This window comes from Oncorhynchus clarkii, chromosome 2 (assembly GCF_045791955.1).
Source record: "Oncorhynchus clarkii lewisi isolate Uvic-CL-2024 chromosome 2, UVic_Ocla_1.0, whole genome shotgun sequence".
NCBI classification, from domain to species: Eukaryota; Metazoa; Chordata; class Actinopteri; order Salmoniformes; family Salmonidae; genus Oncorhynchus; species Oncorhynchus clarkii.
The window spans coordinates 26,627,983-26,700,071 of NC_092148.1; the positions used below are offsets into that span (position 1 = coordinate 26,627,983).

At 42.3% G+C, this 72,089-nt stretch overlaps 1 protein-coding gene across 1 annotated transcript; it reads right to left on the bottom strand.

Annotated features, from left to right (window-relative positions):
• Positions 1-780: 780 nt before the first annotated feature.
• LOC139365389 (ras/Rap GTPase-activating protein SynGAP-like) lies at positions 781-46,633 on the bottom strand. Its single transcript, XM_071102805.1, has 18 exons — positions 46,553-46,633; positions 44,950-45,071; positions 40,204-40,357; positions 39,517-39,615; positions 37,438-37,677; positions 36,855-37,184; positions 34,986-35,130; positions 34,720-34,864; positions 34,294-34,530; positions 33,828-34,029; positions 33,303-33,511; positions 32,781-32,994; positions 31,846-32,382; positions 29,266-29,706; positions 20,212-20,394; positions 19,213-19,424; positions 12,243-12,324; positions 781-1,587 (listed from the first exon to the last, which is right to left on the bottom strand). The coding sequence occupies exons 1-18, from the start codon at positions 46,595-46,597 to the stop codon at positions 1,165-1,167; spliced, it is 4,020 nt and encodes a 1,339-aa protein (XP_070958906.1). The 5' UTR covers positions 46,598-46,633; the 3' UTR covers positions 781-1,164.
• Between the last annotated feature and the right edge of the window lie 25,456 nt (positions 46,634-72,089).

The following is a 72,089-nucleotide window of genomic DNA, read 5'->3' on the forward strand; positions in this document are numbered from 1 at the left end:
TCCCTTTGATATTTTCAACCACTTAAAATTGCTGGTAAACTTTTGACCTGACAACTTTGTTCTTGTCTCATTTGGTTTATGCACCCTACTTGACCCAGCTCCCACTCCATTAAACAATTGCACACGTAAGGACACGACACACACATAACAAACAAACATAGACAAATACATAAAATAAATAGGCTACCTTGACAATAACAGAGTGAGAGAGACAGACATACAGACAGTGGGAAACATGACAGGCAGTGCTATTGACACACACACTTGATTTGGAGATGGCCCTGTTTGTGTCTGTAGCACCAGTTGATCACACACAGGTTCTGAGATTGAGAAGAGAAAACATTGCAGGAGTCCAGTCCACGAATGGGAAGTCCCTTAATTTACACACGATGTTTTGAAAACATCACACACTTTCCTTAGGCCAAAAATAAAACCGTATTCTGCTTGTTCTGGACTCTGTAGTTAGTCTGCATTTCAAACAGCATAGTTATTTTTGGATCTTGATAAGACTGCTTATGTACTATCATCAGTTAAAATAATCCTTCTGTCAATATCATCTCCGCCTGTTATTTGAAAACCCTGTTAAGATACACTCAAAGGCACTAAGGAAACCAGACTACAAAAGCCAGATGACCACATCTCTACCAATTAAATTTGAGAGCTGGAGTTTTCAGGACAGGAAATGACTAGACCTTTATCGATGTAATTATGGGATACTACACGCATGTATATAGTAGTAGGATGCTATTGGCTACTGAGAAGTTTTTGGGGAGTGAGACGTTATATAGTGTTTGCTTACTGTCTTTATTTGATTAAACAAACACACAAAGCAAAATCTCACATAGTCGCTTGGTTTGGGGATTAGGCCTATACCAGTGTTTTATAGGCTCTATAGTTTGATCGATTGAAACAGTACATGAGGATCCCACAATGTCAACGATAACTAAAAGGTATCATTATCTTGTCCTGCAAGACAGATACTGACCAAAGCCCAGTTTGAGCATGACGGAAATGAGGTCCATTGGAAAGCCCTTTTGTTGTCTTGTATGATAATGCTGAACGTACTGTACAGTTAAATGTACAATGACCCCCCACACATTTCTTCTCTCTCTGGTTTGAGTACACATAAAAGAAACGGGAAAGATTGCAGTCATCTCATCCTCCTCAAAAAAGGAAGGAAATGTGGCAAGACTTTTTTATTTGTGTCTTCTCTCTCTGATTTGGTTTTGTGTTGTTTTTGACCTGCTCCCTCTCCTCTATGCCCAGTCCTGCTGTTGCATTGCTCTCAGTTGCCTCCGTGCTTGTCACTGGGGAGGATGTTGGGTTGACACGGAGCTCTCCATTCTGGTGTGGACTGGAGTGGAGATGAGGAGTGGGGGGAGGAGGAGGGTCTACGGGTGGGGAGGGGATTCCATTCTCGTTCCGGGGCAAGCCAGTGGAGGAGATGCATGAGGAAGAGATAGTATGGTCAGGATCAGTAGTCATCCCTCCTTCTTTATCTCCTTCTTCTTCTCCTCCTCCTCCTCCTCTTCCACCTTCAGTATTCACACAGGGGTCTGCTGAACCCAGGGAGGAATGCTGGGCCCCCTAGCAAGACAGAGAGAGGGAGGGAGAAGAGGAGTAGGAGAGGGGAGAGATGGGAGTGGGAGAAGGGGCATTCAGTGGGGGATTTGTGGCATGGACAAGGGTGTAAACGAGTCAGCCAATCCAGGAAGGAGAGAGGGATGCAATATAAAGAGTCATATATGAAGCAGGAAATGTGGGGAGAGAAGGCAACAGGGAGGATGGAAGGAGAGAGAGTATGGGTGATATAAACAAGCAAGGAATAGTCAAATAAAAAGAGGAGGCCAGTGAAGAACAAACAGGTGGGTAGAGGAGAGAGTAAATAGGTGAATCAGTTACGAATGTAAAAAGAATAGAATGGAGGAAATAGGGTGGGGTGATGAGGGTCCCGATAGGAGAGGATCAAAGCAGGAGGTAAAGAAAGAAAGGATCATGTGAGAAAGCAAAGGGAGGGAGAGAAATAAGTGACAAGGGATGGGAGGAACAACGGAGAAAGAGAAATAGAGGAAAATGAGTTACAGAGCAGAAGTATGAGGTACGCCAATAGAGATGGACAGCATAGGAGAGGGGATACAGTCAGAAAAAGAAAAGGTGGAAGGAATTACAATCTCGGGTTGACCAACATGTCAGAGTGTCTTGATCTTCATATGATGCTGAGTTAGAAGGGGTTACTAGTCAGGGACAGGTGTCAAAAGGAGTCCGAGCAGTCAAGTAGAATGAGAGTTGTGTCAGTCTTAGCCAATGAGATTAATTTCAAGGAATTTCTATACATTCTAATTTGTATTATAAACTGGGTGGTTCGAGCCCTGAATGCTTATTGGCTGACAACTGTGGCATATCAGACTGTATACCACGGTTGTGACAAAACATTTATTTTTACTGCTCTAATTACATTACATTGGTAACCAGTTTATAATAGCAACAAGGCACCTCAGGGGTTTGTGGTATATGACCAATATACCACGGCTAAGGGCTGTATCCAGGCACTCTGCTTTGCGACGTGCTAAGAAAAGCCCTTAGCCGTGGTATATTGGTCATATACCACACCCCCTCGTGCCTTATTGCTTAAATATACTGTAGTAAAGGCTTGAAAACCATGGGGATACAAATAGTTATGACTCTATAACGTGATACAATTGTGTCACCTTAATTAATCTTACGCACATTAGAATCCATGCGCATTTCAGGTTTAGCATGGTTTTTGCTAAGCTTTCAGTCAATTGACCTTTGTCAGAGCAAAACTTTCACAGAAAGAAGAAAATAAATGAAGAACAAAAAGCGTTCACCGAAAGCTTAGCTAAGACCACAATTAATGTGCAGAAATTCGATATTGTTTTTTCATGCACCTTTGTTCCCTTGTCAAGTGTGGGGTTGAGTCCCACACGTCATTGAACCTTATAAGTACTTTAACATTTAAATAGTAATAAGTACTTTAAGATAAAACATTCTAGATGACAATATTATAGTATTGCATTACTATAATAGTCTAACATGCAGATGGGTTACAGTAATTCAGATGCGAATTGGAGGACATAATGACTAAATACTGATCTACAAAGCTCGAATAAGAAGCTAGTATTCAAGAGCTCTTGAATAAAATCTCAACTGTGTCTAATCCACCAATCAGAATTTCTAACCCATACCCATTGACCAATTATCAATGGATGCTCATTAATTGACCAAATCTGTAAAGCACTGGGTTAGAATTTGTAATAAGTGAATAAGTCAACGTTTGGTTTTGCTATCTATCCTTACCTACGTTGGCGCAGAATAACGTCATTGCAAATACCAGATTGATTTCAGTTCTTAATTAAATCAAGCTCTGAATGCAAGTCATCATGTTCAGTCCTGTTCAGGACAGTCTGTGTTGGAGCAGTAGGAAAGAAAATAGCTGGGTTATTGGCACTGATGGAGGCTGTGTTAGATTGAGGAAATGGTGTCTAACGTATCCAAGTAAAAACAGGAATGTGGAATCATTTAAAAGTTTTCTACACGAATAGAAGAATCTGAATTCACATTTACTCTACCGAGATGCCAATACCTTTCCTCAAAGTGTAATTACTTCATTGAACAATAAGGACTAAAGACCATTCATATGATTGTACCAAGGAGTATGACGTCTTAAGATGTGAACGATGCACTGGAGAAGTGAAAGTCAGAAAAAAAGGTATTTCAAGAGGGTTTTATGATCTGCATCTAGTACAGAAATTAGTCGGAAACAGGCCATTTGATTTCAAAACGAATTAGCATTAAATATCAGGGTGGGTGTGTCCATTGTGTGTAGCACATGTTTCCATCTCTAGAAAGAGAACTTCAGAAAGTGGAATTGAACTGGCAGACCTTTTCTCTTCTCACTCAGAACCTTGTAAAGCACACGGCGATAACCAATTTCAACAGATATTACCGTTAGCATACATGCTAATCCCATTCCCTACTTGGTGCTAGCAACAGTAACAGGAAATGTGTTATGGAAACAAGAAGAACAAGTGGTATTTCTCTACCAGTGCTGGATTACTTTCAAACCAGTTCTACAAAAATTACTACAAACCCTTTCACATTATTTATCCAAGTTTAGCCAGACCTGCCAATGTAACTGAGAAAATTGTGCAAATCTTTTATGATAAGAAAGTTAGATAGCTGCTAGATAGCCAACCTATGCTAATAAAAGAAGCAGCGATCCAGTCAACTTAACAAAACGTGCATCACTCACTGTTAAAGATCCATATGTGCAGAGTTTGCTTACTTGAACAACTTGGTGTTTATGTTTGTACAAAAGCTGCAACTAATAAAAGTTAGGAAATTGTAGACAAAAACAACACATAGCGGATGAATTGTGCAATGTTAAGTGCATTGTTAGTATGCTTTGGTACGCAATTCTCAAATGTTCTTACTCAGCAACATGAATAGGAAATTAATTCTCATTTTCTGTTTCAAACTAGGCATATCATTGTGGAAATTAGATGTACAAACCAACCAAATATTCCAGAACAGTAGTATATGACCGACATACATATAAAGGACACTAGACAACTCTCCAAGTATGACCCAGAGCAAAAAGAACAACAATACAGTACTGGCGACACACTTGATCAAACTCACAATGACAATACATGAACATTGGATCAACTTATGTGCTCAGGTGCCATATACATACAGGACACATACACACAGGAATATATAAACACACTCTCCAAGAAACACACACATTGACATATATGCACACCAGTTGTTTATTTTCAGGGAAGGATTGTGTCAGATACGGAGATTTCCCATAATTCCCGTCATTTATTTGGAGGAGTGGTGGGAGGGGAGATGAGTCGAATCGAATGGATATGTTGATGACCCACCGTAACGTGTTCCTCCGTGAGACACGTGCGCACGTGTGTGTAAGTGACTTTGTGTTGATTTGAGCAGGGGTATTGTTGTACATGGATGTAGTCAGTTACCTTGTTGATATTGGTTCTTGGAATAGAGCCTACTTATATGTATTACTGCAGCAGAGCCATCAGTGTTTGTACATGTACCTAATAGAGTATCTGTGAATTGTCAAGCTGTTTGTCATAACTAGAACTAACTATGGCCTGGATTCAATCAGATCGAGCATTAACCATCATTAACCAGTGTTGGCCGACATCTGCATAGCAAATGTTTTATTATCCCTACCCCGTTAGACGTTCATGAGCTGACTTATCGGCGAGGGTGCTCTTGTCCGTCACAAACCATTCCCTTCCTTGTTATCCCTACCGCGTTAGAAGTTCAAAACGGAGCTAGAAATTGAAGGCTCTATCGATGTTAGAAATAATGACTCTCAAATGTAATGTCAATCCATTGATGTTAGGCTAATGGGAGAGGTTTAAAGCCTATCAATCTAATCTGATTGAGTGTTTGATTGGTAACGCGGCTGCAGAAATATCTAATGCGGCCGCATGGAATTTGTAGGATTACGTTGGGTGTGGTTTCGTTGCTTCTTGTGGATTTGACAACTCTATCGCAGTTCCGACACTGCCAAAACAACGGCTATTCGGCTGTCAATCTGATTGAATCTAGTCCTAAATATATATTACTACCATCTATATTCTGATCAAACAGTTCGCTTATCATCCCAAAACAACACAGGGAATTGAAAGAAAAAAGTAGTGGAGGGATTAACAAGGATGAAGGATGTGAAGAAGGATGAAGGATGTGAAGAAGGATGAAGGATGTGAAGAAGGAGTAGGAGTAGTTGCAAGGTTTTGCAAATGCCAACATTTGATAATAGTGGAGCATTGAAATGGAGCATTGAATTAAACAGCTGAACATTTCGATGCATTTCAGTCAGGAATTCTACCATTGATGCTGGAGTTTTATGGTTTGAATTCAGTGGGTAAGCAATTTACCTAATGCAAAGAGTTACACGTTTAGGAAGTCTCCGTATATGACTGAATTTGTGCAAATAATGTTGGCATATTTGTCTGAGTGGTGTAAGAGTCACATACATTAATGTATACACTATGTGTATTTTAAATCTGTACAATATACAAATCTAAATGTCAAATATATAGTGCTACACAGTGCCTATGGAAAGTATTCAGACCCCTTGACTGTTTCCACATTTTGTTATGTTGCAGACTTATTCTAAAATGTATTAAATTGTTTTTTCCCCTCATCAATCTACACTCAATACCCTATAATGACGAAGAAAAAACATTTTTTTATTAAACAAAAAAATTAAACGAAAATATCACATTTTAATAAGTATTCAGATTACAGCAACGAGTCTTCTTGGGTGCGACGCTACAAGCTTGGCACACCTGTATTTGGGGAGTTTCTCCCATTCTTCTCTGCAGATCCTCTCAAGCTCTGTCAGGTTGGATGGGGAGCATTGCTGCACAGCCATTTTCAGGTCTCTCCATAGATGTTCGATCGGGTTCACGTCCGGGTTCTGGCTGGGCCACTCAAGGACATTCAGAGACTTGTCCCAAAGCCACTCCTGCGTTGTCTTGGCTGTGTGCTTAGGGTCATTGTCCTGTTGGAAGGTGAACCTTCGCCCCAGCCTGAGATCCTGAGTACTCTGGAGCAGGTTTTTGTCAAGGATCTCTCTGTATTTTGCTCAGTTCATCTTTGCCTTGATCTTGACTAGTCTCCCAGTCCCTGCCGCTGAAACACATCGCCACAGCATGATGCTACCACCATGCTTCACCTTAGGGATGGTGCCAGGTTTCCTCCAGACTTTACCTTATCTTTGGCATTCAGGCCAAAGAGTTTGATCTTCGTTTAATCAGACCAGACAATGTTGTTTCTCATGGTCTGAGAGTCCTTTAGGTGCCTTTTGGTAAACTCCAAGCAGGCTGTCATGTGCCTTTTACTGAGGGGCTTCCGTCTGGCCACTTTATCATAAAGGTCTGATTGGTGGAATGCTGCAGAGATAGTTGTCCTTCTGGAAGATTCTCCCATCTCCACAGAGGAACTCTAGAGCTCTGTCAGAGTGGCCATGGGGTTCTTGGTCACCTCCCTGACCAAGGCCCTTCTCCCCTGATTGCTCAGTTTGGCCGGGCGACCAGCTCTAGCAAGAGTCTTGGTGGGTCCAAACTTCTTCCATTTAAGAATGATGGAGGCAACTGTGTTCTTGGGGACCTTCAATGCTGCAGACATATTTTGGTACTTTCCCCAGATCTGTGCCTCGACACAATCCTGTCTCGGAGCTCTACAGACAATTCCTTCGACCTCAAGGCTTGGTTTTTTCTCTAACATGTACTGTCATTTGAGGGATTCCAATTCAGTCCGGTGCGGTCTTCCAGACAGTGCAGTTGTGCTTCAAGTGTGCTCTCTGTGTGATGACTTGTACGTCGGTTGTGCCTACATGGAGTACTGTCATTTCGAGTCTCATATGCAAAGTTTTTAATGATTTATAAATTTGCACAAATTTATAAAAACCTGTTTTCCTTTTGTCATTATGGGGTATTTTGTGCAGATTGCTGAGGATTAAAAAAATAACACATTTTAAATCAAGGCTGTAATGTAACAAAATGTAGAAAAGGTCAAGGGGTCTGAATACTTTCCAAAGACACCGTCCAGCCTGGCCTCATAGACTAGATGTAAAAGTTAACAAAAATCTGGTACACTCAAATTAGTATGATATGTTATGTTTGGTATGGTTACATTAGGCCGAAGGTTATTTAAGGCAAAAATTAAAGGAGGGTAGTTGGTCGGTGTGGATGGTTGATCGAATAGCTACTTTGCAACTACATTGCATGTTAGCTAACTCTTCCCCTAGCCCTTTCACCTAACTCCTGACCTTAACCTTAACCCCTAGCCTAGTTAACATTAGCCACTTAGCTAACGTTAGCGTTAGCCACCTAGCCACCTACTTAACATTAGCCACAACAAACTGGAATTCTTAACATATCATACGTATTGCAAATTTGTAGCATATATTATGAATTGTAATATATCATACGAAATGGATGATGGACATCCACATATTAATACATGCCATACCAAACATAACGATCATACTAATTTGAGTGTCCCAGATTTTTGTTTACTATGTTATGTCTACCCCTGACTCTGGGTTGATATTTCAGCTCCAGCATTTATTGATTTTCAATTACAGTAAAGCTCGACATTATTCAAATTGCTGTTGACAAAATCAAAATAACCAAAATAATGTGAACAATAGGTAAAGAAAGAAAGAATATTGCTGTTGATAATACGTGTGATTTTCTGTATAATGTCTGTGTAAGTCAATAAGTGCTTCTGTTGGTGCTGCATACGGTCAGTGACGCACATACAGTACAGTGGAGGAATCAAAGTGAAGAGGCAGAATGTATGGATGGAGAGAGGCAGTACCACTGAAGTGTATGCTGGTTGGTTTATTACCTTTGTACTCGGGGTGGAACGGGCGCGAGACGGGGCTGCACTAGGATGGATTGGCGCCTCCCCTAAGAGAAATCACCGTATCTCATCAACACAGGAGAAGAGGAGAGGAACGATAGAGAAAAGGAGGAGAGGAGAGGCTAGGCTTGTGTGCACTGAAGAAAGTAAAAGGTAGAAGTTGGGTGTCGAGGGTTGAGGAGCATTAGGGATACTCAACGCCCACAGGACACACACAAACACAAAGGAACACACACCACCATTCGCGCCAACACAAACCCAGCAGCCTGAAAGCACAAGAGGGCCCAACATGTCAACCAAGTCTGCATGCTGAGGAAGCAAACCAAGGCTGTTGATACACACATGCAGCAGTACAGATGGTAAGTAGCCATCTTGTGCAAGCCAGAACATGAGGCAGCTTGATGTACAAGTACACCCTCTGGACATGATGCTACTCTATCGCAGGGCCATAGCCCCCAACCTATCTCCTTAATGCTGAGCCAAGCAGAGACACATTGGGTCCCGTTTTTAGTCTTTGTAATGACTCGGCCTGGGATCGAACTCCCAACTTTCCAATCTCAGGGCGGACACTGACAACAAGGCCACTGAGTTGGTTTGGCAGTAAAGATAGCTGCATTTTAATTCAAGCTAAATGTCATTCATTGATCCAAAGATTGAAAAGTCTTGTCCAGAAAAATGGTATCTCTGATCTCCTCTGAAGCTGAGGGGTTAGAAGTTGAGGCAAAAGGTCATGCTACTGCTAAACATGCAGTAATCATTGGCAAAAGTAATAAACACCACTGTTACTGCAACAAGGAATAAATAGTATTAATAAACAGAGTTAAACAATATAAATATGCATACACATGTAAAAAAGGTTGAATGACACATAACACACTTAAATACATACAGGGTTATAGAGACAGTAGATAACTGATGTGATAGAGATAACCATGTAAAGTGAGACATGCATTATATTCACAATGATGCATGGAACATATAACATTAAGTTGGAGAGGATATGTACAGTACAACATCCAAATGATGATTTATTTGTTATGAGTCATTCCAAGGACAGGCTGATCTACTGTACTTTCAAGAGTGCTACCACTAGTTGCTGCCTACAGGTGTAATATATGAATTGGACCCGTTTCTCACAGCAGGAAATTAATCCTGCACCAACAGGAATGTGGATAATAATTAATGGATATGTTTGTAGGGGTTGATACATTTTTCAATAGGGCAAATCAAGTCAAACATTTAAAGTGGAAAATACAAAACGTTCGAAGCTTTATAAACCCTCAAATACAAACAAGTTTGCATTTCCTGCTGAACAGATTGATCAAATTAAGATAGAACATTTGTATAAACGGTAGTAATAAAAACTCAAGCAATATTATTACATTAACTAATTTAATCAAGTTTGACAATGAAATCCCATTAAAACCAGATATTTAGTAGAGGTATTCTCAACATAATGCTGTAGGAATATGAATCCACAAATTCCACGCAAAAAGCTGAAAGCCGAGTGAACTGCCCACTGTTGGGATAATAAAGATAACGTGAACCCTATGAGTCACCGACACCCCCACCTAGACACCCGGCATTAAACACCTGTTGCTGCCATGGCGATGGACAAGTGATTGTACGGCTCACTGCAAATAATGACAGATATTGGAAACGCAATCATTAAAACATGCCGACATGCTCTGCTTGGGCATAGCCATGATGGGAATGTAATGGTACACAAACAATTGGCCCACAACAATTTATGGCTTCATTTTATAATCTTATTGACTATAACCTTCAGAACAATGGAGATACACAGAAATGTTCGCGTGGTTGCATGATAATGGACAATTAACATGAGATAAAAGAAAACCTGGGTGGAAGCATGACATGAACATAATGAATGTCATCAGAAGTTACATGTTGGACTGCTGTGATTTAATACTGTGTCTAGGAAGAGACCCAAACAGCTTCATGTTGGATAGCAAATCTGCCTCTTTTAGCTTGGAAACAAAACCAATGTCAAGATGGATGCCCAGCCTTGGATGCTCCTACGACCACTTGGGAAGAGCTACTCAAACTATATCTCTCAGCCCTCAGAAAGAACCAATATATTTCGATTCCAATGCTGTCAGAGGCTGTAGGCCAAGTCTATCATGACACTCCCTCAACTACATGTCAACCACAGACTGGCCACGTTCGACCGAGTGAAACCAGTGCGAGCGCAAAACTCTGGTCTGCTGCTTGTCTGGCAACTGAACACAACGCCACGCATCGCTGGACGGCTTTACCCCCTTTCAACCACAGTTTCTAAGCCTTTCTGGCTAATCTCTCCCTCTCCCTCCCTCCCTCCCTTCCTCTCCCTCACCCTCTCTCTCTCTCTCTCTGGGGGAGCTGTGTACTGAATGGAGAAATAACAGGAGAGACACATTGGATCACTGCTCACTTGAGGAAGCGTGGCTGAAGCCCTGACTGTTCGACACCTTGCAGGGGTGCTGCATTCAGCTGCATTCTTATCTGGGACATAGCGGGAGCCCTGTCTGTTCACACCGCTCAAACTTTCTGCTTTTGTTTTTATCTCTGCATGTCAGAAAATGTCTGTTGCCTCTATTGAGTCTGATTTGACTCGGATTGGGATAAAGACATTTGGATTGGGGAAGTGGCAGGGTGGGACTCAGTGAAGCTTGAGCGTACATGTGTCATGTTGTTTGCAAGAGACATTGTGGTTTGACACATACTCACTCTCTCTCGCACATTCTTTTACACACACAAACACACACACACACACACACACACACACACACACACACACACACACACACAGAAATTTGGCATGTCTTTGCAGCATGACTCATGATTGAGGGTGGGCTTGACCGGTTTGACAGGAGATGATGGGTGGCTGGCTAAAAGCATGGACCGAGAGACATTGAGTGTGGATGCTGGAGACGTTGTCGGCCTGACAAATGAACTCATCCTCAGGACCAAAACTGTTCAATAGTTGTGTATTATGTCTGTCCTGCATTTGTGTTAGACTGGTAATACAACTTGACGTTGACATGCTCAGTCTGAATAATTGGGATGAAGGAGTTTGGATTGAGGAAGCGGTTGGGTGGGACTCATCTTCTGGTGGAACAGGGATTTGATTTAAACGAATGAAAGAAGCTTGAGCATACATCTGTGATGTCGTTTGTAAGAGACATTGGGGTTTGACACACTCTGTCTCTCTTTCACACACACACACACATACACATACACACACACACACTGAAAGCTGGTATGTCTTTGCAGCATGACTCATGCTTGAGGGCGGGCCTGACGAGTTCGATAGGAGATGAGTGGCTGGCTAAAAGCATGGACCGTGAGACATTGAGTGTGGATGCTGAAGACGTTGTCGGCCTGACAAATGAACTCATCCTCAGGACCAAAACTGTTCAATAGTTGTGTATTATGTCTTGCATTTGTGTTGGACTGGTAATACAACTTGATTTAATACATATAGTTCACACAAAGTTGATAGACGTGTCTGAGATGTACAGTTACTACAGACGCTGATTTGATTACAACCTGGATGTGGTCAGACATAATATAAACAGATTGATTGAGAGACAGACACAAGATGTAAACAGACGTTCTTTGACCTTCAAAGCACCTAAGCGGATTGACAGACAAATGACAGTCTCACCCAAACCCAAGGACTTGTCTGGACGAAATAAAAGGGACAAATCAACAAAGAGATGAAAACAACATAGAGAAGGATAGAGAGATAAAGACACAGGCCATCCTACAGACATGGCGACCGGAAGAAGAAAATCACAGACCTGATCGGCGAAGACCCTAACGTTAGCTTTTGGCGGCTCAACCACGGCTCCTCCCCTTATCTCATCCTCCACAGCCATAAGTCTGAGAGAGAGAGAGAGAGTGAGAGAGAGAGAGAGAGAGAGTTCAAACAGTTGTGAGAGAATTGTGAGTAAACTAGACAAGAAGTAGCTAAGTGTAATACGTAAGGCTTATAATGACTGTCCAGGTGGAAGCTGGATCGCTCATTGCCCTGAAAAACGTTGATTTGTCAATTATACCCATTACCTGGTCTATAGTAGTGTTGTTAAAACCTCTGGTTGCCAAATTATAATCTATTCAACCAATGCTGTAACTGTTTAACATGCACTGCTCTAGTAATGCGAGGAAGCATTTTTGAGGCAGTTGAAGTGCATGTTTCCATGTTCCCCAAGGGATTCAGCATGATGTGTCTGTCCAATTCAGGGTGTTTTCCAATGTAATCATGCCTAATGATGTCTAGATTGTGGTGATTTGCCGGTTATCGTGTTCTGAATGGGGTTTAATTAGCAATACATCCTCATGGAATAGTTGAACTGACGCAACATGATAGAGATTCCAAATCCTTGTTATAACCATTTCAAAGAGTCGTCTTGCAGGGATATTTGGAAGCTTATTACTACAGTCTCCATAGGATATTTTTCTTGCCTTGCAAATTCCCATTTAGACACGATTACTCAGCATCAGAATTATCTTCCAGAGAAGGGAACATGGATCATTAAATACTTGCCTCTGGAATTTCAAGATCTGGGTCATTCAAGGCAATGGTTCTGATATTTTCTTCAACAGACACAAAAGGTGAAGGATGAATTAAAAGTCACTGCAATCATGAGGTCAAATCCAAGATTTCGATCAGCTGTTTGGTGATGGAGATTCAATGAACAAGGGTACATATGACATCCTAACTCCTACCTTGTCAATATTTCTGAGGTAATGAAATTCTTCTGCTTTGCTCATTATAGATTTAATTGTCTTCAATCTTATCACATCTACTTTCCAACTGAATGACATGGTGGTTTTCATTTAAAGTCATACAGAAAAGCTGTGAAAAATTGCTGACAACGTGGATGAACTTCAGTTTTAAACTCCTGAGATGAACAGAATGCTGAGAGAGGACTAATTACACAAAAGGAATGACTCATTTTAATACAGTGCCTTCAAAAAGTATTCACCCCCCTTCGACTTTTTCACATTTAAAATGGATTACATTGAGATTGTGTGTCACTGGCTGGGGTTACCCCATAATGTCAAAGTGGAATTATGTTTTTAAACATGTTAACAAATTAATTTAAAATTAAAAGCTGAAATGTCTTGAGTCAATAAGTATTCAACCCCTTCGTTATGGCAAGCCTAAATAAGTTCAGGAGTAAAAATGTGCTTAAGAAGTCGCATAATAAGTTACATGGACTCACCGTGTGCAATAATAGTGCTTAACAAGATTTTTGAATGACTACCTCATCTCTGTACCCCACACATACAGATAATTGTAAGGTCCCTCAGTCGAGCAGTGAATTTCAAACACAGATTCAACCACAAAGACCAGGGAGGTTTGTCAATGCCTCACAAAGAGGGGCACCTATTGGTAGATGGTAAAAAAAAAGCAGACATTGAATATCCCTTTGAGCATGGTTAAGTTATTATTACACTTTGGACAGTGTATCAATACACCCAGTCACTACAAAGATACTTCCTAACTCAGTTGCCGGAGAAGAAGGAAACCGCTCAGGGATTTCACGATGAGGCCAGTGACTTTAAAACAGTTATAGTTTAAAGACCGTGATAAGCGAAAACTGAGACTAGATCAACAACATACAATAAAACTGCAAAAAAATGTGCCAAAGAAATTAACAAGGCAAATATACACGGGAGTTGCTTACCAAGACAACATTGAATGTTCCTGAATGGCCTAGTTACATTTGCCTTAAATCGGCTTGGAAATGCAAGACTTCAAAATAGCTGTCTAGCAACAATCAACAACCAGCTTGACAGAGCTTGAATTTTTTTTATAATAATGTGCAAATGTTGTGCAATCCAGGTGTTTCACAGCTGTAATCGATGCCAAAGGTGACTAACATACAGTATTTTGACTCAGGGTTGTGAACACTTATGTAAATTGCATTTCTGTATTTCAATACAATTACTAAAATAAAAAAAAACATGTTTTCACTTTGTCATTGTGTGTAGATGGGTGTGATTATTATTTTTTTTATACATTTTTTATTCAGGATGTAACACAACAAAATGTGGAATAAGTCAAGGGGTATGAATACTTTCTGAAGGAACTGTATAGGACATTGTGCAGTGGCAACAGAGAAAGTGAGGACCAGACAGCCGATGTGATTGGTGCAAAAAACTGAGCCAATAAGATAAGCTAAAAACAGAAATAGCACAGATTTTAGTCAAACTATTCCAAAATTAGTGGTTGGTTTGGACAGAGGATAATATATAGTAATTTGCCACCATAATCAAGCTGTCACAATTCCGCAGAGAAAGCATTCTCTGAATATCTTTATGCTTAACATGAATAAATAATGAAAATCCACAGGTGAAGTTTCAAACATTGGTGTTAGATGTTTTATTACATAAATAATGTACAGGGATTTATTTGACAAAAATAAGAAAGGGAAAAGGAATCAAACGTATGCACTGACTGAAACATTGGCACTGATCTAAGAAACAATGAAATGTAACATGAGTATACAGTAGAATTCTACAGAAGGCAGACAGTGATTCACATGGGTGATATGTACCAAAACTAAAGCTGTATATCTATTTACTTCAAGTTCAAGTAGTGTGCTTGTCAGGTCAAGTCTTACATGCAGTCAAAACAATGTGGGTATTTGTCAATATGAGGTCAGGGACAGGTCAAGATATCTGACTTGTCTGTTACATAGAAATAAGGCAGGCGATTGGGTGAGTCAAAGGTCACATGATATGTAGTCAATTGTATGTACATCAACAGTAAACTCTCACTATGTGCTGCTATTTGCCATGTCAATCCAAATGACTTTATTGCACAGTGACAAGTTATATCTCTATGAAAACTTTAAAAGTAATACTGATGTAATATTATACATCTATACAGACTACCAATATTATGCTTGCTACAATGCCAAACGAGAGGCAATCTTATGATAGTGAACAATTCTTGTTCCACACCGTATCTCAAAAAATGACTCCCTCAAAGCTCTAACTTTAGCAAACAACGACGCCATTTACCCTTCGGTTTCTTATGACTTACTGCAGATCAAAACTTAAACCAACGACATACAGCAAAATTATAACAGATATATAAATCTTAACACTTTAGATAAATGGCACCAATATCCATCTGGCTACATGATTAACATTTTCGTTCAAAGACGCTATACAGCCATGTGTAAGTCAAAGATATAAATTATACATTATTTTTACAGTACTGTATATGCTGCATCTATGGTATTTAGGGATTTACAGGATCCATGGTCATACATGCAGAAGTCTCAATATCATTTATGTTGATATGGGTTCATTTGATACTGAAAGGGACCTGAAAAAAACCTTTAAGTGTATGTGTTCTGTATGTATGGTCATATGATAGATGTATCTATGCATGTAAGGTTTACATACTCAGTATCTTTGTGTGCCTGAATGTAGGCCTACATACATATACGGATTGCTTCGGTTCATAAATGCTAAATGTAGTCTATTATTGCACATCTCGTAATGCTAAAATATTGCTATTTCAATAGATTAAAATAGTTCATTTCATTGGTAATATCATAACAAAATGTACATATAGAGTATCCTTATTGGTATGGCAGTACTGGTGCTTCAGTGGGGTATTGATAACATTTAGATCAAGTGTGTTACTCTAGCGTGTCTGATATTCTTTGATATCATATAATCTGTCATATACCTCTTAAGAAACATAACTGCTACTCTAGAGGCACCAAGATAAATCACACAAAAAAAAAGGCTTTCAAAGAATATCTGAAGTCATTTCTAAGAAGAATGGCGAATGAGGTTTGAAAAAACAATGATAGAAGTTTGGGTTTTGTGAAATGTGGAATGTATGGTTGATTATCATTTTGGAGGACAGTGGATATAACCACTTGAGCCACTGAAATTGCTTGAAACATACTTTCAATAATAAATTTTAAAAAAACGCTAATAGCATCTCATTCATTGACAGCCTATGGATCTGTCTAAAAACCTTGCAGCCATCCACTACTTACAGAATCCTCTAGATTACCTTGTCAACTGTGACAATGCCATTATCCAAACTAACTTCAAAGGGGAAGGAGAACTTGTCATTTAGATGCTAAATTAGGTTTACTCTGTTCTCTTTACACATCATATGTTAGGGAAATACTATCAAACTGTGGTTGCAGTTTGTAAAGATGGTATTGTTCATCCTCATGCCAAGCTGTTATGGTGATGACAACAAGATGTCATGTACTACCTTAGTCTTTGTTTCATGCATTTTTTATCAAAAACACCATTATGGCCTCATACTGTATAGGACAGATAGAAGTCATATGATGTCACCTTTCAGTCCATTATTGTGCTTTTCGATTCAATCTAGGTGAATCCCTCTCAGTTTACGGTTATCGAAATAATCACCACAGATGACGCAGGTAAACTACTGATGGAAAAAAACAGCATGTTTGATATACTGGCAATAAAATGGCTGCCAAATAGTGCACAAAGGGCCTAAACATGTCTTTTGGGTTCTTTATGCACCAGGTTATGGGGTTATGGATGGGATTGGTTCCATTAAGTACAGCCAGGAACTGTCTCGGTCTTCATTCCATTTCTTCTTCCCTGGAATGGATTAAAAGTAGCAAAGTTCCCTGTGACACATATCTAAACTATCAATTGCAGATTATTAGAAGTGGTGAACAAAAGCAGAACATTTACACAAATAGTTTCCTCTCTCAAGTTCCTCATCTCAAGTCAATTTGTCAACGTTAGTCAGAATGTTCAATGAACATTTTCCTACTGACTGGGTGAAAACCAATTGCCTAAGGTATCTGCATACAGACATGAATCATTCATATGAATGGATTTCACTGGTGACCTCTCACCTTTGAAATGAATGTGCAGTTAGTTTGAAGCTGTCCCATTATATATACACTGCTCAAAAAAATAAAGGGAACACTAAAATAACACATCCTAGATCTGAATGAATGAAATATTCTTATTAAATACTTTTTTCTTTACATAGTTGAATGTGCTGACAACAAAATCACACACAAATTATCAATGGAAATCAAGTCCATAGCATCAATGCCTTCCTCTTGCAGAAACTGCTGACACACTCCAGCCACATGAGGTCTAGCATTGTCTTGCATTAGGAGGAACCCAGGGCCAACCACACCAGCATATGGTCTCACAAGGGGTCTGAGGATCTCATCTCGGTACCTAATGGCAGTCAGCCTACCTCTGGCAAGCACATGGAGGGCTGTGCGGCCCCCCAAAGAAATGACACCACACACCATGACTGACCCACCGCCAAACCGGTCATGCTGGAGGATGTTGCAGGCAGCAGAACGTTCTCCACGGCGTCTCCAGACTGTCACGTCTGTCACATGTGCTCAGTGTGAACCTGCTTTCATCTGTGAAGAGCACAGGGCGCCAGTGGCGAATTTGCCAATCTTGGTGTTCTCTGGCAAATGCCAAACGTCCTGCACGGTGTTGGGCTGTAAGCACAACCCCCACCTGTGGACGTCGGGCCCTCATACCACCCTCATGGAGTCTGTTTCTGACCGTTTGAGCAGACACATGCACATTTGTGGCCTGCTGGAGGTCATTTTGCAGGGCTCTGGCAGTGCTCCTCCTGCTCCTACTTGCACAAAGGCGGAGGTAGCGGTCCTGCTGCTGGGTTGTTGCCCTCCTACGGCCTCCTCCACGTCTCCTGATGTACTGGCCTGTCTCCTGGTAGCGCCTCCATGCTCTGGACACTACGCTGACAGACACAGCAAACCTTCTTGCCACATCTCGATTGATGTGCCATCCTGGATGGGCTGCACTACCTGAGCCACTTGTATGGGTTGTAGACTCCATCTCATGCTACCACTAGAGTGAAAGCACCGCCAGCATTCAAAAGTGACCAAAACATCAGCCAGGAAGCATAGGAACTGAGAAGTGGTCTGTGGTGGTGACCTGCAGAACCACTCCTTTATTGGGGGTGTCTTGCTAAATGCCTATAATTTCCACCTGTTGTCTATTCCATTTGCACAACAGCATGTGAAATTTATTGTCAATCGGCGTTGCTTCTTAAGTGGACAGTTTGATTTCACAGAAGTGTGATTGACTTGGAGTTACATTGTATTGTTTAAGTGTTCCCTTTTTTTTGAGCAGTGTATATATATATATATATATCGGACACATATATATATATATATATATATATGGCTCCCGAGTGGTGCGGTGGTCTAAGGCACTGCATCTCAGTGCAAGAGGCGTCACTACAGTCCCTGGTTTGAATTCAGGCTGTATCACATCTGGTCGGGATTGGGAGTCCCATAGGAAAGCACATAATTGTCCGAGTTTGACCGGGATAGGCCATCATTGCAAATAAGAATTTGTTCTTAACTGACTTGCCTAGTTAAATAAAAGTTACATTTGACTTTTTTTTAATTAAAATATCCCTGCATACATTTGAGTGTACAGGTTGAGGCCTCCCCATTATTTCTCCATACATTAATGTATCTATTTCATAACTATACATTATCTAGCCTCTCATATACTGTATATTCATCAATATTCCCCAGATGATTTCCCAAAATTAGCACCTGCCTAAGTAAGATTGTTGGATATTTCTTGGATAAACGTAATCAGACAAGAGTTCTCAACAATACATTAATTTATTTCCGTCTCTCCATTTTAGTTCTCTCTCCACACCTGTCTTCTCTTTCTCTTAATCTCTACATCTCCATTCTCCTTCTCCTCCACCACCCCTCTTTTTACCTGTTGATTATTCCTTTAATTTGGGAGTCTTTCTCCACCTGCTGTTGCCGTAGCCTCCTCTCGCTGTCCTCCAGGCGACTCTGGTATTGTGAGAGGATCTTACTGGTCTGCTGCTCCTGGGAAAGGAGCCTCTTCTCATACTCCTCCAGCTTCCTGTGGGACATGATCAGTCGCTCCTTCAGGGAGTGGATCTCCTCCTCGTATTCCTTTACCTGAGACAGACAGAGAGAAGAGAACGCATTGGGAAATAGAAAATGGTTGAGCAATTGTCATACACGTCGACAAGTCACCATGGAATATGAAGGCAACCACATTGTTGTCCAGTGTTCCCTAAGGTCTAAGGCACATAGTTGATCCCTTTTCACTTGCTCACTATGCACAAAGATCTAGCTATATCTGTTATGAAAATAACTCCAGAAGGGAGTATATTGAAAAAAATAAAAATAGTTAAGCAATTGTCATACTGTTTATTAGCAACACATGACTAAACAACCAACACATGTTCTTGGGGGTTGACTAAACACACCTTCACTCGGTCAAAGAAATGTGGTAATGCGGTGTCTGCGGTCAAATATTAATATACGAGCTAAAAGTTTGTTTATTTTCAATGACTCACTGTTGTTCAAGTTCATCCTCAGCAGTTTCTAAATTATTCATAAATAAGTGTCTCGGTACCATCTGCTCTCCACTGATAGACTTGACTTGCACTTCCCTGACATCTGCACTGTGCATTACCAAGGAGATGTGACTCAGATCAGTGTTACGGTTCTCTAGTCTCACAGTTTGCTGTGGAATATGCTGCTAAGTCGAATTCTGCATTCCTTTGAGGCATCGTTTTGTTACTGTCGATTTCCTAGAAGATTGGGATTTCAATGCCAAAGCTACAGTATATTGTTAAGACAATTATCTACTGTTTTTTTATATATACACATTGCAAATGTCAAATTTAGGCTACCATTCTTTGTGTTGCAAAAGCTGTGGTGGGAGAGATGTATCTACCCTGTCTAAGCGAGACTCATCCATGCTTTTGGAGTACTCCTTCAGCTTGAACTCCTCACGGTCGATGCGGTTAGCCTCCAGAGTAATGTCAGCGGAGAGGTGAGGCATGTTGGAGACCCAGGCGACTGTTCTCTCATTGGCCGGAGTCGGGGGGTTAAGAGTCGAGGGCGACTGGCCAGAACCCTTGGGGAAAAAGACAAAAAGCAGATATGAAGAATATGTACTAGTACTAGCAGTGGTGTGTATTCATGGGTGCCAAGGGAAGCCAGACTTTCACCAAAAATTTAACAAGAAAAGATAAAATCATTTATCTTTTGTTTCTCTGTGTTTCATTGTTATCCTTCAATTCGCAAGAGGCTGAATATATCTCACTGGAGAAAGCATCCGAGCGAGCAAAACACTGCCCCTCTGTCTCTGTATGTGTAGGCCATCTATCTGATGCTGTCTGGCCCAAAAGCGTATGACATTGTTGCCGGACGTAGCATTGAATACAAGGGAAGCAAACGAGCATTTGGCTTTCCTTGATAAAAAAAAAGTAAGAAAATAGCCAATCGGCGTTGCGCTAAACTGAGTGAGCTCAACTGAATGGTCCTGGCGCATAAAATATAAATGTCAAGGGAAGCCAGTTTGGATTTGGCATCACTCCTATCAAATCGCATTGAGAAACAACTTGAATTGTTGAATCTCGTTGTGTAGTTGTCCTCCGGTGGCTATCTAGCTAAAGTTGTCCCTTTCCTAAATTGGCCATGGATGGAGATAGGGATTTGGACTTGTGGTTTTACTTAATTCTCCGAACTGGCCAATGCTTATAACGGTAATTCTGATCCAACTATTAATTCATACATTGTGCCCCTGGCCTGAGAGGATGGAAGTTCAATATGTATCTAATTGTAGAAGGCTAATGTTAACTAGCTAATGTTGATCATGAAAGAAAGTTAGGCTAGCGTGCAAGCATTTTAGCCAGGTAGCCTAGGACAACAAAAAATAAAAGCGTGTACTGTATGACAGAGTGATAGACTATTTTATCAACATGAAAGAGAGAAGGATGACATTGGCGTTTCTCTACAAGTAGGGTGAGTCAACATGTGTTTTAGACTTGCACATGCTGTGTTGTCATGTGTTGCTGCCTTGCTATGTTGTTGTCTTAGGGCTATCTTTATGTAGTGTTGTCTCTCGTGTCGTAATGTGTGTCCTATATATATATATATATATATATATATATATATATATATATACATACACACACACACAGTTGAAGTCAGAAGTTTACATACACCTTACATACACCGTTTTTCGCAATTACTGACATTTAATCCTAGTAAAAATGCCAGTCAGGATCACCATTTTATTTTAAGAATGTGAAATGTTAGAATAATAGTAAAGAGATTTATTTTATTTAAACTTTTATTTCCGTTCAAATATTTTTATATATATTATCGAACAGACACAAGAATGGTGTATAGGTATAACATTCTTATCTAAACATAAAAGAGCAGACAGAAACAACAAGACCCAGAGTTCTAGGTACAAAACAAATACAAAACACGACATACAGAACAAGGACAGGTAGAAAGAGGGTAGATGTCACCCCCCCCCCACTTATTCCCCCCCTTTATCCTCCCCCCTCATTCCCCCCTATTCCCCTCCTGACTGCTCAGGTGACGGGGCCAGCACATGCTGCCCAAATTAAAATATTACAATTGAGAGTTCGTTAAGATGTACAAATTCACAGTGCCGACTGGTCCAAGTAAGAGAGGAAAGGCTGCCAGATTTGATCAAATGTTGATAATTTATTGTTCAGAATATATCTAATTCTTTCTAAGTGTACAGTGTTTGCCAATTCGCTGAGCCATGATTTGGTACAGGGCGCTTCCCTCCTTTTCCAAAACAACAAGATTCATTTTTTTGGTGAAATGAGACTGTAAGAGATGAGTTGTTTTGGGGGGTTGGTTAATCCGTTTAGGGAATCAGAGACACTCCCAGGATTATCAGAAGCGGGTCTGGGTCTATTGAAGTCTACAGAACTTCAGGGAGGATACTAAAAATTCCACACCAATAACCATACAAGCTAGAGCATAGGGCAAAGCAGTGGAGTAGTGTACCCTGCGCAGCCTGACATTTATAACACATAGGGGATGTATCAGGAAATATCCTCGTTTGGTTTTGGAGTAGTGTAATCTGTGTAATACCTTGAATTGTATGAGACGATGTCTGGAGTTAATGGAGCAGGTGTGGATATACTCCAAGCCATCTTCCCAGTCTGCCACAGAAATGTCAGTCCCTAGTTCTTCCTCCTATTTTGACTTAATGGCATCTGTAGAAGGTGTGCTAACAGATTGAAAAGCGTCATATAGACGAGATAACAGTTTGTCTGAGGTGGGGCATATTTTTATGCATCCGTCAAACATGGAAGGTTTAGCATTCCCAAATGTTGGGAGGTGTTTTCTAACAGTCTCTAATTTGTAGGTATCTGAAAAAGTTACTTCTGTGAAGATGATAAATTTCACTCAGCAGCTCAAAGGAAGCAAAGGTCCCTTCTATGTATAAATCCCCTATGGTACTTATCCCTAACTCTCCCCATCGCTCAAAGGTGTTATCAAGGTTAGAGGGGGCAAAGGAGGGATTCCTGGTGACAGGGAGCATGAATGACATTGGTCTAAGCTCAAAGTGGACTTTAATTTGCTTCCAGATCGAACTGTGCTATGTATAATAGGATTGTTACGATAAAGTGACATCTCCAGATTGACAGGCGACAAAATCACAGTGCCTATAGAGAAGGGGTGACACTCCTCACGCTCCATAGTAAGCCAGCTGGATGACGGAAGTGCGTCATCCAGCAGAAACGTAACAACGCGGAGGTTACCGGCCCAATAGTAAAATATAGAATTTGGGAGAGACAATCCTCCTTCCATCTTGGATTTACAGAGGTGTTTTTTTACCTATCCTGTGTGTTTTATAATCCCAGATGAAAGGATTGATAATTGAGTCCAGTTGTTTATGAAAGGATTTAGGTATGAATACTGGGATGTTCTGGTATAGGTAGAGCAGTTGTGGGAGGAAGGCCATTTTAATGGCATTAATTCTCCCGAGCAGAGAAATTGGGAAATAGTGAGGAGTATTGTTAGGTAACTACAATTCCTAGGTAGGTAAATTTTTCTGAAGATAACTTAACTGGAAGATGTTCTAGCCAAGAGGTGTTTTGCAACCATATGGGCATTAATTCGCTCTTGTTCCAATTTATTCTGTATCCTGAGAAGGTACCAAACAAATTAATCAGATCAAGAATAGCTGGAATACTAGCTTGGGGTTGTTACATAGAGGAGAATGTCATCTGCGTATAGGGAAATCTTATTTAGAGTATCTTTAGTATTATAGCCATGTATTGCTGCATGAGATCTCATCGCCTGAGCGATTAGGGCAAAGAGCATAGGCGACAGCGCACAACCCTGCCTTGTCCCTCTGTAAAGGTTAAATCAGGGCGACAATGATTGGTTAGTGAGTATTCTCGCACAGGGGTTCCTATAAAAAAATCTCCAATATTACATTTCTGTAGGACCTTGAATAGATAGGACCACTCAACTTAGTCAAAGGCCTTTTCGGCATCAAGAGATATAACGGCAAGGTCCACGTTAGGTAACCTCTGAGAATACATGTTGAAGAGGCGCCTGAGATTTAAGAATGAGTTTCTGTTAGGTATAAAGCCGGTCTGGTCCGAATTGACCAATTAAAGTGCCAAGCCTGTTAGCCAGAGTTTTTGCAAAAATCTTTTGGTCTATATTATGGAGGGATATTGGTCTGTATGATCCTACCTCTTCCAGGTCTTTCCCTTCTTATGTATAGCTGTAATGAACGCCTCATCCAAAGTAGATGGGAGAGCGCCATCCTCATTGGCCTGATGATTCACAAAGTTAAATCTGCATCTGGGGAATTACTCTCTTCCCCCAAAGACATCAATGACAGATTCCGTTAGTTTTATGAGACTCTATATACATCTAAAGCGGATCCTAACCCCTTAATTATGCAAAACATTAGAAAAGAATTGAATAAAAATAATAAACACATTGTCTGGCTGATGCCAAAAAAGCACCCTTGCTGAGATCGTTTAATACGGTTTCACCCGTTAGGGTATAGTATGGATTCGAGACCATGAACAGACCCGAACACACAATGACAAGGCACTCTAACCCGTACAGGGATTGGTGTATATTCCTGGATAAACTTCTCTGCGTCCAAAACCGAGGAGACCAAATCTTCTCACCGGAAGGCGGGGTAATTCTGAGTCTTGCAGGGAAGAGCAAGGCTGGGCGAAGATGGAGTTTGGTCATGACATCTCTGTAGCCGCGCGATGATTTGCCACATCGGGCACATAATCCTCATAGACATGGAAGGGGTGCCCTTTATGTAACAGATTACCCCTCATTCGAGCCTCGCGCAGGATAAGATCCTTGGTCTTGACACTGTGACAACAGATGATTACTGGACGAGGACATTGGCCCGGTCCAGTCACTGTGACATGTGCACGGTGCGGGGATCGGAATCCAAAACATCCGGTCCCATTGCATCCCCCAATAGCATGGCGAAGAAGTTGGTGGGGCGAGAGCCAGCCTCCACTCTCTCTGCCAGACCAACAATGCGAAGGTTATGACGTCTGGATCGGCCATCCAGGTCGAACACTTTCACAGAAAGCCTCTGCACACTATCCTGCAATGACGTGAATAGCTTCTCTAACTCGTCTATCCTACCAGCGTTGAATTCAGAAGCTTTCTCAAGGTCCACAATACTCTGGCCCTGCGAAGCGACCGTTTGAACGGTGCTCTCGATTTTGGTTTCCAGTTCAGCAATAGTAGCCTTAAGATCCTCAGCTATAGCAACAAGTTGTTCTCCCAAAGCCAGGGTAAATTCTGTAAGTGTCACGTTGTTACCTGTGCCTTCAGAAATGTCTGTCTCATTGTTTGGTGGGGAGCAGGCCTCCGATGTGGATTTATTGTCCTTTGGTCGCTTATTACTCTGCATTTCCACATAGAAAGTTACAATATTGTATTAGAAAGCAACGTTTGTTGTAAAAAGTGCCATAAAGTAGGTTAAGTTAGATTATTTAGCAAAAAAGTTAAAGGAGCCTCTCACACACAGCCGTTTACTCCAACATGCTAGCTTCACCCCCAACTTTTATTTCTTTCATCACATTCCCAGTGGGTCAGAAGTTTACATACACCAGCTAATTCAGTGTAACTGAGTCAGGTTTGTAGGCCTCCTTGCTCGCCTATGCTTTTACAAATTCTGTCCACACATTTTCTATAGGATTGAGGTCAGGGCTTTGTGATGGCCACTCCAATACCTTGACTTTGTTGTCCTTAAGCCATTTTGCCACAACTTTGGAAGTATGCTTGGGGTCATTGTCCATTTGGAAGACCCATTTGCGACCAAGCTTTAACTTCCTGACTGATGTCTTGAGATGTTGCTTTAATATATCCACATAATTTTCCTCCCTCATGATGCCATCTATTTTGTGAAGTGCACTAGTCCCTCCTCTAGCAAAGCACCTCCACAACATGATGCTGCCACCCCCGTGCTTCATGGTTGGGATGGTGTTCTTCGGCTTGCAAGCTTCCCCCTTTTTCCTCCAAATATAACGATGGTCATTATGGCCAAATAGTTATTTTTTGTTTCATCAGACCAGAGGACATTTCTCCAAAAAGTACGATCTTTGTCCCCATGTGAAGTTGCAAACCTTATTCTGGTTTTTTTATGGCGGTTGTGGATCAGTGGCTTCTTCCTTGCTGAGCGGCCTTTCAGGTTATGCGATATAGGACTCGATTTACTATGGATATAGATACTTTTGTACCTGTTTCCTCCAGCATCTTCACAAGGTCCTTTGCTGTTGTTCTGGGATTGATTTGCACTTTTCTCATCAAAGTACGTTCATCTCTAGGAGACAGAACGCGTCTCCTTCTTGAGCAGTATGACAGCTGCGTGGTCCCATGGTGTTTATACTTGCGTACTATTGTTTGTACAGATGAACGTGGTACCTTCAGGCGTTTGGAAATTGCTCCCAAGGATGAACCAGACTTGTGGAGTTCTACAAAAATATTCTGAGGTCTTGGCTGATTTCTTTTGATTTTCCCATGAGTTTGAAGGTAGGCCTTGAAATACATCCACAGGTACACCTCCAATTGACTCAAATGATGTCAATTAGCCTATCAGAAGCTTCTAAAGCCATGACATCATTTTCTGGAATTGTCCAAGCTGTTTAAAGGCACAGTCAACTTAGTGTATGTAAACTTCTGACCCACTGGAATTGTGATACAGTGAATTATAAGTGAAATAATCTGTCTGTAAACAAGTGTTGGGAAAATGACTTGTGTCATGCAAAGTAGATGTCCTAACCAACTTGCCAAAACTATAGTTTGTGTTAACAAGAAATTTGTGGAGTGGTTGAAAAACGAGTTTTAATGACTCCAACCTAAATGTATGTAAACTTCCATAATCAAACCCACAAATGCTGATGCTCCAGATTGTCTAAAGAAGGCCAGTTTTATTGCTTCTTTAATTAGAACAACAGTTTTCAGCTGTGCTAACATAATTGCAAAAGGGTTTCCTAATGATCAATTAGCCTTTTGAAATTATAAACTTGGATTAGCTAACACAACGTGCCATTGGAACACAGGAGTGATGGTTGCTGATAATGGGCCTCTGTACGCTTATGTTGATATTCCATTAAAAATCAGTCGTTTCCAGCTACAACAGTCATTTACAACATGAACAATATCTACACTCTACTTAGGATCAATTTGATGTTATTTAAATGGACAAAAAAAATGTTTTCTTTCAAAAACAAGGACATTTCTAAGTGACCCCAAAATGTTGAATAAATAAAAAATGGTGCTGGAATAGTTGAGGCAGCTCCTGTTTTCTTTGCGTCTTGTGGTAACTTTCTGTGGTTCTAAATCAATAGTTGTTTAGTGGTCCGAAAATGTTGGAAACATTAACTTGATCATGCAACGGTTTGTTACATGCAACATGCTTTGTGGACTTCGCCAGGTGTGATTGAATTTATTCTACCACTGTGTCTTCTTATTAACTAGGCCTTAGGCTGATATATCAGGGTTGTCAGGCACATTAACTAACAGGTTATAGAGCAAACAAAGCAATTATCACAACACATAAGTTGTAATATGGCTTTTTTTTCTGACTTCCCCAGTGATTTTACCCACGCACCACTACTGTGTACTACACACATGAGGGGGTGACCCTTGGCCCTATTTAATCATACAGGTCACTGGGACTCTGGGGTTGGTCAGAAACAACTGTGCAAGAGATAGCATTGTTGAATTGTAATTGAGAGGTGTGTTGGAATTGTTACAGTGGGGCAAAAAAGTATTTAGTCAGCCACCAATTGTGCAAATTCTCCCACTTAAAAAGACGAGAGAGGCCTGTAATTTTCATCATAGGTACAGTTCAACTATGAGAGACAAAATGAGAAAAAAAATCCAGAAAATCACATTTTAATGAATTTATTTGCAAATAACAAAAGTGGTCAATAACAAAAGTTTATCTCAATACTTTGTTACATACCCTTTGTTGGCAATGACAGAGGTCAAACGTTTTCTGTAAGTCTTCACAAGGTTTTCACACACTGTTGCTGGTATTTTGGCCCATTCCTCCATGCAGATCTCCTCTAGAGCAGTGATGTTTTGGGGCTGTTGCTGGGCAACACGGACTTTCAACTCCCTCCAAAGATTTTCTATGGGGTTGAGATCTGGAGACTGGCTAGGCCACTCCAGGACCTTGAAATGCTTCTTACGAAGCCACACCTTCGTTGCCCGGGTGGTATGTTTGGGATAATTGTCATGCTGAAAGACCCAGCCACGTTTCATCTTCAATGCCCTTGCTGATGGAAGGAGGTTTTCACTCAAAATCTCACGATACATGGCCCCCTTCATTCTTTCCTTGACACGGATCAGTCATCCTGGTTCCTTTGCAGAAAAACAGCCCCAAACCATGATGTTTCCACCCCCATGCTTCACAGTAGGTATGGTGTTCTTTGGATGCAACTCAGCATTCTTTGTCCTCCAAACACGACGAGTTGAGTTTTTACCAAAAAAGTTATATTTTGGTTTCATCTGACCATATGACATTCTCCCAATCTTCTTCTGGATCATCCAAATGCTCTCTAGCAAACTTCAGACGGGCCTGGACATGTACTGGCTTAAGCAGGGGGACACGTCTGGCACTGCAGGATTTGAGTCCCTGGCGGCATAGTGCGTTACTGATGGTAGGCTTTGTTACTTTGGTCCCAGCTCTCTGCAGGTCATTCACTAGGTCCCCCCATGTGGTTCTGGGATTTTTGCTCACCGTTCTTGTGATCATTTTGACCCCACGGGGTGAGATCTTGCGTGGAGCCACAGATCGAGGGAGATTATCAGTGGTCTTGTATGTCTTCCATTTCCTAATAATTGCTCCCACAGTTGATTTCTTCAAACCAAGCTGCTTACCTATTGCAGATTCAGTCTTCCCAGCCAAGTGCAGGTCTACAATTCTGTTTCTGGTGTCCTTTGACAGCTCTTTGGTCTTGGCCATAGTGGAGTTTGGAGTGTGACTGTTTGAGGTTGTGGACAGGTGTCTTTTATACTGATAACAAGTTCAAACAGCTGCCATTAATACAGGTAACGAGTGGAGGACAGAGGAGCCTCTTAAAGAAGAAGTTACAGGTCTGTGAGAGCCAGAAATCTTGCTTGTTTGTAGGTGACCAAATACTTTTTTTCCACCATAATTTGCAAATAAATTCATAAAAAATCCTACATTGTGATTTTCTGGATTTTTGCTCTCTAATTTTGTCTGTCATAGTTGAAGTGTACCTATTATGAAAATTACAGGCCTCTCTCATCTTTTTAAGTGGGAGAAGTTGCACAATTGGTGGCTGACTAAATACTTTTTTTGCCCCACTGTAAATAATGCTCTTTTCAGAGTGAGAGAAAATAACAGTGACAGCTATGAGCTTGTTGTCAGACTTAAGGGTAGATTGAACTACACAATAGAGTACAGTAGCCTGCATACCTGTTTGCTGATGGAAGGTTTCAGCAGGTGCTGTTGCTGTGGTTGTTGCTGTTGCTGCTGCTGCTGCGATTGCTGTATGGTCGTTGTAGTGCCTCCCTGTGGCCCCTGGCTCTCCCTGACAGAGCTCTGCTGGTGGGGCAGTCCAGGGGCTGTGTTGTCTTTGACCGACAGCTGTTGCCGCGGTGCCTGTTGCCGACCTCCGTAGCCCGACTCTGGCGATAGGTTGGCACTGGGCGGTCGTGTCTTAGCGGATGGTGTGGGAGCAGCAGCCGCACTGACAGACAGCTGATGGGAGGTCTGTGATTTGACGCGTTGAGCGGAAGGCGGGGCTATGGAGCTCTGGCGCGTGGGCTGGACTGTGGAGGGGGGTGTGGCCAGGGAGGAGTGGGAGGTACCAGTCTGAGAGGCCATGCCCATCTGCTGTTGCTGTTGAAGATTATCCTAACAAGGACAATTAGAGAACACCAAGTTATCCTGGCCTTCAACCTGTTTCAGATGTTTACATTATGCTAATTCTAGTACCATAATTTCTGGACTATAAGCCGCTACTTTTTTCCCACGCTTTGAACCTCGCGGCTTATACAATGATGCGGCTAATTTATGGATTTTTCCCGCTTTCACAAGATTCATGCCGCCAAAAAACTGAGCACCGTCACATAATGTGACGTAAATCGAGCGCGCTCAAACTTCCCATCATTCTGATTACGGTAGTCATTTTGTCACCCTCATCATGGCAAAGACACGGAGAAATGCATATGATGCAGCTTTCAAGTTGAAGGCGATCGATCTGGCTGTTGGAAAAGGAAATAGAGCTGCTGCACGGGAGCTTGGCCTTAATGAGTCGATGATAAGACGTTGGAAACAGCAGCGTGAGGAACTGACTCAGTGCAAAAAGACAACAAAAGCTTTCAGAGGGAAGAAAAGCAGATGGCCCGAACTAGAAATGAGCTTGAAGACTGGGTCAACACACAGAGAGCAGACGGCCGAGGTGTTTCAACTGTGCAGATCCGACTGAAAGCCAAAACAATCGCCACCGCAATGAAGTTTGAGGATTTTAGAGGTGGACCATCGTGGTGTCTAAGATTTATGAGACGTAAAGGCCTGGCCATCAGGGTACGGACGAGTCTGTGTCAGCAGCTCCCTCCCGACTACAAGGAAAAAGTTTCAAACTTCCGCAAATTCACTGATGCAAAGATAGCAGAGCATTCCATCGGCCCGCACGACATCATAAATATGGATGAGGTTCCTCTGACGTTTGACCTGCCTCTCACTCGGACTGTCAACAGGAAAGGCGAATCATCCAGGTGTGAAAACACCTGGGCATGAAAAAACGCACTTCACCTGTGTTCTGAGCTGCACGGCATCGGGAGAAAAGCTTCCACCGATGTTGATTTTTAAACGCATGATGATGCCAAAAGAAAAATTCCAGAGAGGAATTGTTGTGAAAGTCAACAAGAAAGGATGGATGACGGAAGACCTAATGCATGAATGGCATACGGAGTGTTACGGCAAACGACCGGGAGGATTCTTTCACAAGAACAAGGCATTGCTCGTGTTGGACAGCATGAGGGCCCACATAACAGATTCTGTGAAAGAAGCCATCAAGAGGACAAACTCAATTCCAGCTGTGATTCCTGGGGGCACAACAAAGTATTTGCAGCCACTCGACATCAGTGTAAATCGTGCATTTAAGGTGGCGCTCCGTGTTCAGTGGGAGGCTTGGATGACAAGTGGGGAGAAATCCTTCACTAAAACGGGCCGCATGCGAAGAGCAACTTATGGTCAAGTCTGCCAGTGGGTCCTGACAGCGGGGAGCATTGTCAAAAAATCCACTATCATCAACGGGTTTCGAAAGGCTGGACTGCTGCGTGTTGAAGAAGGCAGCATGAGCTCAGCGGGGAATTTGCCTCCGGATGAAAATGACGAGAGCGACAATGAAAACGATCCAACATCGGATGAAGCAATTCTGAGGCTATTCAACTCCGACACCGAATGAGATGACTTCAGTGGTTTCAGTGCACAGGAGGAGGAAGATAGTGACCAATGACTTTCTTGGTAGGCTACTGTTTACTGCTATTCTTTTACATTTTTGTTACAAGCCGTGTTTCGTTAAAGCCTATTTATTTTTGTTACAAGCCGTGTTTCGTTTAAAAGCCTATTTATTTTTGTTACAAGCCGTGTTTCGTTTAAAAGCCTATTTATTTTTGTTACAAGCCGTGTTTCGTTTAAAAGCCTATTTATTTTTGTTACAAGCCGTGTTTCGTTTAAAAGCTTATTTATTTTTGTTACAAGCCGTGTTTCGTTTAAAGACTGTGTAAAGTTCATTTGTTTCAATGTACCGGTAGGCACCTTGGGCTTATAGACATGTGCATCTTATTTATGTACAAAATACATGTTTTTTTTTTATTCAGTGGGTGCGGTTTATATTCAGGTGCGCTTAATAGTCCAGAAATTACGGTAATGTAGGCTACAAACAAATGTTGACTTAAATTATTATCATGTAGGAGAGACAAAAAGGCTAATTTGCACAAAAGTAGAACATGATTGTAAACACATTCTTGACCTTAAGTTAATCCATACCTGCCCGTGCATGGACAGTTGCCGCCGTGCGTAATCAGCCCTGCTGTAGTCGTCACTATAGCTGTGTGAGTGGATAATGGCTGGCTGCCCCAGGTGCCCTGCCCCGGTCCTTAGGGTGGACAGGTCCTCGCTGCGGGAGAACCCCCCGTGGGCGAACTGGGGGATGTAGGCCTGGTGCGAGCCACCGGGGTCAGGCTCCGGGGCCAGGAGCAGGGGCGGCGGGAGATGGGCCCTGCTGTGCTGGTGGTGAAGTTGGGGTCCATCTGCAGTGCCGGTGGCCAGGTGAAATAGGGGGTTCTGGAAGGAGAGCGGGTATCTCAGGGCGGCGGCCTGCTGCTGCTGCTGCTGGGACAGCGAGTCGGTGGTGGTGCCCATCTGGCTCAACTGGCTCAGCCGGAGGCCCCCTGACATGCTGGATCCCCCCGAGCCAGCCGAGTGGCGGCCCCCGGCCCGGAGCTGGCCGCTCAGGCCTGAGCCCAGGCCTCCTCCACCCTGGCTGCTGAGCCCTCCGAAGCTGCCCATGCCGGTGATGGAGGCCTGGGAGGAGTTGAGCATGGCCACCGACTGCAGGTTAGACACGCTGTTCATTGTGGAGTCCTGGAGGTCCATCATAGATATACACTTTATTGACACTGAGCACCTAGACTAGATTGATATAGCTAACACCCTTGTGTGCCCAATTCTAAGTGCCAATAAGTTGATCAAGTGTTTTATCTATTGAGAGGGGTGGTTGTATGCCTGAATTGCATGTCCCATGACTTACCACTAAGGTACATGCATCATTTTCCTATGAGCGCATAGCTGCCATACTATCCTGCAGTCGTCTGCCAGACTTGGCTACCACATGGAAAGGAGATGTGCAGTTTACATAATTTCCTGTAGAACATGGCTCCTAACATATCTTAATGCTATCAAAACTCTAGAATTCAACTAACCTTGTGGTCTGGCTCGGTGATATCGGAGCTACTGGTGCAGTAGGCAGGGCTGGATCGGGCCAAGGGAGGGCGGGTTACATAGAAAACGTCTTTGGAGGCTCGATGTGGGTGATCGCGCTCTTGGAAACTCAGCTGAGCATGAGCACGAGACGGCATGACCCCCCCACCGGACACACCAGATGTAGGGGAAGGCAAGCGAGTGATATCTATGGAGCTTAAGAAAGGCAACAACACATGGCAACAGATTGGAGAAGACGATGACAAGGTTATAGGTGTATTACAAGTTTGTATAAAAGCCACAACCCAACTACAGCCTTATGGCAGGAAAGGCAAAACCGTTACAAATGTACCAACCAACCATCCTCCTAGGGCTGGTTTCCCCAACACAGATTAAACCTAATCCTAGACAAAAAAGTATGTTCAACTGAAATTCTCCATTCAAAGTGCTTTTTTTGTCCAGGACTATACTTAACCTGTTTCCAGGAAATAGGCCCATAGGATTAAATAAAGCCAGGGCACTACCTGTTGAGATCCTTCATCATGAGATTCTGGAACTCCGAGGAGACTCCCCTGTGGAAGCTGGGTCGTGAGAGCAGCCTCTCCGTCTGTCTCTCATGGACTCTATCTGTCTGGTTCTGGTGGCTGGGCTGCCTCTGCAGGTGGGGGTTGCGCAGGGCCATGCTGATGTCATTCAAAAGGCGGGGCAAGGGACCCAGTTTGATAATGGCATCCTGTGGGTTAGGGTTAGAAGACTGACATGAATACAAGTTAGCAATGACAATAGGAAAAGCATTCAAATGGTTCAATTGTTGAAGTATCTTATTCTTGAAAATTGCAAGTATACTTAATCATTCCATTCATTCTACTGACTCATACTTTCAGATTACTGGTGTGTCAAGACCATACATAGTTATTTTATTGTCCTGATTCCTAATTGGACTCAATCATTATTGAATAACACCACATTGGTTATCTGTAACTTGTACTTTTTTATTGGTCATATGTTGTAGAGGTTATATTGTCAATATTTACCCTGATCCTCCCTACCTTGCTGAGCTGGGCCATGACCTCCCAGAGGAGGCTGTGCAGTATGGACAGCTCCCTGCCCAGGTCGATGTAGCCCTCGAAGCCCCCCGCGTTGCTCACACTGTCCAGGTTGGAGATCTCATAGAGGAATTGTTGCATGGAGCCCCACTCCATCTCTAAGAACTCATTCATGAAGCACATGTACTCCTCTTTCATACCAAATCTGAGGGAGCGAGAGAGAGTGAGAGAAGAAGAATTGTCAAAATGCTGTATACTCACAGAGATTACATCATTGGCTGGTTTCCCGGACACAGAATTAGCCCAACCCTGGATGAATAACTAATAAACACTTTCAATGGAGAATCTACATTGAGCACGCTTTTTAGTCCAGGATTAGGCTTAATCTGTGTCCTGGAAAAATACTAAATATTACAAAAGTTTTAGCATAAGCATAACATTATAAGTTGTAGTGAATGAATGAACTGACTTGGAGAAGTTGGCCAGGTTCTGCACCACTTTGGAGATGAGGCTGAGCGTGCGAGATGTCTGCTCGTCTGGGTACTCCTGGGTCAGGTTGAACAGGGAGGGGGACATGACGGCCGGACACAGGAAGCGCAGGAAAAGGGAGCCGCTGATTAGGCGGTCTGCGATGTCCTCCCTCCCCCTCTCCGCACAGCGCACCCTCCACGAGGCGAACACCTCCTTCAGCTCTCGAGGAAACACACTGCAGAGAGATACAAATATTCAGTGTGTTATTATCATTTGATAGGATATTCTGCTTTAGTCAGGCAGTGTGTCCCAACAACTGAATGCAAATCTGGTGTTCAACAATCACAATTCTGCAAATAAGTCTTTGGGTGCTGTAGCCCAGGAGTAATCCTGGTTGAATGAAAAAAATAGTAAGTCTACTGACCAATGGGAGTTGACGATTTTGCAGAGTGCCAGTTCGCAGCACATGCGGAGATTGGCTTGGTGATCTGGAAGGACAGAGGGTGGTGTCCTCATGGGGTCCACCTCGCAGTTCTCTTCTGATTCATACAGTGCCCTTATGAACTCCCCTGAAACAAACACAATATCACTGACCATTAGGCAAACACAGAAAGATAATGAATATATCACAGCAAGAACAGCTCAACAACATGTATTGAGTGATTAATGTGAAGCATTCGAAGGCCACACCTATTGCATCCTTGAGGTACTTATGTCCAATCAGCTTGAGGTACTCTTCTATGGCTTTGGTGGCCAGAGTGTTCTCTCTGAAGATAAGGTGTTCTCGGTCAATGAATCTATCTACCTCACACATCGCCATGTCCGAAAGAAAATCCTGGGAAAAAACAAAACGTCAACATAGCATAGACTTTCTTTTTAAAACATTCAATTATAATCTATTGGGTACTCTCAAATTCAATTTTGAGGATATAACGCCTTTCCTCAGGTCAGAATGTAATTTGTTATCTCTTTTGGCTTATGGTTTGGTAAGAAAACCAAGAAGTAATCAAACTAGTGTTCATTTTGTAGTTCATAGTGCCTTAAAGATAGAATCCGCAGGTTGTGGGCGCCTCAATGCCGCCCCACTTCTTCTGTTGTGTTTTCACTTTGAACGAAAACAAGGGGATGGAGCCCTGAGCCGCCTTGGGCTGGCCTTCTAGGAAAGGTGTGTCTTCGCACTAAATCCTATCTACTCAAACAACCCTGCTGCCATGCTCCGGAGCTAGAGAGGAAGTGAAAGTCACTTGCAAGCTACAGTCGCCAGAAACAAATACAGAGCAGACGAAGCAAACAAGCTAGCTAACTTGTTTGCAGATAAACTGTCCTGGTAGCAGGGTCAGCATTTTCAGAAAATGTAGACAGAAACAAGCATCATTCTCAGTTCTTGGATCTGAATCAACTCGACCCCAAAAGAGAAAAATAAGCACAAAAGACTGCTCATGACCAATCCAGAAACCGGATAAACATTGAAATAAATGTTGAAAGGTGGAAGAGTGTTGCCGAAATGGCCACCATCCTCATGAACAGGTAGGTAAGTGTTGGGTTGCGTTTTTAGACTGGGTTTTTTAGCTGCTAACCTTAGTGTGTTCAATGTTCAAGCTTGTGAACATGGCTACTTAGCTAGCTGACATCTTTGTATTTGGACTGTTTGTTATCTAATGATAACTAGCTACATCATGTATACACTGCATAAACCACACAAGATGCCCAATGCCTTTATTTCAACTAGCTAAAGCTAGATATGCAGATCGTTGACATGATAGTGTGTTTGGTTTGTAGATGATAATGCTAGCTAGCTAGATGGTTGACAGCATTTTCAACCTAGGACCACCCAAACAATGCATCATCTAGCTATACATTCGGTACATTGCCATCACACAAACATTTATTTCTCAGGGAGATACTGGTGGAGATAGGTTCCCTTCGAAATCAGACTGAGGTTGTAGAAGTTGTGGTTGTGGAAAATTCCAAAAGAGAGGTAAAAAATGCTATGGAATGTTTTGTTACGTTTTGTGATTCAATAATCATTTGATCGATAATCGACCAATGGAAGCGATGTTTGCCTGTTCAGCACATCTCCTACATAGCATGGCATTGAGCCCTACCATGAACTGCCCAAATTCAAGGACTGAATGAATATCCAGTGTGGCCAGTAAAGTAAACTGCATGACATATTGGTAGACCATGGGCCATCAAGTAATAGGATGGTTACATTAGCATGACACATGTTACACTGGTTACATCGCAACACCACATCCTATGTATTTAAAGAATACGGTTATGACACTGATCTATTTGGCAGTAATGCCCCCGCCTCATTTAGCAGCTGTAGACAACAGAGCATGGTGATTTGAGGTGGTTGAACTAATATAAGGTGCATACACATTCTCACTATAATGTACTCCTGTTCCATCAATATTATGTTATCAAATCAAAAACAGCATTTATCTGGTATATTCACAGGATACAGTGAGGTAGGTGTATACAGGAATATGACCTTGCATTGTACCGTGTACTACTGAAGTAACAACTTGTTTAATGTTTCATGCCAATACTTACCTTTGCTTTCCCCGTGCTCTGTAGTATGTGGACCAGCGCACAGGCCACCTCTTCTTTACTCTTCACGCTCAGTAGAGGCTCCAGCACCGCACACAAAGTCCGGTAGTTATTGGTAACATACTCGGCAAACTCCTTGTACAGCTCCATGGGCAGGATGCTCATGGTCTGGTAACGGGACTTGAGGCGTAGGGAGGCATTGATGATCTTGCCCCCTGCTTGCCCCTTGGCCAGGACGCTAGGCTGGATGACCGGGTACCACTGCTCCACAAACTGTCGGCCCGTGATGCTGGAGATAGGGATACTGACCAGTCCCAGGTATGTGCTCTTTTCCTGATAGAAGAGGGGAAATAAGGCATAAATCAGAGAAACTTAATGTGGGACTTTGTGGTCAAGAGTTATGGGGCCTGGGCCTTTAAGAAAGAGGAGAAAAAGAGGATAGTAATGAAACTAAAGTATATTTATTCCCGTGCCTAATCATTGGGCAAGCTGCTGTCATTAAACCACAGCTTTAACCAGCCTGCAAAAATGTAATTTTAACCAGTTTTATCCAGTTTTGCACACTGGTGAGAGAGTTGCCCTTCACCTTGCGTCTCTTCTTGTCAGTCTCCTTGTAGAGATGAAGGCGTAGGTTGCGGACGGCTGGCAAGTTGTTGAACTCAAAGTGCTCGCCCCAGAACACGGTGTCAGTCCGGGGCTTGCTGGTGGTGCGTGCGTAAAGCATGTCGTCCAGACAAAGTTCGCAGTAGTAGCGCTTCTTGGCGGGAAGTTCCCGCGCCTCGATGATCCAGAGTTTCAGCACGTTGTCCACCCTCCGACTGTTGTCCTGAAGAGGGTTCGAAGAGAGGGTGGCAAAAGGACAAGGCAGAACAGGGAGGAAAGAAAACCAAAGGGGAAAAGACCAAAGAGAAAAAGAAAGCCAAAGGGAGAGGGAGGGTTGAGTGGGTTAAGAACAGTGGTGTAAAGTACTTAAGTAAAAATGCTTTAGTAGTTTTTTTGGGTATCTGTACTTCACTATTTATATTTAACTTCACTACAGTACATTCCAAAATAAAAGAATATACTTTTTACTACATTTTCCCTGACACCCAAAAGTACTCGTGACATTTTGACATGAAAATGGTCCAATTCACACACTTATCAAGAGAACATCCCTGGTCCTCCCTACTCCCTCTTATCTGGCGGACTCACAAAACACAAATGCTTCGTTTGTAAATTATGTTCGAGTGTTGGAGCGTGCCCCTGGCTATTCGTCAATAAAAAAATACAAGTGTGCCGTCAAGATTGCTTAATATAAAGAATTTGAAATGGTTTATACTTTTACTTTTGATACTTAAGTATATTTTTGCAATTTCATTTACTTTTGATACTTAAGTATATTTAAAACGAAATACTTTTAGACTTTTACTCAAGTCGTATTTTACTGGGTGACTTTCACTTTTACTTGGGCCATTGTATATTAAGATATCTTTACTTTTACTCAACTATGACTATTCGGTACCTTTTCCACCACTGATTAAGAACAGTCTAAGAACAATATGCACACATATGGATAGAGATAAATTAGATAACACATATGTACTGGAGATAAATTAGATAACACATATGTACTGGAGATAAATTAGATAACACATATGTACTGGAGGCATGAGAGACAGAAAGTGGACGTGTGACTGGTAATGTTGCAGCAGAGAGCTGCATTTTCTGAACATGTTTACAAAGAGCCAACTATGTCTGAAATCCCCCCATGGGAGGAGAGCGTGCTGTGCAGATTGCACAGAGTGATGTTTTAGTCAGGGGTGAGTCATTTTAACTAGTCTGAAATGCCACTGGATCGCTCAGCCTTGGCTTAGCTCAGCTCTTAATACCAAATTTCGATTGCTAAGTATATCACCAATTTTCCAAAGTTGTTATTTCTTAAGTACTCCATTGGTATGCCGCCTGACAATAAATGCAGACGTCCGCCGATACAACCCTTTCAACTGTTCATCATGAATTTCAATAGGAAGAAGAATCAAGAGCGTCTGTCTGCCCAGCGACGGTTGCGAAACCTAATGAACATCCTGGTCTCTATCGACGTCGCACCTCGTCTTATCTCTCCCATCATCTATCTGGTTGGAGATTCATGCGGGTGCAGAGGATATTTTGCAGCCCCCGTGTCGAGTCCTTGGAGCCCCGTGATTCAGGCCAGGAACCCTGCAGTCACAGCATCTGGATGAGTCAATCCACTTGGGCTGATGTTTCCTCTCGGTTTGCCTTAATAACTGCAGCTCCCTTGCTGCCATCGAGAGCAGTTATCTGTCTCACGTAATGGCTCTTTTGATAAGAGGGAGGGGAGGGAAGGGGCCTATTACGCAGACCTAGGAGATCAAGCTGAGCTGAAATTAGAAGATCTGTTTTAATCAACCGCATCTAAAGTGCTGAGTTTGCGTCTTTTTAGTCCTTTATTGAACTCGGATGATGGTGTAGAAGTGCTGTGTTTTAATATGTACTGTATTTGATCACTACAACATTACAGATACAGACAAACAGAGAGCACATGGAGGTTACAGTAAACAAAATGAGGAAATGCTCAGATTGACACAGACATATTGAAGACAGGGGAGAAGGAGGGAAGCACTGACAGACAGAGAAGTAACTTAATTTCTCGTCCTTGTTTCCCCACCTTGTTGGGTTTGACAGCTCTCTGAAGATTCTCGATCCATTTGTCTCTCTCTGCACCCGAGCGACATGCAAAGCACTTGGTTCCTGAAGCCGTAGTCACCTGAGGTTACCAACGGTAACATCAACAGCCACAACCATTAGCAACTTGGGAGAAGATGACAAGTGGCATAACAACGTCCTTTAAATCATAGAGACTTGTGTCATGTACACATCGGCTATGGGAAAGTGAGCCATGCAGTGAAAGCCGTTTTCACAACAAATTTCTGTGACAAATCAACTTGGGACATGAGCTCATTTCGAGCCGCTTGTTGGCTTTCTTTTTGATATCTTTTCCACAGATAACTAGATTTTAAAAAATCACAGCCTTATTCAATAAATCCTTTTGTTGATGCCAATGGAGAGACTTCTACCCAACATTAGTAGCATTAGTAACAATAGTAGACAGACCTGGGTTCAAATGCTATTTGAAATCTTTAATATGTGTTAATGTGTTTGCTTTAGCCTGCCCGGGGTGGCAGATGGGCAGGATTTGAACTTTATTTTCTTCTATTGGTTCCAGTGCACCAGGCAAGCTCAATCAAGCCCAGCAAAGTTATTTGAAATGATTTCAAATAGTATTTGAACCCAGGTTTAATTAGTAGCACTATCTGTGTTCATTGTGTGTGTGTGTGTGTCGTGTCAGCGTCACCTCGAAACAGTACTCCTGTCCCAGGATGCTGGAGTGGACGGGCTTGATGATGGCGTCCTCATCCAGGGTGAGGTCCAGCGCCTCGGCAGCGCTGCTGGGAGACAGCAAGGACTCATGGGAGTGGGACTCTTTGAAGCTCTGCATCAGGCGTGTTCTGGGTGGGGAGCAGAGACACAGTGAGAGGAGCAGAGTGAGTCCCATACATTACATTACACCGCATCAAGGATACAGTACACAGCATTCTGAACTGTGGTTATAAAGGGTAACTCTCCCACAGCCAAACTGCCATATATATACACTACCGGCCAAAAGTTTTAGAACATGTCACTGTCACGCCCTAATCTGTTTCACCTGTTCCTGTGATTGTCTCCATCCCCTCCAGGTGTCGCTTATTTTCCACAGTGTATTTATCCCTGTGTTTCCTGTCTCTCTGCGCCAGTTCGTCTTATACTGTATGTTTAGTCAAGTCAACCAGCGTGTTTTTCCCATACTCCTTTTGCTATTCTCTTTTTCTAGTCCTCCTGGACGCGCAGCTGGGGGCTCGATTCCTTCCATGTAGTGAGTTCTGGACGTAGTCTGCTCGTCACTCCTCCACTGGTTTGAGCCCCTTTCAGTGTGCTCTGGGTTTTCAGCCGGACCTGGCTCCGTGAATCACGGGCCAGACTGAAGCACCTGCGGTTGATGAGTGGTTCAGGTATGCAGAAGTGTGGAGCGATGCCCACGTGAGACTCCAGCCTGCCGTCCACCGTCAAAAGGAGCAGACAACCCCCGTTCCTCTACCAGGAACCTCCCACTCCGCCTGTCCTGCAAGAAGCTGAGTCCCCGGTTTGTTGGGCCATTCAAGGTTCTCCGGAGGATCAACGAGGTGTCGTATAGGTTACAGCTTCCCAGTGACTACCGTATCTGCATCACCGCCTGGTATGGAAACTGCTTGGCATCCAACCGCAAGGAGCTACAAGGGCAGTGCGTACGGCCCAGAACATCACTGGGGCCGAGCTCCATGCCATCCAGGACCTCTATACCAGGCGGTATCAAAGGAAGTCCCTAAAAAGTCATAAACTCTTCTTTCTGCTTTCGCATGGCAAGTGGTACCGATGCGCCAAGTCTGGAACCAACAGGACCCTAAACAGCTTCTACCCCGATGCCATAATACTGCTAAATAGCTAGTCCGTGTAGCTATTGGTTAACTATTTCACTATCTGCATTGACACTTTTTTTGCATCTCTTATGACTCATCACATGTGAGCTACTGTTACTGTTTATTATCTATCCTGTTACCAAGTCACTTTATCCCTACCTTTATCCTGTACATATCTACCTCAATTACCCCCTGCACATCGACTCAGTACTGGTACTCCGTGTATATACTGTAGCCAAGTTATCGTTACTCATGGTGTGTCTATTCCTAGTGTTATTATTTTTCTTTTTTTTTCCTCTGCATTGTTGGGAAAGGGCCTGTAAGTAAGCATTTCACTGTAAGGACTACACCTGTTGTTTACGAAGCATGTGAAATATACAATTTGATTTGATTAGGGGGATGATTAAGTCAACAAGGCAACTGGCACCATGTGGCCCAAAAAAATGCAACCACGGTCAATATTTTTCATTTGAATGTCGGTATACACTTCTTGCACTAAAGGGACTACCCTCTGTTTATAGCTCCCTACAATCTCACTAACAAATCAAACTGTGACAAGGGGACTGGAATACAATCAGTCATTGAGGGCACAGAGAGCAAGAGATCTTTCATAACGGCAGGCCCAGTGGAGTTTTTCTGAGATACACTTGAGCATATCTGATTCTGAAAAAATGAGAAACAGCACGCAACCATTCTGCTTTTCATGCCAAAGGAATCCGTCTGTACTCACAAATTCTGTGTTATGTGAGCTTCAAAAGAGGTCACATCAAAAAACAATGCGCTGCTAGTCTCACAATGGGTCTAATTGTCATCTGACGAAGTAAACACATTAGAATTCAATTAGAGTTTCACTGGATTAGATTAGATTTGAGCATAACCACAATAGTGTTACCATGATAGTTATTGGACAACAAAGCTATATTTCTATTGACAGCCATACTGTACATGCATAAGGCACAGAGCAACACGTGAATAGAATTGTCCATGACGCTTGCCCACCATACCCGCCCACACTGACTTATACATACAGACACACACACACCGATTATGCCACAATGCCACTGAACTGAAGAGGAGACAGATACAGAATGACAGAAAAGGGAATGACAGTGACCACAACACAGAAAAAGCAGAGAAAAGAAAGTAACAGTCTCCCTACTATGATGTCCCTGATGCATCCAGCTCTCTCTCGTTCTCCCTGTGCCACTGTTTTTGTGGACATTCACTCATAACGTGCATCAGAACATTGAATACTTACAGTGGAGTAGGAGAGAGAGAGAGAGAGAGAGAGAGAGAGAGAGAGAGAGAGAGAGATAAAAATAGATCCAAAGAAATGATTCAGAATGAGAGAAATAAAGGACAGTGGGGGAGGTCGAGAAAGGGAGGGCGAGAGGGCGAGAGAGACAGAAGGAGAGAGAAGGAGAGGGGGAAGATGGTGGAAGAGAGTACCTCTCAGAGGAAATCAAGTTGTTATGTAAACTAGGGTAATTTAGAGAAGAAGGGAGTGACAGGGTTGATGAGAAAACAGAGAGAGAGAGACTAAGAGAGATGCAGTTGAAGTCTGAAGTTTACATACACCTTAGCCAAATACATTTAAACTCAGTTTTCACAATTCCTGACATTTAATCCTAGTAAAAATTCCCTGTTTTAGGTCAGTTAGGATCACCTCTTTATTTTAAGAATGTGAAATGTCAGAATAATAGTAGAGAATGATTTATTTCAGCTTGTATTTCTTTCATCACATTCCCAGTGGGTCAGAAGTTTACATACAGTCAATTAGTAGTTGGTAGCATTGCCTTTAAATTGTGTAACATGGGTCAAATGTTTCGGGTAGCCTTCCACAAGCTTCCCACAATAATTTAGGTGAATTTTGTCCCATTCCTCCTGACAGAACTGGTGTAGCTGAGTCAGGTTTGTAGGCCTCCTTGCTCGCACACACTTTTTCAGTTCTGCCCACACATTTTCTATGGGATTGAGATCAGGGCTTTGTGATGGCTACTCCCATACCTTGACTTTGTTGTCCTTTAGCCCTTTTGCCACAACTTTGGAAGTATGCTTGGGGTCATTGTCCATTTGGAAGACCCATTTGCGACCAAGCTTTAACTTCCTGACTGATGTCTTGAGATGTTGCTTCAATATATTCACGTAATTTTCCTCCCTCATGATGCCATCTATTTTGTGAAGTGCACCAGTCCCTCCTGCAGCAAAACACCTCCACAACATGATGCTGCCACCCCCGTGCTTTACGGTTGGGATGGTGTTCTTCGGCTTGCAAGCCCCCCCCCCCCCCCCTCTTTTCCTCCAAACATAACGATGAACATTATGGCCAAACAGTTCTATTTTGTTTCAGACCAGAGGACGTTTCTCCAAAAAGTCCCCATGTGCAGATGCAAATCGTAGTCTGGCTTTTTTATGCCGTTTTTGGAGCAGTGGCTTCTTCCTTGCTGAGCGGCCTTTCAGGTTATGTCAATATAGGACTCGTTTTACTGTGGATATAGATACTTTTGTACCTGTTTCCTCCAGCACCTTCACAAGGTCCTTTGCTGTTGTTCTGAGATTGATTGCACTTTTCTCATCAAAGTACGTTCATCTCTAGGAGACAGAACGCGTCTCCTTCTTGAGCAGTATGACGGCTGCGTGGTCCCATGGTGTTTATACTTGCGTACTATTGTTTGTATTGATGAACGTGGTACCTTCAGGCGTTTGGAAATTTCTCCCAAGGATGAACCAGACTTGTGGAGGTCTACAAAAAAATTCTGAGGTCTTGGCTGATTTCTTTTGATTTTCCCATGATGTCAAGCAAAGAGGCACTGAGTTTGAAGTTAGGCCTTGAAATACATCCACAGGTACACCTCCAAATGACTCAAATTATGTCAATTAGCCTATCAGAAGCTTCTAACGCCATGACATCATTTTCTGGAATTGTCCATGCTGTTTAAAGGCACAGTCAATTTAGTGTATGTAAACTTCTGACCCACTGGAATTGTGATACAGTGAATTATAAGTGAAATAATCTGTCTGTAAAGAATTGTTGGAAAAATGCACAATGTAGATGTCCTAACCGACTTGCCAAAACTATAGTTTGTTAATAACAAGAAATTTGTGGAGTGGTTGAAAAAACGAGTTTAAAGACTCCAACCTAAGTGTATACAAACTTCCGACTTCAACTGTATGTCTGTTCTGTGGCCATACGGCTGTCTGATGGTTGCCATGGAAACGTCAGGACTTTTTCAAATGAAATCTTCCATTGGTATTCTCCATGTATTAAGCAGTCATAAACAATGTACTATGTAAAATGGGAGTGCAGCGGCACTGAAAGGGGCGGTTGTGAAACAAACACTTACTGTCAAGGCTTACTGGTTTCATTACAGCTAGGAGTAATAGTAAAACACAGTACATGCCACATTGTCCTTGAAAGGTATCCAAAATAGACACAAGAAAGCATCTTTAAGAGTCCCACATACATGTGGACACACAGGTAGGAGTGTACACACACACACTTAGAAAGACAAGTTAAGTGCCTGCCTGGCCTGCTCCGGAACAGAGAGAGCAGGGAACACACGCACACCCTCACAGAGTCACACACAGACACACACAGAGACTCGTACCTGTCCTGGTCGGCACTACGGAAGCGGGGGAGGATCATGTGTCGAAAGCTGCTGGTGCGGTCCAGTTTGGGCTGACTCTTAGCCCTCTTGATAGAGCCCTTCAACCTTCTACTGAGGAAACTCTGAACAGGGCAGCCATGGAGAGAGGGAGGAGGTGAAGAATGAGAGGGTGTGAAACAGGGATGGAGAGAGGGAGAGAGGGAGGAAGGGGACACAGGAAAGGAGAAACATCAGAGTTGTCGAGAGGGGGAATAGGGTGAGTAAGGAAAGATCGATATTTCGTGCCCAAAATGGATTGGAAGAAGAACAGAGGACATATGTGATTTAGTGAATGACAGATGTACAAAGGGGGAGAGCAACAGAAAGATTTATTGCATATTATATCAGTCACACATCCACAATACAGCAGTAGTAGAATAGTGTAGTATCATCTGGTAACCAACAGTGGGTGGTGTTGTGCCATAAATATACCCACAATCCAACAGCATACACTGGACCTCAGTAAAAAAAAGGAGCTTCATATTGCAGTGCAGTTTTGTCCTGTGCTTCCATGCAACCATATTCCCCTGATTTTAATCAGCTGATTTAGTCAGTATATAACACAGGTCTAATCTAACAGGCTGTGTGTTGATACTGTGTCTTTGATAAGAAGTGCTGACAGGGAGAACAGGGCTTCAATAGTGGAATGAAAATCAATGAATGATGTCATTATCCGCAACATGCAGTATAAGGTTCCATACAACTACTATGCAGCCTTTTCCTCTCAGAGTGGAAGGAGAGACATGCTGCTATTGTATCTGAATAATAACAATGCTTTTTATGACAGTCTTACAATACTGAATCAGCTGAATTCAACCTCTCTCTATGTCTAAAATCCACTCAGATATCAATCTGCACATTACACATCAACATTGAACACTACATTCTGCGAGGAATTGGTCTGAATCGAGACCAACCATTCACTTTTTGTGAGCTTTGTGTCACTGAAGTCTGTTTTAAAGAAGTGACTAATAATTTGACTCATTTGTTGACCGTCACAGTAACCGACTGGTAGGACTAGATAAGTCATTCTGGCTTGATTAGCCGGCCTGTCTGACACTTTGAAGCCTCATACAGTCAGAAGAACTGAATCACAGTGGTGGATCACATTTGGCATAGGGAACAGAAAATTCCATAGCATTTGGCAAAGGATGTAACGTGAAGTTTACAGGGGGTTTTCTTCACCACATACAGAGACATCTGAGTCATGTACCTCGATCGGAGGAAGAGGTGCGATATGGCGTCCGGTCACTGGGCTGGAAGCGGCAACCCTCCAGTCCCCCGGCCAATTAGAAGAAGGGGGGGAGTGGGGGAGACTAAGGGACAGGCAGGGGGAGAGGGGCAGTGAGAGAGGGGGAGTACCGACCCCTTTCTTGTAGCGTTGCTGAGGGCAGGAGTGGCCATGGGGGAGGGAGGGGGAGAGAGAGGGTGAGAGGGCGAGGGGGAAGGGGAAGGGAGGGGTTCCACTGGCCCTGCGACAGGTGTGTGGTGGGGAGTGGGAAGGAAGGGAGAGAGAGAGGGACGGGGGGAGCGAGTGAGGGCGGGAGGAGGGAGGGGTACTCACGGATTGTCGGAAGGGTTGGGGAGGGGCAGTGGGAGGGATCTCCATGCTTGGCTGCTTCACGTTGGCTATGCTCTTCCGCCGGGCGCGAGCGTTCTCTGAGAGAGAGAGGGGAAGAAGTCAGGTAAGAGAAAGAGAGAGAGAGAATTCAAAAGACAGGGAGCGAGAGAGGGCATGGTCTTGGCATGTGTGTCAGCGGGGAGACGGGGGCGAAAGAGAGAAGATACACACAGTACATGCATACGGTCAGGGGAGATAGGAAAAGTGTGAGACACTGACAAGTAACGTGAAAAAAAACAGAAGGTGAAGTGAAGGTAGAGTGTGTATAAAAATGGCAAGGGAGAGAGCAAGAGAGCAAGGTTAAGGGTGAGAGAAGCAATGCGATGATAATGTCCCATTAACCCTGATCTCCATCATCCCCTACTTCTTCTCCTCCTACCAGGAAAATTAGGGATGTAGATAGAGAGCTGCATGGGAAGGAAGATGAAAGAGGAGGGCATAGGAGGGGTGAGGTGAGTGAGTTGAAAGGGATGGGTTTTCTGCCTGGCCGTTCGACGAGGCAAACGTTAACAATCTGCACTGAGTGTGTCGGGGGAGGGGAGAGAGGAGGCAGGGACCAAGGGAGGGGAGCAGGGGGGAGCATTCACAATGCTTAGGGACTTCCGTCCATGAGTCAGTCCCTAATGTAGTGAATTAGGCAGTAAGGGAATACACTCTGTACTATCCATGATGGAAGGCAGAACCCACTGGACACAGACGTCAATTCAACGTCTATTCCACGTTGGTTCAAAGGAATTCCGCTGAAATGACGTGGAAACAACATTCATTCAACCAGTGTGTGCCCAGCGGGAGGAGACCAGTGGCTGGACACAGGAGAAGATCTGTGAAAGGCAAGGAGAAGTTAACTAATGTACGCAGTATCACGGAGAGAAGGGAACGGGAACGAAAGTGGGAGAGCATCTGAGGCCCCTTCATTTCAGTCTTTCTTTCCCTCCCTATCCCTTTCTCTGCTACCCTCTTTTGAGATAGATCAATGATAACATCGTCATATTTGAGGCTATAAATATTCTTCCTGTCTCTTATTCTCTCGGTCTCTCTCTCTCTCTCCCTCTCTCTCTCTTGTATTCTCTGTCTCTCTCTTTATCCCACCCTCTCTTCTCTCTCTCTTTTTGTCTCTCTCTGGTTTCTCTCCTTCTTCTCGCTCTCCCTGGTTCTGCTATCACACAGACACACAAATACTCAGGCATACACACACACTCCTCCTCTCTCCCACGCAGCTATTTTACATAATTCAAAAGTGCATTTATCCTCTCCTCTCTCCAGCCTCTCATCGCACTCTCTTTCCTCTCCTCACTCTTCACGTTTTCACATGGTCCCATCTTTCCCCTTTACTTAATGTATCTTGTCTCCTCCATCCTTCTATTTCATCCTCCTTTCATTTATCTGAATTCCTTCTCTTTATCTGGTCTCTACATTCCCTCTACTTCTCAAAATGTCAATCTTTTCTCATGACTCTGCTGTCATGCTACTTTCCACTGCCCACGCACTGAGCTGAGCGAGCGCCTTAGGGAAGGATCCTCATTGTGATGATAACCAAGTCAACGAATCACAGAGGGTTATGAAATTCAAAAGGGTGTATGTCCATTATACACATTGGAAAATCCCAAGACCAATGAACCAACTGCTAGTCCATCATTGTCCTTTGTAAATATGGGTAGGGACACAGGATCTTAATTTGATCATTCTTTTGTTTCTGAGAATTTTCCTGCACAGCAGGACATTTTTACTTGTGGTGTATTTCAGCTTTAAAAAGGCTTCTTACATTTGTAATTTCCACTTAAAAATGTCTGACTTGATTTGCCCTAATAATATATCAACCTCTACAAAAATGTCCATTAGTTATAATCCACATAATAATTCATATTTCCTCTAGCTTCAGAATTGTTTTCCTGCTGTAGCAAACTGGCTCAAATTAAGACCCTACATCTGTATTGAGGTAGTTATCATACTAAGGGGCCTGAGTATTTCTGACCGCATAACCTAACCAAGAAAACTACAGGCTCTAGTCACCCTGGTGTCATGATCTCTTATGACATAGACAAAACGTCATTTTTAGGGACCAGAGTTTTTTTCTTCCTGAACTCCAAATACAGCCCCAGTCAAAATGCAACATAAACTAAGAGGTGCATAATTTCCTCCTGGAACTACTGTTCACGAAACAAATTAGTTTTCCTAGAGCAAGTAGACTGATGCCATGCCTGAGTAGCTAAATGAAAATTCAGCTGGTATCCCTCCTACAGTCCAAAGGTGTGACTGCTCTGTGGCTTTAGCTAGCTAGGCATTTAGATAAGCTGGAAACAGTCAGCAACTTGGCGTCAGGCTCTCTCCATGAGGGTGAAAACTTTGTCCTTTGTTGCCAATTTAGATTCATAAGATTGTCTGAAAATATTGGTCTCATGGAGGATTTCATTGGGCCAAACCTTTGATTTGTTTGGAGATCTACCAAGTTGTTTTCTTCACTCTTTTCAACGCTGAGTCTACTATGTGAAGGAGATTATTCAAAAAGACAGCAAATATTATTCTTATGAATGTGGATGTGGATCGTCCAGATAATCCATCTGTAGATGCTCTACAGATGGTCATACTATCAACAAACTATCTGTTGATAAGCAACAGTTAGGATTAGGTTTAGAATAAGGGTTACGTAATGGTTAAGGTTAGGGTTAGTAGATAGTTAGTTGAAATGTTGCTGATAGTCTGTAGAGCATCTACAGATGGACTATCCAAATAAAGTGTCACCGCTGGTTGTCATGGGTTACCCCTCATGAAATCTTTGGGTTTTGTGTTCTGATATGATTGGCTAATGAACCCTTTTGTTCGTTTTGAAAGTGCACAGAGCCTTGCAGCGTGACGGTGAGTTTACGGAAATAGGAAATAGTTCACCAAGGTCGTTCCGTATCTGCTGTTCACCACCATCGGCCTTCACTCAAAGCTCTCAAATCACAGCGTGAAGCCAAACCTGACATTGTGGAAGTGCTTATGCAATAAAGGTTCCGATGCTTCCGTACTAACAGAACAAACCCTTGAGATTCCCTTAGCATAACGCTTGCTAGGCAACAACAATAACTTGGCAAAGTCTGAGTGTCAGTTGGCTCAGTAAATTAAGAAAGTAATGTACATGTTTGGTAATGATTATGAGCAAAACACTTAAATATACCTGATAGGCTGCAGTTATTCATACGAGCTTTGTGCATAATAAAACATGATGATAATATTACTAGGATTAATAATCCGTTTCACTACAATATTTTAGTAATATAAAATCGACATTATATTTATTACACCACTTTTTTCTCATTATGGCAAATTTTGCAATCGCCGAGCAAGGATTTCTGCCCCATTTAAACAAAGTGTTAATTGCTTTATCTACAAATAAAACAGTATTACAGTGTTGTGATAGCAGCAGTATGTCATTTTCGTATGAACTCAAATCAGATGTTATGAAGTAGGAGGGGAGAGGGGAATCATGCTATTGAAATCCTAAGAGCATCATGTATGTATTATGATGGCTGAGTCAGACACGTGTAAAATGTAGTCAAGCGACTTGGGATGTCGATACACCAGTGAAGTTGACATTTTAATTGACCAATCCTGACCCATCCTGTAGTGGGGTGCAGTGCCAGTATTAAAGAAATGGAGCTCACACAATGATAAGCTCAACCACGTACCTTCATTCACAAACATACCTTGACGTTGGAACTGATGAGTGTACGGCTCTATTTCTTTTATACATGTCAAAAGTAACCACATATCCTCACTTGTTCAGTCATGTCCATGTGTTACTATAACACTTCATGCACTTCATGCTCAGAGTGGGGAGACAAGATGAGTGGGTTGAAGTTGCTTCTAAACACTGATATAGGGTCAGATCTTTTTTAATCCCAACATGGTCTATGTTATGATGAAGAGATTCGTAATCTGATCCTAGATCTGTTGTTAGAGCAAGTTCTACCTTAAGTGGAGACAAATGAGAGGCGTGAATTGTGTGACGTTTTGCAGTAGCACCAGTATTATTTGTGTCCTATATGAACTCCTTAATGGTGTTCAGCAATAATCGACCACATTAAATATTGATTTATGATAATGCGTTAAAAAGCCATCCGTAAAAGGGACTCAATAGGTCCATTTCATTCAACTTCTCACCCAATCCCTTTTGATCCAAACCCGGGCTCTTTATTTAGTTTCCATGGCAACATTTTCCAAGTACCTTGCATTTGAGTTACAGACACATAACAAAGCCAGGAAACAGAAAAAAAGACACTTAGGAGCCTATAAACTACATCCTACACATTCACCTTCGCAAACGCTAAGCAACAGAGGGAGGAAACACGCTCCAAATGTGGGGGGGAAATGAAAATCTATAGTCATGCTGATATAATTCGGTTAATGTTCATGATATCTGGGGTACACCATGTCTAGTACTACCATACCTGAAATGACAGACAAATGCAAAGCAGTAAAAAACATATAGCCTTAGACTGACTTAAATAGTATAGTAGTATATTAAATAGTACTAGGCGTTACATAACGAAGGGAGGGTTAGAGGAATGTAGAGATGGTTTGAATGAGCCTTCTAAAAATAGAGGAGAAAGCAATAGGGTTCTCATTCTTCTGTTACTGCATCTGACTTTAACCCATAGAACCTTTTATACTGAGAGCGTGTTCACAGATCCAACAGGATGCACATGACGTGTGTGTTCGTCTGCAATTGTGCATGCGTTTGTATACGCCGCCTACAGCCTACATGATGCCAATGATGCACGTGTGCATGTGCCTGTGTGCATACAGCACAGTTTGCACTGGCATGCACATGGATGTGTGAACATGTCAGTTTGCATTGGCATGTGTTTGTGCATGTGAAATGGTGCACTCTTTTTCCTTCTGAATGTAAATCTGATGTCAAGCCGAAAGCTGAAGATGAAACGTGTGGGTGGCAACAGCTTCGAGCTTAGTCCCTCAGAGAGACAGGATGGGGAGGGAGGGAAAGTGAGGGAGTAAAAGAGCGAGAGAGAGCAGAGAGCGAGAGGAAAGAGAGAGAGGGAGAGAGATGGATATATAGAGTGAGAATGAGTGGGAGGGACAGAGCAAGACAGGAGAGTAAACGCAAGAAAGCAAGAGGTAGAAAGGTAGAAGGAAAAAAGCGAAGGAGAGAGAGTGACAGAGCGAGAGAGAGAGAGTACAATAGCCAGAGTGATGGAGGCTGGGGAGGGAGTGGGTGTCTGAAATGCTGTGAGCCTTTTTGTATGTTTTCCATTGTTTTTCATAGAATGCTGGTCTGCAGACCTGTTAGCTTTTGATCCAAGATCTGTAAATCCAAACGTAGGATCGTCTCTCCTGTGTGCAACATACACTATACTCCATTGTAGTTCTATGTTGATCTTTCTTGACGTATTTCAACACACGTAGTTCATGTCTCTACATGTATGACCACGCCTTAGAGGATATCTGAGCCATAGACATAGAATCTATAGAACTGATATCCTCATTCAAGTCAATGTTCCGTGATGGGTAATACCGGTGACCATATTGAGTGTACTGTCAAACTGACTTGGCCTTACCCGTTCTAATTCATTATTTCTATGGTATGCGCACTTAGGAGTAATTTCTGAGTTTTAATTGATGAATGATTTAACAGATAAACAATGTCGAGCTTTTAGGCTTGCCACTTAGCAGGCAGCGGCAGCTTACTTAGTGTAATTTGATGCATGTCAGAAAGGATACGTTGTCATGACAATACAATATTCCTATTTTTCAACTAGATATCCAGAATGAGCATGTTCTACTCTTGGTCTAGCTCTAGCCAATCAGGGCCAATAATGAAGAGGGACGTAGCCTTGTAAGATTTAAAGTTATAGTTCATCCTAAAATCAAAGTTTACTAGATGTTTTCAGACCTCAAAGTGGTTTGGTTTGAGTTTAGGGTGAACTATCACCTTAAACTTGCCCAACTCAAATGTTTCATCTTATATTGGTGCAATATGTTACAATCTTCTTACTATTTGGGAAAGTATAAAAGCGGACCGTAACACATGAACAGTGGACCATGACAACATGCTTTCATGTTTGCACAACAAAACGAGATGCCTGTTTAATCCAAAAGCCTGTTCCTACTGTATAGAACCTGAATAGAATCTGGTGAATGCAACATACTTGGTCATGACCAAGATGAGACATGAAACATCAGATGACAACTTTGGTTCCTACCTAATAAAGAAGACGGTGTTGATTCCTACCTAAGTTAGATGAGAGGTGTTGTGCTTCGATCCCAGACCTCTAAAGTATCTTCAGATGTCCATCGTCTATTCAGCCCACGATAAGAAAGTGGAGGCAATTCGAAGCAAACAACTTTAGATATCCAACTTTGTCTTGAGTTACCATAGTTTTCCACGGTCTGTGTCTGTTTGATATTGTTGTCGTTGTCACATTCCTTTGGGCCCAAACTTGCTGTAAATCAATGCTCCTCCACTATGCCTTGACATTAGTGTCTATAAATAATGAAATACATTGGTCTCAGTGAGTATCTGCTGACACTGGACGTGATTGTGAATGTGTGTCATGGCATTTGTCTGATAGCCTAAGTGCATTTGTCTGGGTTGCTGTCAAGCAGGTAAGTGCCTCACCTATTGAGTTCAGCATCTGCAGGTCTGAGACTATGAGTTGGCCATACAGATATATTGCTCAGGCAGTGCTTGAGGTCAATTCTCAAGCAAAGAATCCAATTTAAATAACACCAGCAAGCAAAGACGGTAGAATATATTCTAACCAAAAATGAATATACAGCCAAATAACTATCAACAACTTTGTCCACACTTTAAATATTCAACACATAAATACACATATAAATGAACTTGATTACCAGACTTTACTATCCAGGCATCTTGAAATAGGAATCTCTAGATCAACTTAACGTTTCACTCATGAAAAAAATCTATTCTAACTCAGTGAAATAAATATGAGAGGTTTTTATAAGTACAATTTAGGAGAGGGAAAATGAATAGCCTTACTCATGGCATGTGTGTATAGGTCAATGAAGGGAGGCAGTAGTTTTCTCATAAGGTGCAGTGTCTAAACTTCAAGCTGTATACTTTTGAAAAGTGCTCATAAATATATTTATCATGACCTTAAAGTGCCACATGTAAGCTTACAGAGAATAAGGATGATTTTGTAGGCTACTATTTCCCCACACATAAATAACACCAAAATATTAGCTATCCTAGGCTATACTTGATTGAATTTGTAGACGTCTCTTACAGTAGTATATCCATATGGAAAAATATGAAGAATTAGAAATAGGCTATGTCTCCAAAGTCAGCGACTGTTATAATTCCTCACGGATGTATGGTTCATTCTTCCACCACCTCCCCCCAGCCAAGCTCTCCAGCACCGGCAGCGGCTGTTCCGCGGCGGGCAGTCGCGCTGAGAGCTCCTCTTCCCCGGCCTCTCCCTGTCCCCTCGCCCCCAATCCCGCGGCCGTTTCCTCGGTAACCTACAGAAGATCTACAGAGGCGAATTTCTCTCATGTTTTGGTTGTAATTGAGCAATGGTTTTTAAGGGTTTTATGCCTTCTATCCACAAAATGATGTTGTCCAGGTGTGTAGGATAGATTTTCTACAAGACCTCAATTTCGATTTCGGAAAAATAAAATAATGATTAAAATAAATAATACTAACACTTTTTGGTTAATTTAATGTTTTGTAGTTTCAGTTTTTTACAATAAGCAGATCAACCCATGACATCTGCAGCTGTGTATGTGTGTGAGTGGGGGGGGGGTTCGTGAGGTCCGCCTGTCCTGTGTGCCAATTATTGGAAATAGGCTAGTGCGCGTTCGGATGCGCTCCGTCAAGTCCTACTCTTATACAAGGGGAAAGATATTCGAAGTCCTCTTTCCGTTGATAGACCGATGCTTTCTTAATTCCCAAATCGGCAGAGAATATTGAACTAGCAGCAGTTTAGCAGATGCTGTGCCAGCGCCTGGACAGGCTACTCTTGCAAGTACAGGAAGCGCGAATCATTGGTGACCATCAAAACGCAAACGTCATACAAAAATAACGGCGAAACAGCAACACGAAAGTGAACAGTGTCCTACAGCATGGAATAACCGGGTGAATATTTCCAAATTAGCATCCCTTATCCAGTTGCTAGAAATTATAGTCCATCCTCAAGTAATCCGCCTCTCCTTCGATGGAGGTCTTATCCAACCTATGTCGAACGAGACTGTGTCACACAGGTGTATATGGTTGGAGCAGCACTTATGCCTTGCCTTGCTTTGCCTTCACATCTCCCTCTCTCTCGCTCTATCTCAGTTTTGTTAAAGGGATAGGACAGCGATGTTTTTGAAAGGGTGTGGGAGTCGAGTAATGGAGTGATTGTAAGTACAGTACTAGTATGAGGTGCCCAGAATGCGCTCTCTCTATTCCTCTCTCCACCCCCTTCATCATTCTCTTCCTGCCCCCTCTCACTCACACACACACATCTGGGAGAATGAGAGGTTCAGAGCTAGGGGCAAGTGTGTGGGAGGCATGAGCGTAACAATATGACTATGACACTGAAAGTTGCAACCCGCTCATGCATACAGAAACACACACAGAGACACAAGACAAATCTGGGGTAGGTGTAATGGTTTCAATGCAAATAACATGATCTATCATGGAAAGAAAGGCAATGATAACTGAGTACATCAAAAGTACCCAAACACACCTGAAATGGTGACAAAACGCTATGCCTATCTTCACATAGACCTACATCAAAGCACAATTTGCGGTACTCTTTTATCACCAACAGCTAAAAAGCCAGACATTTTTAATTTCAGTCACTTAAGACATCGCCGGTGAAGGCACTTTATAGTATATTTAAAGCCATCAGTATTTCCAAATGGGTAAAGGGTGACTTGGATCTGTTTCCATGACAACTGTAAGCTTGGACCAACTTTTTAACCCATCGCATTACAGATAGTAAGACACTGAGCAATAAGAATTACAGGGATTGGTTAATTTAAGTATTGCAGAAAACAATTTACTACACCCCCTCCCACACACACATTTTCTCTCGTTCACCCCCCCCCCTCGCTCCCTCTCTCTCACTCTCTCTCTCTTGCATTCTCTCTAACGTCTGTGCGTCTGCTCTATAATTATTTCCATGGTTACCATTAGTGATGTGAACCTAAGGCGGATGTACTATTGTAGTAATCTTTCCGTCTCTCTCACCACTGTCATTTACTCTTCCTTTTCACATCCCTTGCTTACTCCATCCATTACAAATGTCCAACCTGTTCACATAGTTCTCTCCCTGTCTCTCTCCATCAGATAGGATAGAGGGATGGTATGAAACGAGGACACACTTGAAGCGTGCACATTGCCAGCTGGCTAGGTGGAGTGCCAAGGCTGAAGAGTAAACTGGGATGTTGGCAGTGGTGGGCACAGGCACAGGCACGTGGGAAACTAGGAACACATTGGAGGCACAGACACCGTTTACAGTACAGACACATGCGCGCGCACACACACACACACACACACACACACACACACACAAGCAGGCATAGAAACACACACACAATTAGTGCAGTATTCACAACACAAGCCCACGCATTCTCTTGCATGTGAAGATATTTGCATGGATGTTCGCACACCTTCTGTAGATACCCTACGGCCTCACACCCATAACACATACATCGCCTTCCCATTTACAACATCCCATTCACCCACCATATGGTGTGAATAATGTATCTCCCCATCTCCCATCCATTCTTACTCTATAACTTACTGATAGACCAAGTAAATGAGCTCCTTTCTAGCTTCACAGAGCGTGGTGGAGCCTTTAGTTGACAGTCAGTCAGAGTGGGAGTGTTGGCCTGACAACACCGGTATTCTGTCTCTGGAAAACCACGTGCCTCCGGAGCTGCAGCACACGGCTGTGTGCAAATATTCAATTAAGAGCCTGACTAGTGCAGCTGGAGAGCCTGGTAAGACACTCTACGTGTGAAAACAGAGCCAGAGAGCCGAGTTAGAAATAATAGATATACAATACATACCTATAGGGGCATTGAGATAAAGGTGTTAGAGACAGACACAAGAAAAGGTTAACCAGTGAAGAACAAACACTATTGTAAATACAACCCATATTTATGCTTATTTATTTTCCCTTTTGTACTTTTACAACACTGTATATATACATAATATGACATTTGTAATGTCTTAATTGTTTTGAAACTTCTGTATGTGTAATGTCTACTGTTGATTTCTATGGTTTATTTTACATTTGTATATTATCTATCTCACTTGCTTTGGCAATGTTAACACGTTTCCCATGCCAATAAAGCCCCTTGAATTGAATTGAATTGAGAGAGGGGCGGAGAGATAGAGATATAGACATAGGGAGAGAGGGGGGAGAGAGAGAGATGGAGAGATAGAGAGAGAGATAAACAGACATAGAGAGACAGAGAGAGAGGGGGGCGAGAGAGATAAACAGAGAGATACAATATGTACTACATGAAGGAAAGTTGGCCATCATATCGACATGTAATATCCGTTATGACTTCAAGAAGACCACACCGCACTGTCCTTATATTTCTCAGCAATACTCTCCAGTCAATAGCTATTTTTGCCTCTTTTGTGTAAACGGATGTACTGGCATAAATGCTCTTGTATATGACGTGAGGACCAAGGTTGTTTTTATCTTTGCTTGGTCACTTTCTTCAACACCCAACTCCCTCCATTTCAACTCCCTCCATTTCAACTGTATGGCAGTAACAACTACTGATTCTTGGCTAACCCATTTGTAGCAACTGGCATTCACCTATTTGAGATGCACAAAGAGGAAATATAGCAAAAGCATACATTTGTATGCAAAAGGAGAGAGTCAGGGTCTATGAAAGCCATAAAGGAGAGAAATGATTGACATCTTGCGTTAGAGATATGGTCCTCTGGATTAGTATAGCATAAACTGTTGGGGTTGTCAGTACATACAGTACTAGTCTGAGTCACGCAGGGGGAGGGGGGGGGGGGGGGGGGGGTGTCGGAACATACTAGTCTGATTTGTGGGGGGTTGCTGTGTAGTAGCAAAATAAAAAAAATAACAGTAGCGAGGCTACATACAGTAGCGAGGCTATAAAAGTAGCGAGGCTATAAAAGTAGCGAGGCTATATACAGTAGCGAGGCTATAAACAGTAGCGATGCTATAAAAGTAGCGAGGCTACATACAGTAGCGAGGCTATAAAAGTAGCGAGGCTATAAAAGTAGCGAGGCTATATACAGTAGCGAGGCTATAAACAGTAGCGATGCTATAAAAGTAGTGAGGCTATAAAAGTAGCGAGGCTATATACAGTAGCGAGGCTATAAAAGTAGCAAGGCTATAAAAGTAGCGAGGCTATAAAAGTAGCGAGGCTATATACAGTAGCGAGGCTATAAACAGTAGCGATGCTATAAAAGTAGCGAGGCTATAAAAGTAGCGAGGCTATATACAGTAGCGAGGCTATATACAGTAGCGAGGCTATATACAGTAGCGAGGCTATAAACAGTAGCGAGGCTATAAAAGTAGCGAGGCTATATACAGTAGCGAGGCTATATACAGTAGCGAGGCTATATACAGTAACGAGGCTATAAACAGTAGCGAGGCTATAAAAGTAGCGAGGCTATAAAAGTAGCGAGGCTATATACAGTAGCGAGGCTATAAAAGTAGCGAGATTACATACAGTAGCGAGGCTATATACAGTAGCGAGGCTATATACAGTAACGAGGCTATAAACAGTAGCGAGGCTATAAAAGTAGCGAGGCTATAAAAGTAGCGAGGCTATATACAGTAGCGAGGCTATATACAGTAGCAAGGCTATAAACAGTAGCGATGCTATAAAAGTAGCGAGGCTATATACAGTAGCGAGGCTATAAAAGTAGCGAGGCTATATACAGTAGCGAGGCTATAAAAGTAGCGAGATTACATACAGTAAGTAGCGAGGCTATATACAGTAGCGAGGCTATATACAGTAGCGAGGCTATATACAGTAGCGATGCTATAAAAGTAGCGAGGCTATATACAGTAGCGAGGCTATAAAAGTAGCGAGGCTATATACAGTAGCGAGACTACATACAGTAGCGAGGCTATATACAGTAGCGAGGCTATATACAGTAGCGAGGCTACATACAGTAGCGAGGCTATAAAAGTAGCGAGGCTATATACAGTAGCGAGGCTATATACAGTAGCGAGGCTATAAAAGTAGCGAGGCTACATACAGACACTGGTTAATCGGGCTGATTGAGGTAGTATGTACATATAGATATGGTTAAAGTGACTATGCATATATGATGAACAGAGAGTAGCAGTAGTGTAAAAGAGGGGTTGGCAGGTGGCGGGTGGCGGGACACAATGCAGATAGCCTGGTTAGCCAATATGCAGGAGCACTCGTTGGTCGGCCCAATTGAGGTAGTATGTACATGAATGTATAGTTAAAGTGACTATGCATATACTGTATGATAAACAGAGAGTAGCAGCAGCGTAAAAGAGGGGTTGGGGGGGCACACAATGCAAATAGTCCAGGTAGCCATTTGATTACCTATTCAGGAGTCTTATGGCTTGGGGGTAAAAACTGTTGAGAAGCCTTTTTGTCCTAGACTTGGCACTCCGGTACCGCTTGCCATGCGGTAGTAGAGAGAACAGTCTATGACTGGGGTGGCTAGGGTCTTTGACACATTTCTAGGGCCTTCCTCTGATACCGCCTGGTGTAGAGGTCCTGGATGGCAGGCACCTTAGCCCCAGTGATGTACTGGGCCGTACGCACTACCCTCTGTAGTGCCTTACAGTTGGAGGCCGAGCAATTGCCGTACCAGGCAGTGATGCAACCAGTCAGGATGCTCGTTGTTGCAGCTGTAGAACCTTTTGAGGATCTCAGGACCCATGCAGTGGGGAATGCAGCCCTCGTTAGGAGCAACTTGGATTTACAGGCATAATGGAATGAGATATTGGACAGACAACTTATGGAACTCAACAGTCGTTTTTAGAACGATTCATGTGGGATAATGAAGAAGGCCGCAACTGCCTGCCTGCCCCGATTGATCTCATTTGGTCAAATGACAGTGATACAGCCTCCCAGTACCCATTATGACATTTATGTGGAGGATGCAGCAATAACTACTATTTTGGTACAGCAGCTTAAACGAAAGGTACAATCATGCTGGTAATTTAAAAAATATATATTTTTGTAGTAGCCTTTTTGCCAATAATGCGATAGGTGCACTTGATTCATCTGCCCTGCATGCCGGGTAGGCGAAGTGTTCCCATTTTTAACCATTTTATTTGTCTGAAGATACAAACTCGGCGGGCCAAGAGAGCTAAATCAGGTGCACCTGTAGGCATTCCGTTGGCCAATTGGATAGCTTAGATCAGGGGTTTTCAAACTTTTGGGGGCCGGGGACACCTTTTGTGATAGCAAATTCATCAGGGAACCCTTAATTATTATTATACCTTTATTTCAACAAGGAACACAGACTGAGACCAAGGTCTCTTTTACAGCTGGGCCCGGCATATACATGTTTACACATACAGTTTAGGCACAATGATTAAGAAACGAGACAAACAAAACAATCACAGATAACACAAAACAATACAGCAACAGATTACATTTACACATAGGTTATTCTACTAACAGCACAATAACTTGCATTACCCGAAATAGTTACAAGCAACACAAAAATACAAATCCTCCAATAAATATTTAAAATGGGCAACAGGGAGACAAGAGTCTCAAGTTTAAGTTTAGTCTGCAGGCTATTCCATAGTCAGAACACAACTCCAGTGAGATAAGAATAGCATACAATAAGCTTTACTATGACTTCGGCAGTGCATGGCTGGACGAACCAATTCTCGAGCCCTGGGAAGGAATGTTTTAAAGGCTTGCATCGGAGAGAACACCTTGCAGCTTTAAAGCTCCTTTCCTGCAATTCTACACATTTTTTAATGAGGCAGAGAGAAAATGGTGCAGTTGTAAAGCTTAAATTACAGTGCATTTATGTTGTTGTTTTTTTATTTATTGTGGGGGAGAATACAATTAGTGGAGAATAGGCTTATTGTGGATACCAATATTCCTGTAAACCTACCAGGCCTATGTTGCCCAGGGTTAAGAACATACATTGTAGATTCATAATATTACATTGTATAATATTTTTGAGAACCCCTGGCTTAGGTCACCATGTGTACAGCAGCTTCGACGAGCATACAGCGAAAAACAATTTATTCAACCTCATTTACTGCCTTTTAAAAAAACATAGCTGGGATATGGCTGACTTGCTTAAAGAAATGTGGTTTCTACTGACAATTTAGATGTACAAGCCATAGCATAAGGGAACGATGAGCGAAAAGAGGCAATCCGTAATTTTGATTAAGACATGATTAAGCCATCTAAGATGGACGTTGTCAATATAACTTTTGAAATGTACAGCGACAGAATTCAGAACATGGTCCATTCTTACAGTATTCTCCCTCTACACCAAGTCAGAACCAAATGATAAATAAAGGGGGCATATTGTATAAGCAGACAATGAAAGCTCTTACAATATTTGATGATGAAATGTCATCATATAGGCTACATGTGCACCACCAAGTCAGAACAGTAGGCTAAGTTATGAGGGGGAAAGGGACCAAATTAATAAGGTGATGCACATGGGTTTCTAACAGTTTACTACACAACATACACTTACTATTACTTTCTTAGCTGCAGTATACATACAGTGGGGCAAAAAATTATTTAGTCAGCCACCAATTGTGCAAGTTCTCCCACTTAAAAAGATGAGAGAGGCCTGTAATCTTCATCATAGGTACACTTCAACTATGACAGACAAAATGAGAAAAAAAATCCAGAAAATCACATTGTAGGATTTTTAATGAATTTATTTGCAAATTATGGTGGGAAATAAGTATTTGGTCACCTACAAACAAGCAAGATATCTGGCTCTCACAGACCTGTAACTTCTTATTTAAGAGGCTCCTCTGTCCTCCACTCGTTACCTGTATTAATGGCACCTGTTTGAACTTGTTATCAGTATAAAAGACACCTGTCCACAACCTCAAACAGTCACACTCCAAACTCCACTATGGCCAAGGACAAAGAGCTGTCAAAGGACACCAGAAACAAAATTGCAGACCTGCACCAGGCTGGGAAGACTGAATCTGCAATAGATAAGCAGCTTGGAAATGGAAGACATACAAGACCACTGATAATCTCCCTCAATCTGTGGCTCCACGCAAGATCTCACCCCGTGGGGTCTAAATGATCACAAGAACGGTGAGCAAAAATCCCAGAACCACACGGGGGGACCTAGTGAATACCTGCAGAGAGCTGGGACCAAAGTAACAAAGTCTACCATCAGTAACACACTACGCTGCCAGGGACTCAAATCCTGCAGTGCCAGACGTGTCCCCCTGCTTAAGCCAGTACATGTCCAGGCCCGTCTGAAGTCTGCTAGAGAGCATTTGGATGATCCAGAAGATTGGGAGAATGTCATATGGTCAGATGAAACCAAAATATAACTTTTTGGTAAAAACTAAACTCGCCGTGTTTGGAGGACAAAGAATGCTGAGTTGCATCCAAAGAACACCATACCTACTGTGAAGCATGGGGGTGGAAACATCATGCTTTGGGGCTGTTTTTCTGCAAAGGGACCAGGACTGATCCGTGTAAAGGAAAGAATGAATGGGGCCATGTATCGTGAGATTTTGAGTGAAAACCTCCTTGTCACAGGTGTGCTCCTTTTCATCTGAAGAGGAGAGGCGAGAAGGATCGGAGGACCAAAATGCGGCATGGTATGTGTTCATGTTGAAATTTAATAAAGAAAACACTGAACACTGAAACACACTATACAAAAACAATAAACGAAATCACGACCGTGAAGCTAATGAGAACTGTGCTGACACAAGCAATCAACATAGACAATCACCCACAAAACCCAACACAAAACAGGCTACCTAAATATGGTTCCCAATCAGAGACAATGACTAACACCTGCCTCTGATTGAGAACCATATCAGGCCCAAACACAGAAACAGACAAACTAGACATCCAACATAGAATGCCCACTCAGATCACACCCTGACCAACAAAACATAGTTTGCTTTGTATGTTTCTATGGTCAGGGTGTGACACTCCTTCCATCAGCAAGGGCATTGAAGATGAAACGTGGCTGGGTCTTTCAGCATGACAATGATCCCAAACACACCACCCGGGAAACGAAGGAGTGGCTTCGTAAGAAGCATTTCAAGGTCCTGGAGTGGCCTAGCCAGTCTCCAGATCTCAACTCCATAGAAAATCTTTGGAGGGAGTTGAAAGTCCGTATTGCCCAGCAACAGCCCCAAAACATCACTGCTCTAGAGGAGATCTGCATGGAGGAATGGGTCAAAATACCAGCAACAGTGTGTGAAAACCTTGTGAAAACTTACAGAAAACGTTTGACCTCTGTCATTGCCAACAAAGGGTATTTAACAAAGTATTGAGATAAACTTTTGTTATTGACCAAATACTTATTTTCCACCATAATTTGCAAATAAATTCATTAAAAATCCTACAATGTGATTTTCGGGATTTTTTTTTCTCATTTTGTCTGTCATAGTTGAAGTGTACCTATGATGAAAATGACAGGCCTATCTCATCTTTTTAAGTGGGAGAACTTGAACAATTGGTGGCTGACTAAATACTTTTTTGCCCCACTGTATCTCCCTTGCATATTCCATAATTTATGCAGCAGCATACAAGACATTCTAGGACTCACCATTGTGTTGTGCTCACTTGAACTGGAAGGCTGCGCAGCGGTCCTTATTGTGGGCAAATTTTGTCATGAAACTTTGTCATCAAAGTCTTTCATTCTCTAGATTTATGGTGTTTTCAGGACAACTGGGAACTCGGGAAAAAAAACTGATCAAATCTTCAGGTCGGAGCTCTAGAAAGAGGCCTGAGTTCCCGACTTGGAATTTCGTATTGGATGACCGTTCAAAACATATTTTCCCAGTCGGAGCTCGTTTTCTCAGAGTTCCCAGTTGTCAAGAACACACTGAAGTCTGAGATTTCCCAGTTCTGCTTTTCAAGTTGTTTTGAACGCGGTAGAAGTCATGCTGGATTGACAGCATGGCTAATGTATTCAACCTTTTCTGGCCCATGGTGTTGCGTGTGAATGTTTATCCTTTTAAGCTTTGAAAAGATACCCTTAAACCCAGACTTGGACCACACACCCTCTCCACTGAATAGCAGGCAGGGGAAGCAAAATAGTGATTACTTTGCAATGCTTGCAGTTAGCCACTGATTCCATCCAAACCACTCATTGTTGTTGTGTAATGTTTATGTCCAATGGCCGATGAGCACCAATACATTTTATCTATCATTTCTCTTCAGATGACAAGGATTGAAAAGGATTTGCCAGTAGATTGTTGATGTGATTCATGATAATGACTGTTTTCTCTAACTTGCTAGTTAAGATTTTGAAAGTATGATGTTGACATCATCAGTCCAATCAAAGCTACGGTAGATATAACGTGATTTGATGTCATTTTATCTGTGGCCAACGACCTTGAGCCTTCTTGGATGGGCACTTCTAATGTAAATCTATAGCAGCACCCAAGGGGGTTTGAACTTTCTAGCTCTCCCTGTAGATTTTGAGATGACGTAGTGTCCCCATGAGTGACAGAACACTGAGCCAATCACGGAGCAACATAAGAAGATTAACAAACCCTATGCTCTGTATTTTCTGCTGGCTGCCCCTCCACAGAAAGCACTGAGCTAGGCTGAAACACTTGCATTTTGGAGCTGCCTTACTCAAGAAAGCAAAAGAGAGACCATGTCTGCATGCAGCCTTATCAACTCAATACATTTTTGTTTTACATTGTTTGCAAACTGATATGTGACACATTAATGCCAGAATAACAAGCAAAACAGGCAAAAATATATATTTTTCTTTTTAACTAAACAGGTGGGTCTCAAAACAGGCTCTGCCCCACCTGCCCTGAATGACGGGTCGCCACTGACCTAGCTTGAGACTCGAGTTCTGAAATATAAGGGCCTACAGTACATGGAAAAAATCTGACCTCTATTACTATATATGAAAATAGCCACATTTTTCCCCAGTCAATGTAAATAGCCTATCATTTTTAGGAAGTTAATTTAATTGAAAATATAACTTTGCCCTGTACTTACTTTCCCATTCACTGGCCCTATAGGCTACAGATAATTTAATTGACGTCACAAAAAAGGCTGTCTCCTGTGCCCAGCAGACAATTGCGCTCAGCTTGCATTTTGACTCAAAATGTGATCTCAATAAAGAAAAGGTCGGTGACCACTGTTCTAGTCTATAACCCAGTAAACAGGAGATGATGACCTGAGGACATTTGGCGGCCTTCCCATTAGGTCCCTAAATGGTCTCAGTGTGATGTTATCCCATTGACTTTCTTAGAACGTTGCGTAATGGTCCCAAAGGAAAATTCTTTGGGTTACTTCCGTCTAGTTCCTTGTACGTTCCCAGGACGTAACTGAAGACCATGTCAGGACCTTTCTCGGACGTTCGCATGACTTTCATTAGGACGTTGTGCAATGGTCCCAATGGAACGTTCTCTGGGTTTCCTTTTTATAGTACCAGGTTTGACCCCTGAAGGTTCCACTGAACGTTCTTAGTACGTTGTGTCATGGAGGATTTGTGTAGTTCCTGGTTGGACCCGGGGACATCCCCAAAGACATTTTTTAAATGTTCTTGGGATGTTGTGTCATGGTCCCTGGAGGTCTTAAGGAACATTATGAATTTAAGAAAATGCATAAAAAAAACAGAGTGGCATATTTTGAGCTAAAATATAAGTGCTTTGAGTGTTGACAGTAATCACAGTAATTCTGCCAAAAAGTTGTATTTTGAAAAACAGCTCAACGGGTCATTTTTAAGAGTAATTTGGAAACTGCTGAATCAACACGTCTTACCTGCTTGTGACTCTGTAGGATCATTTTAAAAAGTCACAAGGAGTCGCTAGAGAACTATGAGCCAAGTAAAACCCAACCCTAACCCGGGCGACGCTGGGCCAATTGTGCGCCGTCCTATGGGACTCCCGGCCAGTTGTGGCACAGCCCGGAAATGAACCCGGGTATGTAGTAACGCTTCTAGCACTGCAATACAGTGCCTTAGAATTCTGTGCCACTCGGTAGACCCCATAATTACATGTTTTACAATTAAATTAGACCCGCTACCGGAATAGTGATATCCATGATGTTCTGGGTCAATTTGACCCGCAATTTGACCCACGCAATTTGACCTTGACCTTGGTCTATACAGTGCCTTTGGAAAGTATTCAGACCCCTTGACTTTTTCCAAATGTTGTTAGGTTACAGCCTTATTCTAAAATTCTAAAATGTATTAAATTGTTTTTTTTCCCCCTCATCAATCTAAACACAATACGTCATATTGACAAAGTGAAAACTGATTTTTTTTAAACATTTTAGCAAATGTCTTTAAAATAAAAAACATATCACATTCACATTATTCAGACCCTTTACTCAGTACTTTGTTTAAGCACCTTTGGCAGTGATTACAACCTCAAGTCTTGTTGGGTATGACGCTACAAGCTTGGCACACCTGTATTTGGGGAGTTTCTCCCATTCTTCTCTGCAGATCATCTAAAGCTCTGTCAGCAAATTTCAGGTCTCTCCAATGATATTTGATCAGGTTCAAGTCCAGGTTCTGGCTGGGCCACTCAAGGACATTCAAAGACTTGTGGGGAAGTCACTCCTGCATTGTCTTGAGGTCCTGAGCACCCTGTAGCAGGTTTTCATCAAGGATCTCTCTGTACTTTGTCTCGATCCTGACTAGTCTCCCAATCCCTGCCACTGAAAAACATCCCCACAGCATAATGCTGCCACCACCATGCTTCACCATAGGGATGGTGCCAGGTTTCCTCCAAATGTGACGCTTGGCATTCAGGCCAAAGAGTTTAATCTTGGTTTCATCAGAACAGAGAATTTTGTTTCTCATGGTCTGAGAGTCTTTACACGGAACCCAAACCAGCTGCGCGCGTGCACCTTCGTGCGCCATCGTGCGCTATCGTGCATAAATGTATTTTGTCCCCCTACACCAAACGCGATCACGACACGCAGGTTGAAATATCAAAACAAACTCTGAACAAATTAGCTAAATTTGGGGACAGGTCGAAAACCATTAAACATGCATGGCAATTTAGCTAGTTAGCTTGCACTTGCTATCTAATTTGTCCTATTTAGCTAGCTTGCTGTTGCTAGCTAATTTGTCCTGGGATATAAACATTGAGTTGTTATTTTACATGAAATGCACATGCTCCTCTACTCTGCCAATTAATCCACACATAAAATGGCCAACCAAATAGTTTGTAGTCATCTCTCCTCCTTCCAGGCTTTTTCATCTTTGAACTTATATGGTGATTGGCATCTAAACTTTCATAGTATTACCACGACTACTGGCAAAACAGTTTGTCTTTCAATCACCCACGTGGGTATAACCAATGAGGAGATGGCACATGGGAACCTGTTTCTATAAACCAATGAGGAGATGGGAGAGGCAGGACTTTCAGCGCGATCTGCATCAGAAATAGAAAGGAGTTCCATTTTAGCCCTTGGCATCGCAGACGCTCATTGGCACGTGCGAGCAGTGTGGGTGCAATAAATGAATGACATGGATTTCTACATTTATTTTGTGACGCTCGTGCACGGGATGTGACCGGTCTGGTCAGCATGTTAGGTGCCTTTTGGCAAACTCCAAGCAGGCTGTCATGTGCCTTTTACTGAGGAGGGGCTTCTGTCTTGCCACTCTACCATAAAAGCCTGATTTGTGGAGTGCTGCAGAGATGGTTGTCCTTCTGGAAGGTTCTCCCATCTCCACAGAGGAACTTCAGAGCTCTGTCAGATTGACAATCGGGTTCTTGGTCACCTCCCTGACCAAGGCACTTCTCCCCCGATTGATCAGTTTGGCCGGGCGGCCAGCTCTAGGAAGAGTCTTGGTAGTTGCAAACTTTTAAGAATGATGGAGGTCACTGTGTTCTTGAGACCTTCAATGCTGCAGAAATGTTTTGGTACCCTTCCCCAGATCTGTGCATCGACTCAATTCTGTCTCGGAGGTCTACGGACAATTCCATTCGACCTCAATGGTTTGATTTTTGCTCTGACATGCACTGTCAACTGTGGGACCTTATATAGACGGGTGTGTGCCTTTCCAAATCATGTCCAATCAATTGAATTTACCACAGGTGGTCTCCAATCAAGTTGTAGAAACATCTCAAGGATGATCAATGGAAACAGGATGCACCTGAGCTCAATTTTGAGTCTCATAGCAAAGGGTCTGAATACTTGTGTATTTGCTGCAATGTGTGCCGATGCCCAGCTATTTAAAGGGACAGGTGGCTATTTGAGATTAATTGAAGTTGAAGAAAGTTGCAGTAAATCCCTGACCCTAGTCTCAGTGCAGAGAGATATTTTGCAGAGGGAAGTATTTTAAGACTACAGCCAACCAATGTATGAAAGCTGACTTACACACTCAGGGCTGAGGAAGGGAAACCAGCCTACACAAGAGATCCATGGACAACTGCCAGTCAAACCAGGAGCTGTGCTGCTACTGCTGTTATTATTGTTGTTGCTCTATTTCATCCTCAGGATATATCACAGGATATGTGAGCACTTACATAATGTCGACATTTACACAGCTGCTCTGCATAAAAAGCTATTTTCCAGTTGATGCATGGTATTTACAATGGTGCTTCACTCCATTTCTTAACATGTCATTTCTGGTACCTCGTAATTGATCAATTGATCAGTAATCATTTATTAAAGGGTGATTCTTTTGGTCAAAATTTCATTTACAAAGAGGATTCTAAAAGACCCGTCTTGAAAAATGTATTGTAGCTAAGATGTTGATTATAAAAACGTTATCTTTAAATCACATTTTGCCTAATTTTTCAATAATATACAGCCCCAAGGAATACATATTTACTGTGTAGTAGCACTCTCTTCTCTGCTGGTTGTTACGCTTATTGAAGAGAAGGTTGCACAATATATTTCCACAAATCTAACAATGTAGATTGATATTCCATCTTATACAAAAGTTTATTAAAAAAAATGTATACACTTATACACATATTTTCGCAATTTGAATTACATTTATCAGAAACTCCTATACCAACCAAACATTACGGTGGTGGCGGCAGTTCACACTGAACTGCCTGATCTTTTTTGCAGGATATCATGGTAGTCAATGTTTGTTTTAGCCATTATACCTGGGTTTACTGCTGCTAGTAGTAGCACTCAGGTTAGCATGTCATTAGCTATAGCTACAATCGGTCAACGACAGTCTTTGTCAGTTCGGGTATAGTTCAATGTCTATTATGATGGTTAAGGTTTATCTTGATTTTGTGTTGCAGATTTTGTGTATCAGCGAGAAATGCTGATGTGCTGAACTGCTAATAAGTGATGTGTTTCAAGACTGCTAGTGGTTAGCTAGTAGGGGTAAGCCAGGGGTGGAAAAGGGGCTATGCAAAAGGCCAGCGAGCTGTATTAGTGTTTATTTATTTAATGAGCTGAATAAGAGTAAAAAAAATCACAGGATATGGTCAGATGATAAATTGACTTTATTCAGACTGCCAAAATATATATTTTTAACAAAAGTAGGCCTGATGTGGGTATTCACTGTCTTATGTGGGCAGTGGTTTCACTCCTACTCCTGTAGTGCTCCTCTTCATGTCACATTTCCGAATGCTTTTCCGACCTGACTTCGGTCAAATTCGGTTAAAATATACATTTCTCCAAAAATACAAATGCAAAGTGATAGGGTATAAAACAAATCAGAATGTTTTAAAAGAAACTTAATTCTACAATCTTCCCTTTAAGTGAAATATAATTTGACTACTTGTTCCACATGAAGTAGCTTTACATCATTTCAAAAGAATTGTGGGAACAGTGATGTAAAATGTTGCCAGAAAACAGTATTGATTCTAGCTTAGTGGGCATACAATTCCATGAAGCATCTCTCTCTCTCTCTCTCTCTCTCTCTCTCTCTCTCTCTCTCTCTCTCTCTCTCTCTCTCTCTCCCCCTTTCCCCAGTGAATGTTCCCCTGCTCATGTCCACGAACCGTTAAACAAAGCTACAGTAGCGCTCCATTTGTATTCATTCGGAGTTCCAACAGTAAGACAGCAAGATGACTCAGCAAATCTCTCCAAAGACAAGCGGCAGCTTTGGGGGTGGATTTGCAGTTCCCTCAGTGACAGACTCACAGGCTACCTGTCATCCTGCACTGTTAACTTTATATAGTACTAATAGTCTCACTAAAACAAACAATACTGTTGTTGATACTGCTACAGTACTATGTATGCTTCCTGCTGCAATTAAAACATATTGAAGTGTCCTTTGGTATTCCCATGTGGTAGCAAACAGAGAATAGCATAATTGGGGTTGGCTAATGGGATCATATTGCGTAATGTTGCAGTAGATTTTTGGTGTCAACGGAGGCTGAATTGCTCAAAACAAAGATATATCTGAGTAACAGACTCACTAGTCTAATATATACAAACTACGGACATGCATGGTAACTGTACTGAGGTTGTTGATGGGTTGGCAGGTTAGCGGTGGCTGCTGGAGTATGCTGCAAACACGAATCACTTCTGAGTTCCACTCTTAACCTGACAGTTGTTTTGTCCCTGGTGGAACCTCATAGACATTGCATGTTGTTTTAATGAGTTAAAAGTCTGGGGGAAATCCATAATTTATACTGTTTATTATTATTCATTTCCTTAAAGTTATTGGAGGAGAAATTAGTTCAGTTATACACGCTAGTGTTGTACCTTTAAGATGGGATGTGGAACAACTCCTATAAATAAAATAGCAATATGCCAATGTTGTTCCAGTAGACAGAAAACACAAGTTTATAATGGAGGAAAATACGAACAACACGTTGTGTTTTTACATTGAATTTCCATTCAGCCAAAGGCTATCAATCAGATAAGCAGTTAGCTAGCTACATTATGTTTGTGATTTAGCCTGAGGTTAATTCATTCACATAACATGGATTCCTCTCAATGACTGAGCAGCCGTGGTGAAAGTCAATTTCAAAATGTAACACATAACATCGAAGGCCAACTTCATTAATGCAGATAATCACATCCAATTTTGAGGAGGTTAATAAGAGAGAGAGGAAACAATATATTTTCCTTCTATTAGCACAGAATGTACTCTTTGAATCAACGTTATTGCAAGAGACCCAATAGGATCAGGAGCATGCACTTCAATACCAATAAAGATTTTAAATGATTATTTCTCTCATTATTTTACATAATCAAGTCCCTTTGCTGACCTTGCTCTACCAAATCAAATCAAACTTTATTTGTCACAAGAGCCGAATACAACAAGTGTAGACCTTACAATGAAATGCTTACTTACAAGCCCTTAACCAACACTGCAGTTCAAGAAAGAGTTAAGAAAATATTTACCAAACAAACTAAAGTAAAAAATAATAAGTAACACAATAAAATAACAATAACGAGGCTATATACAGGGGGTACCGGTACCGAGTCAGTGTGCGGGGAGAGGTTAGTTGAGGTAATTTGTACATGTAGGTAGGGATGAAGTGACTATGCATAGATAATAAACATCGAGTAGCAGCAGTGTACAAAACAAATGGAGGGGGGGTCAATGTAAATTGTCCGGCGGCCATTTGATTAATTGTTCAGCAGTCTTATGGCTTGGGGTAGAAGCTGTTAAGGAGCATTTTGGCCCTAGACTTGGTGGCTCGGTACCACTTGCCGTGCGGTAGCAGAGAAAACAATCTATGTCTTGGGTGACTGGAGTCTGACAATTTTATGGGCCTTCCTCTGACACCGCCTATGACAGTATATGGGTTCTGGATGGCAGGAAGCTTGGCCCGAGTGATGTACTGGGCTGTACGTACTACCCTCTGTAGAGCTTACGGTCAACCGGTCAGGATGCTCTCGATGGTGCAGCTGTATACATTTTTGAGGATCTGAGGACCCATGCCAAATATTTTCAGTCTCCTGAGGGGGAAAAAGTGTTGTCGTGCCCTCTTCACGACTGTCTTGGTGTGTTTGGAACAAGATAGTTCGTTGGTGATGTGGACACCAAGGAACTTGAAACTCTCGACCCGCTCCACTACAGCCCCGTTGATGTTAATGGGGGCCTGTTCAGCCTGCCTTTTGCTGTAGTCCACGATCAGCTCCTTTGTCTTGCTCACATTAAGGGAGAGGTTATTGTCCTGGCACCACACTGTCAGTTCTCTGACCTGGTCCGTCATTGTCATGATCATGCCTACCATTGTTGTTTCATCAGCAAACTTAATGATGGTGTTGGAGTTGTGTTTGGCCACGCAGTCGTGGGTGAACAGGGAGTACAGGAGGGGACTAAGTACACACCCCTAAGGGGCCCAGGTGTTGAGGACCAGCATGGCAGACGTGTTGTTGCCTACCCTAACCACCTGGGGGCGGCTCATCAGGAAGTCCAGGATTTAGTTGC

Bases quoted from the DNA above. Each gene is read 5' to 3' on its own strand.
- LOC139365389 (XM_071102805.1), bottom strand. From the start codon at position 46,597: ATGGAGATCCCTCCCACTGCCCCTCCCCAACCCTTCCGACAATCC. The intron at 45,072-46,552 runs GTGAGTACCCCT...TGCCCTGTTCAG, and splicing joins CCCAACCCTTCCGACAATCC to AGTTTCCTCAGTAGAAGGTT. The intron at 37,185-37,437 runs GTGAAGGGCAAC...CTCTTCTATCAG, and splicing joins CTGACAAGAAGAGACGCAAG to GAAAAGAGCACATACCTGGG.